The 72,089-nt window shown below is 33.3% G+C and overlaps 5 protein-coding genes across 6 annotated transcripts; 2 read left to right on the top strand and 3 right to left on the bottom strand.

Moving 5' to 3' along the window:
* The first annotated feature begins 26,287 nt into the window (after positions 1-26,287).
* LOC146539119 (enhancer of split mbeta protein-like) lies at positions 26,288-27,338 on the top strand. The gene has a single exon (XM_085185782.1). It carries the CDS (start codon positions 26,356-26,358, stop codon positions 26,965-26,967), a length of 612 nt encoding a protein of 203 aa, XP_085041908.1. The 5' UTR covers positions 26,288-26,355; the 3' UTR covers positions 26,968-27,338.
* An 11,061-nt stretch (positions 27,339-38,399) lies between these two features.
* On the bottom strand, positions 38,400-52,891 carry Prp5 (pre-mRNA processing factor 5). 2 transcript variants are annotated; one of them, XM_085186030.1, is made up of 18 exons: positions 52,687-52,891; positions 52,413-52,598; positions 52,171-52,315; positions 51,573-51,762; positions 50,707-50,807; positions 50,356-50,482; positions 49,892-50,061; positions 49,463-49,677; positions 48,326-48,560; positions 47,799-47,960; positions 47,119-47,238; positions 46,552-46,759; positions 45,065-45,227; positions 44,466-44,677; positions 43,461-43,624; positions 43,157-43,339; positions 41,828-41,995; positions 38,400-38,676 (listed from the first exon to the last, which is right to left on the bottom strand). In XM_085186030.1, the coding sequence occupies exons 1-18, from the start codon at positions 52,698-52,700 to the stop codon at positions 38,434-38,436; spliced, it is 3,006 nt and encodes a 1,001-aa protein (XP_085042156.1). In that variant the 5' UTR covers positions 52,701-52,891; the 3' UTR covers positions 38,400-38,433. The 2 variants fall into 2 exon arrangements, with proteins under 2 accessions (XP_085042156.1, XP_085042157.1); XM_085186031.1 differs by having other exon boundaries at positions 50,707-50,801; positions 52,687-52,889.
* A 455-nt stretch (positions 52,892-53,346) lies between these two features.
* Positions 53,347-54,038, top strand: LSm3 (U6 snRNA-associated Sm-like protein LSm3). Its single transcript, XM_085186033.1, has 3 exons — positions 53,347-53,508; positions 53,590-53,697; positions 53,829-54,038. The coding sequence occupies exons 1-3, from the start codon at positions 53,488-53,490 to the stop codon at positions 54,006-54,008; spliced, it is 309 nt and encodes a 102-aa protein (XP_085042159.1). The 5' UTR covers positions 53,347-53,487; the 3' UTR covers positions 54,009-54,038.
* Positions 54,033-57,522, bottom strand: LOC146539116 (U3 small nucleolar RNA-associated protein 14 homolog A-like). Its single transcript, XM_085186032.1, has 3 exons — positions 56,736-57,522; positions 55,798-55,990; positions 54,033-55,495 (listed from the first exon to the last, which is right to left on the bottom strand). The coding sequence occupies exons 1-3, from the start codon at positions 57,386-57,388 to the stop codon at positions 54,047-54,049; spliced, it is 2,295 nt and encodes a 764-aa protein (XP_085042158.1). The 5' UTR covers positions 57,389-57,522; the 3' UTR covers positions 54,033-54,046.
* A 5,834-nt stretch (positions 57,523-63,356) lies between these two features.
* Positions 63,357-69,017, bottom strand: LOC146539115 (uncharacterized). Its single transcript, XM_085185567.1, has 7 exons — positions 68,690-69,017; positions 66,297-66,412; positions 65,283-65,381; positions 64,539-65,021; positions 64,273-64,385; positions 63,709-63,852; positions 63,357-63,579 (listed from the first exon to the last, which is right to left on the bottom strand). Exons 1-7 carry the CDS (start codon positions 68,874-68,876, stop codon positions 63,432-63,434), a joined length of 1,290 nt encoding a protein of 429 aa, XP_085041693.1. The 5' UTR covers positions 68,877-69,017; the 3' UTR covers positions 63,357-63,431.
* Positions 69,018-72,089: the final 3,072 nt, after the last annotated feature.

Here is a 72,089-nt window from a genome sequence, read left to right as displayed (position 1 = left end):
TATAATATAATAACAAACACTATGAAAAATAATTAATTAAATTGCAAAAGACTATAATTTCAAATAAATTAATAATAAATGACTTAGTTAAAATTAAATCGCTTCAATATTTAAGCGGCTTTGGAATCCAATGCAGTCAAAAGTTGTCAGACGAGATATTAAGAAGGCGAGGCGGCTCGCGCCAACGTCTATAATACATACATATATTACCACCCAACTTTGTACCAGCATCCGAATACTTCTTAAGACACATAAACATAAAGATCATATTGGTCCAACAGAATCAAATACATTTGGCGCCAATATACACTGATATAAGACTGACCAGTCCATACTCGGTGAACAACATTTCATGCGCGTGCGCACGTGCAGGGCTCGAGGCGGTCTTCGCTACTGGATTCTTAATGGTCATCTTTGGGTAGTAATTTTCTTTTTCAAGTTAGACTTAATGGGTATTATAAAATTTAAGTCAACATCACAAAAAATGATTTTTTTTTGTAACTTAAGCACATAAACTATACAAAATATAACATAAATACTGCATTAATTAAAAAATAAACCGATATACTATGTTTTATGACGTAATTATTAATAATTAATAACAATTATTGTTAGAAGCAAACCAAACGTATGATATATCTATTAAAATAATAGTTTAAGAAATTCATACGAGTTTAAATGCTTAACACCTGAGATATTATGTTTTAGTTCTTAAATATTCTATAAATTAATAGAACATGTAAATTTTAATATAATTAAAAATGTAAAAAATTAAAATATGAATATGAAGTACAAAAGCTTAATTAAAATTCAATAAATAATTAATGGAGCTTTTGAAAAGAAAACAATTTTGTTATACATAATGAAGATTAATTATATTATATATATTTAAATTTCTTACTTTATAAAAATTGCATTAATAACAATTCCCACAATAAAATTAGCTAAATTAAGCTAAGATAAGATAAACTCTACATAGCACGCTGAAAACACTATAAAGCTCTATAAACTTAAACAAAATGCTAAACATTACCAAGCATCACAAAATTATAACGATTTTTTTCCAGTTAAGAACACAGAAGTTAAAAATGGAAAAAATATGTCAACTGGAATCAATCTACAATTTTTAACCTACCCTGCTATAATTGAAAGATACGTAAAACTAAAAAAACTCCATTCCAAATAACTAAAAATCTTTACCACTAAAATAATATATATAAAAATAGAATAGAAGTCTAATATTATTCTACGTCATTCAGCCTAGTTAGTACCTTTACCAGTAAGACAGCTCTTACTTGTGAAAAAACTTCCACGATACCACAGCACCATAGATGCATGCAAACTTGCAAGAAAGTAAAAACGACAAGCCTCGACCCGTATCGACAAGTCTCAACCTGTCCTGAAGTCACCTAAAGACGAGTTGCTTCTTGCTCAACTTTTATATGAAAAAACAACTTGCACAATACAACAAAGATAATGAACAACTTTTCTGCTCCCACTATACATGCTGTGACAATACCATATTGTATAAGCACGTGCAATTACAAAAGCTTACTTTCTCATTCATAATTTAGTGTACTACTCAAAAATTGGTCACTAATTCTTTTCTCTGTCTTTTTAAAGAAGAAGAGGTACTACTGCAATAACTACTACTTTAACTAAACATTTTATTATAATTATTTAATTTAATTTAAAATTTAAATATTGATAGGTATTTATTTTATATACAACAGTAGATATATCTAAAACTATTATTTTTCCAACTCTTCTATATATAACAAAATAAAAATTACACAATTATATAACAACTATTAACAAGACATTAGATACGTGTGAACCCCAAAAAAACAAATACGAAATCCAAGACAATTTGCATACGAAACAGACATTGCAGTAACTTTTTCCGTCTAAACGGCGTCAACGAGACCAAACCTGATATGCTAATCACCATATATTGATAAGAGTAAGCAAGTACCGCTAGGCAAGTTGTCATAATCAGTAGAGAGACCAACAAGTAGATAGATATAGCGGTCCGATAATAATACCCATACGAGTCGTGAGAATTTCGGCAGATGTACATTTTCTTCACGACGACGAGGCAGCGCGTATCGCTTTTTTTCTTATTCCTCTTAATAATACTTCGCTTCGGTATCGACGTTTTGGGTCGTTCGTGACTCATCGACGCATTGTTATACCATACACGTGTGAGACGGACTTTGGGGTTAGAAAGGATTTTTTTGGCAACCCCTTATTTTGAAATTCCGCAACTCTTGCGAAATTTGGGTTAATTCTTTTTTTTGGGGTAATCTCGGATGCGGCGTGCTCTGTACACGTGCAGGACAATTGAAATACCAAAGAATTGGAAATGAAATTCGAAAAAAAAATTTAATCTAAATTACATAATCCTGAGTAATTTGCTTGGTACACGTAATAATTAATATTATTAAAGAATCATCGACTATAGTTAATTGAGAATTGTACAGAAGCGAGCTAATTAGTTTCTAATTACAATTAAGTTGCAATTACAATTAAATTGCAATAATGGACCCGTCTATATGAATGCGATAAAAGCAATAAGAGCAACGTCGGACAGAATACCATGTGTATGTGGGGAGTAATTACTGGCACTGCTTTCAACATAGTTTTTATTAGTTGGATATCGCCTAGAAGGCGTTTTATGTAACATAATCGATAAAGCAATTAACGATATTTATTCATGAGAATATGTACAAAAAATATATGAAATAGCTATAGATACTCCGGTGATATTATATTCTTGATATTATAATGTGTTATTATATTACCAACAAGAAAATTAAACAGATATTGACCACAAACATAAATTATAAAACATTTTTTTTATTTTAAAGTATAATATATATATATAGAATATCTCTTAATATTACTTCAAGAGTTTTAACACTTGCAACTCCCATTGGTCATAATTTGTTTTATTTTTTTGGTACTTATTAGTCAATAAATCAAATAAAATAAATAAATCAGCTTCACGGTGTGACACAGCAGGGTGGCAGAGGGAAACTCGTGTTAAAATTCTCCGTTCGCCACTTTGCATACATAAGTGTAATATATAAAAGTACAATCATTAGGTTATTTTTCCCCAAAACCAAAAGCGCGGGAAAAGTGTGAAGATGAAACCAACAAATTTATAGTTTTTTATTTAATTTCCGCATAGCATATTTTTTTGTTTATATCCGTTGACGAGGAATTTACAGAGAGGATGTTGCAACTCAGGAATTCGTTTTTTTTCTTTACGACATTTTTGGGAGGCTTAATGATGATCATGTAATACGATACGTACCAATATACTTGCTTTTATGCGAATATTTAACCATTGGTTTTACAGATACCTTTTACAGTTTTTTACTAAGTTTATATTTTATAGCGGTATTTTTTTCGTTTTCTATTGACTATTAGCATCGGCGTACCTAGAGATATTTTCTGGGGGCTAGACTTTAGCTTCGTATAGATATAATCGTATAAACGTCATTTTTTCAAAGAAAATTTAATGTTAGTAAAATTTCTGGGGTGGGCCTACCCTTATTCCTCCGCCAATGGCTATTGACTATGTAACCGTATTACACAGAAATTATTAAACTTTGAAATAAAAAATTCTGTTACTTATAAAAATATTTAAAAATATATAATTTCGATGATTACTTTTAATAAGACCTTTTGTCGATATTTCATTCACACGCATATTTTATTATTATTGGTACACCTGAACAATTGTTTAGTAGTGGTGAGATCATCGTGGTGTGTACTCAGATGATGGCTTTGATCGTCAACGCGTGTCAACAGCATGAGCTGGCACGTTCGCTGTTAAGGTCAATAGGGTCTTATATATTTTTAATGAGAAAACTGTTTTATTTCATGCTTTTGGAAAGCATCAGTAAGTTTCATCATCAGGCCTGACTTTGTAGCCAAATTCAAGCTTTATTTAACTGGTAGTTTGATATTAATTAATTTTCAATTTCTTTCTTTAATAATATTTTGAAATGGTATTTTAGTCTAACATTTTAATAATTCTAATTTCCTAATATATGGAAAATATTTAGTGTAAGTTTTACTATAATTTTGCTTTTAGTAAATATTTTTTCAATAGCTCTAGCACAAATCTATTTCAATATAAAATATTTTGAAATTTGACTTAATTACGTATACGTTCTTTCTTTAATCAGTATTATAAAAAAAGTGGCGACCGTTTAACAGAACTGAAACAGTTGACTCATCGCCACGATTCTCAAAAGCCTCTCGTTAAACAATTCATAAAATTAAATTTCACACACGATTAATATCATTCTGTTTTAATTTTAGTTACATTTAACATTTTTCACATTATTAAATATTTTTTTAAATTATTAACACTATTAATTAAAAAGACACTAAGACACTAACACAAGATCACTAGATGTTAAATTATCACTTCTTAGATTTCGCAATGTGATTCACATAACTGCACTACATTCCGTTACTTCCTGTAAGCGATCCAAATAATAACTGAGCGTACAACGGTAGATTTTCAATTTTATATAAGATTCACCCTAAAATTATTTGCAAAATCTCTTTCCCACGGTCCCTAGTACCTTAAACTTTGACCCGAAGATATTGTCCTCTAAACAATTGAAGATACTTCCGACTCCCCTTTCCTTATCACAGCATTGTAATGTTAGTTCCGGAACGGTCCGCTAGATGGCAGAATTTCGAATAATATGTTAATACATAAATAATTTTTAAATAGGTTAGGTGCATACTAACTTCCTTTCCTTTCATAAATGAATCAAATTTAAATAGAACTAATTACTTAAAGTAACATTCAGTTACTGCTTATAGTGAAATATATTAGTTTATTTGATAAAGTATTATAAAAAATCGAACGTCCTCCTAAAAAAATATACTCTACGATATCTCAAAAAACAATTTTCATATTATTTTATATTTACATTTTCATACTATCGTAATAAGACGATGCAATATATTATATGAGAAGAATTCAGAATGATACAATAAAAAAAATCTTTCTTGTAAAAGAAATATATTTATGAAAACAAGTTTTAAATTTAAAACTAAAGTTATATAAATGTATAACTTTAAATTACAAAGTTAAAATAATATATTAAATAACAATAGCTAGCGCCTAGCGGTAACCGGTCCGCTGCGACCGTCAACAATGATGACTCGTGCGCCGCACGCGTGTACTCTACAGTACACTGACAATTACTTAAACAATACTAGATAATAACACTTATTCGAAACAATGACTAAATGTTAAAATGTTACACCGTATTACATTGTTTTTTTGTAAACTTAAAGTTTAAATACTTTACAAAATTGTAAAAGCATTGGGTAAGTATAAATAAAAAAGAATAAGCATAATGAACAAACTCTCTGAAAAATACCAAGGCATGATATTTAATATTCACTCAATATAAATAACAACATCATATATATTATATGATCAGATAATTTTAAAGGAAATAATTATAATATTAATAAAGTTCGTAAAATGCAAGATGCACTTTTGGAATAAAGTTTAAAAAAATAAAAAAAAAACAGTCAAATGTCAATGTCAAAAAAATGCCCCAAGCGACAAAACAAGAAACATCCAAAGTTGATAATTCGAACAATTTCCAATTTCATAATTGGCATACGAAGTATGACGCGGACGCCCGGTGCTCGAGCCGTGGGAACGGCGACAGTTGCGCGCGCGCCACCTGCCCCCCTTCTATAAAATAAGAAAATTCTAATTTACGTACGATTTATATGACCTTAATTTTTTTGTTGATTCCCATGCACATTGTTGTGTTGTTTATGTTATGCTGATGTTATGAAATCTGATCTTTTTAAAGATTTTATATGGCATTTTCATTTTTCTCAAAAAAATCTCAAAGGATATACTATCTTATATCTATATTATAAAAAAATAAACTTAATATAAAAACTAACGTTGGTAAGTAAATTCTATTTAGAATTTGATAAACTTTAAATAGTAAAATCATAGTATTACTAGATTGGCTATAACATAATTTAGCTATAACATAGATCTTAATAATGATAATAGTTTATCCATCACTACTCTATTCATAGAGTTCCAAGTCCAGTATTTTTTGTGCACGCGTCACCCCTCGCGCGTAAACGCTCCAGCTCGAGCCATATGTCGCGTGGACCGTGGGAACGCGTCCAACAACCAAACGCAATGTGCTCGTCTTTTGCTCGATTGTCAAAGCTCGAATATCTGTTAACTTATTTTATATCCAATCTCTCTTGATATAGAGTTCGATTTACAATTTCGTTAAACTCTGTTTATTATAGTATAAAGGAAATAAATATAAAACCTCCATGCCAAGGCTTAAGATTGAATTTCAGTTGCATGTACGTTGTGTATCTCATATCCGCACATGCCCCATTGATTGAGAAAATTATGATTACTTAGGCTTATAAGTGACCGAGAAAACGTTGTTTATCTGTGTAATGAATTGTTTAATACTCTAGTGCTTGACGATAATATATACTTAAAACTACTTCCTTTAAGAGCTGCTTTAGATAAGAAGTTATTTTTAGTCTTGACTAATCGTCAATAAATAATAAGATAAAGTAAGTAGAATATTCCAAGATTAATAGAATCCATATCGCAAACTTCCTTAAACAACAGCAAAACAACGTTATCTCGTTCTAAAAAAACATTACATAACGCAAAACTTTTCCAACATTAAAAATAAAATGCTATAGAATTTAATGATACATATAAATATTGATATGGTAAGAAAAAGAAAAAAATACGGAGGGGAGACGAGCAACTGGCGCGAGCGAGCGTGGGAACGCGACCAGTTCTCGAATAGGTAAAGAACGCCTTAGAAAAGGTGCAATTCGTTTTTGTCCACAGCTTTTTATCTCTAATGGCAGCCGAAGTAGTGGCGAGAAATTGGAAATCGGAACCAAGGAATGCAATATTAGAAGATAGAAATGGTTAATTGTATTGCTAAAAAGCTAACGTTTCATTTTATACAATTTTATGCTTGTTGCTTTTTAGTTTTTTTAGTAAATCAATTTTAGCTTTTCAATTGTAGCATAATTTTAAATATGAAATATGTAGCTATGATTATACGAATCCTCATCTAACTCTAGATGATGATTTCAACTTTCAACAAAATCAAAACAATTATCTTCAAACAACACTAAGATTACAAAAAAAAACATCAAAATAAATCATAAACAACAATTGCACGTTACACCATTATATTTTCGTCACGGTCACGAAAAAATTCCAATACGATTTGCCAACAAAGTCGCGTCAATCAATCCATTTACTATTCCACACTTAACCCTAGAATGCATCTGCCGTTACAAAGGAGGCCCCCGCATTATGCCGGCACGTATTTTTTCCTGACCTCGTCCTTTATGCCCAGGGGGCGAATCGTGGGAACGATCTTGCACAATTCCTTGGGCATATGCGACAGAAAAAAGTGCAATTCCCCCTCGAAGAAAAGGGGAGTTGTGAGAACGTGACCTAACAATGCGCTTCCTGGCTTTCGATACACAATCTTATTTGACGAAATGTAATTTTAGCTCTTAGTGTAACTACAGAGAGATACCATTCCGATAACCTGTGGCTTGTGTTCGATGTTTAACAAATAATTTTAAATGGTTGTTACAAAATTTTAAAGTCAATCGATTATATGCTTTATTGTATTGAAATAAAGTTCAAAATGTAGTGTGAAATATATGCGTGCAATATTTACGAGCTATAAATGGGATAGCTTCTTCAATATAAAGTGATGTAGTGGATGGCATACGCGTGACCTTTAGATATGGGTTATGTGAAAATATGATTGATCTTGTGTCAGTACGCGGATGAGAATGAGATAGATTTAAAATAATAATTAAGTATTGAGGCCTTCGTGGCGCACCGTCACAAGAGTGTGACTGTACGCGACGGTTGTGGGTTCGATCCCCACTCGAGGAAACGAAATATTTATTTACGTTTATATTTCCATTTGTTCGCTCTGGTGTCCAGGCAAAGCGCGGCGTTAAGTTCTGCCCCTCAACACGCAATGCCTCCAGAATTCGCCAGAAAGTGGAATACGGAGTTTCTTACTTATAAAGAAATTTCTTATTTATAAAGAAATTTCTTAAATTTTAAATAGAATATTAAAAGTTAATTAACAGTAACTAAAGATAAACATTACAAGACAATGTATATACTATCTCGATTACACGAGCCACTTTGAAGTGAGCAAAGTTGTATCAAATTGGGAACAGGCAGTAAATAACCATGTAATGTTATTCGTTAATTAACAGTAGCCCCATTAGGTCTCGTTAATTCCTGCCTACTCGTATACAAAACATGTTCACTTACGTTGTAATTGAAGAAAGCTTAGTATCGCCTACATATACCTACCTAAGCTAAATTATTTATAGCTGTATATATTTTTTAACATAATATAATATATTTAGTAAGAAAACATATAAAAATTTTAACGTTGCGAGATTTGAATCCAAGTCTAAATTTAAATTATAAAAATAATATAATCTTTCTCAACACAAATAAATACGATGCTTAGTTATAACTTCCATATTGTAGAATTATAATTTTAATTTTTATCAAATTATAGTTTACATATTATTAAAATAATATTCTATTAATAATAAACAATAAACTTTAATATACAAAATAATCTCTATTATTATTATGATAGAGACTGCCGTGGTGCGGGGCACAAGCGTGCAACTGTAAGCGCGACGGTTGTTAGTTCGATTTCCACCCCGGTAGAGTGAAATATTTAACATTACACAATGCATCAAGAGTTCGGCGTAAACTATTATTTGTATTCTCTAAAAGCCTCTACATGTTGGACCTATGTCCCCACACAAGCCTTCAAAACGACCGGGTTTCTTTGAACATTATATAAGAAAATAAATATAATAATAATAAAATAATTATTATTGTTGTCTTTATGTCAGTTTATTTATCTTCGTATATTAAAAAGACATAAACGCTTTGTCATTATTAGTGTTAGACAAATCAATATACACTCGAATATCACTCATAACATTTACCGTCAAGTAATTTGAATAAATATATTCAAATTTATTGCAACGAATATTTAACAAGGCCTTAAAGCAGTTTGTCGTTGCGTAGGAAGCAAACTAGTTAGCAGAACATTTAATCGCTTAGCTAACATAATCAAAAACGCATTCGTTTCAAAAAAAATCAAATCTTTTTTATAAAAAAAACATCTAAAAAAAAACTTCTCGCCATTTGAGTAATAAAAACCGCGGAAACTAACTTACTTACAAAAAAGTGAATGCAATCAGTCAGTTAGTTAGTTTTTGCAAAGTGTTTTATCAATGAATAATTACGTTTAAATTCACGATATTGGGCACCAATAGAGATGCTAAGGTTACCCAACCCCTGGCCGTAGCTATCATTTCCGACAGTTTCATTACCACGAAATCTTTAAGCAGCGTTTTGCAATTGGAACGTGCTTTGTGGCACTTTATTTCATTGGCACGAGTGTCCGGAGTGAAGTCACGCGCGGGTTGGCGCGGGTTGCCGCGGGTTGCGGGTTGCGGGGCGCGACCGCTCGAGCCCGCACCGTGGGAACGCTCTGCCTTTAACGTGTCGCACGTGCTCGCGACGCTACTACAATCCAAACGAGACTGAGCGAGATGGAAAATATAATATTTTAATGAAAGACAAGGATGCAATATAATAAAAAAAATACGACAATAAAATAACAACTGACAATTATTTGTGAGCGTTCGACACCGAATCCTTCGTTCGAGGACCGTGAAAGGGATTCTAAAGAATAAAACTATAATGGAGATGTTGATTTATCGCAGTGTCTTTTCCGTGGCTCGTTGCTACTGCTTATTTGTTTATTATTTCGCAATCGCATGGGCGTTGTAAATTAAAGATTTGTATGTAAACCGCTTATTGATGTCTCTAAATTTCGCTTTATATTATATATGTGGAGGCTGAGTCAGTTTTGAAAATGTGGCTGGCTACGTAACGTAATCTTGAAATATGGTGACGTAAACAAGGATGGTCATAAAAAATACCACCTCGGCGACCTTTAGCGTGCCTCGTCCATGTGTCGCGAATCTCGGCGTCGGGATCGACTTTCACGGGTCGGGTTTCTTGTGAACGACCACATTTGGCGACCACACTGACCCCGAAAGACGCCAAATGTCGCAAAAAGCCCGCCATTAAGGTCTAGAGCCAGTCCGCCGTGAAACCACCGACCTGGAAATCCTACTCTTGTACGTGATTCATAATTGAGAGTTAGCTTTGAATATGGCTTAGTTAAAAACGATACAGAAATTATTTGCTTGATACTATAATAAAAATATATTATAGGTAGATTCTAATATTCAAACGACTACAATTATTATCAACATGTCAACAACGGCAGCTATAAAATCTAGTAAAGTTAAGTATTGAGAATATATATTTTTTAATTTTTTATTTTCACGCTGTACCCCGCATGTAGGGTAGGCAGAAAGAGCCAATGTTATAACACTCCACTGCCCACTTTCTGTTTATTATGGAGGCATAGCGTGAAGAGGCGGAGGTCAATACAGCTCTTTGCCTCGACACTAGAGCGAATAAAAGAAAATATTAAATATTTCAATTCCTCAAGAGGGAATCAAACTCACAACCTGTCGTTGACAGTCACTCGCTTGTTCCTGGGCCACGGCTCGCCTTCACTAAAAAAACCACCTATACTTAGATTACACTCAATTATATCTATATACGCAGCATAAGAACCAGTTTCGTAAATAAGCTATAAAATTATAATCGAAGCTTCAAGTAAACAAGGTATAAAGTGATGTAACATAAGATTTATTTTTTGTTAAATCTCTGAAACTTAATAGCCGCATCCGCTCGTCGGCAACCCGATTTATAGACTGACCTACATGGTGGACAATCTCTTTGGAGAAAATTAAAATGTAAAATTCAACCTTATACTTAAATTATAAGAACTAATATCAATTTTAACATAGATAGATGTATTGAAAGGCTGAGATGAGCAATTTTTATTGTTAATTCAGCTATAGCGTCCATTGGTTTGTAGTGAACTAAATAGCGTACATCCGGGGTATCTATTAGTACTGGTTAGTTTAGTAAGAGAAAAGTACGCTTCGTACGCAGTTGTAATGCAAGAATCGAAGATTGTTATAATGCAATGTTATTATGTGTTTATATGACCGTCAATGATTGGCATCAAGATATTTTTTATTGGGAAAAATAATATTATTTTTCACATATGTGGATTTTGAAGTCGCATGTATAAGAAGAATTGAGGCCAGTCAGTCAGAAAGAAGCAGTCTATATTTAGAAATTTATTACTTGTATATAATAGAATAGAATATAAAATTTGAAGTAGTCATTTTATAAAAAATACTATAACATTAATATGATAAATAATTGTTAATTTATTAAAATATGTATATGTTTAGCTATTTGCCGAAAAATTAAAAATGGCACCTGATACTAATAAAGTCTAGACATTTTTTTTTCCTAATTGGTAGATCTATAAAATTTTATTGGTTCTAAAAATATCGAAGGCCACTCGAGGAAGGAGGAGGAAATACATATTTAAATCTGGAGGAAATGAAATACACATTTATTATAAAATATATTTTCATTTCTCGCTCTGGTGTCGAGGCAAAGCACGGCGTTGAGTTCTACGGCGGAATATAGGAAACGGAGTGTCTGAGCATTAGGTTCTCTCTGCCTACACTGCTGTGTGCGGGATACAGCGTAAAGCTGATTTATTCTAATTCTAAATTTCAAAATCATCAACATCTTTACAAAATCTAAAAAATCATATCAAAATATGTAAATTAAAAACGTTATTTTTAGATTACGTCTCAGTAAATGATCAAAACAATTTAAAAATAGACTTATCAAATAATGTCATTATGTAAAGTACCTAATGAATAGGACATCTATCCGTATTGTTTATTTATGTAGATACGCTTGCAGATACGTAGATACTTAATAAATAACTAACCTGTTTTTAATTTCTTCATTTAGTATACAAATATTCTAGAATCTCCTAGATGTTAAACTGGAAAAAATCTTATTCGCAACTTTTTACAGTATCACTGTACTGCAAGACGATCTTACTATCATTAACTTGAAGAATTCATGAAACCCGAATGAATACCGTTTTCATGAAGACCGCCAAGTCGAGAAAATTTGAATCCTTTTACAAATAGCCAAAACTACCCATAATTCAATAAACAAACTAATCGATACTCCAACACAAACAAAAAAACAATTCCCAAAACCATCTAATTAATTGTGTTTTTCAGCGCTACGGAGCTACGCGCTACGCTATCGCCGCGCCGGTTGCGCACGCGCAGACCACGCGAGTCGTGCCTCTCCCTCGCACATCCTCAGCACTGTGGGAAAAGACGGCAGGTGTTATGCGGGATCGTGAACAACCACGCATTACCATTCACATTATTCAACAATAAATAATAATAATAAGAAGCCGTGGAGCGAGTGGCGCACGCGCAACTATATATACTTATACGAGTATATACGCGTGTACGTGTGAGGTTTGTTTTGTGTGCGTAAATCCGTGGACGATATTTTTTTATGGTCGTGTGGGCGGGCGCGCGTCACGGATTTACAGGGGGATTAAATTTTCTTCATTGTTTCAACATATTTTGGGGCACGTGATTTATGGGGGGGCAAGCTACTTTGGTAGTCCGTTGACACGTGGTTTTGGGGATTATGCAGTTTTACCAGAAAACCATAAAGTTAAGATTTTCGACAAAAATGCCAGAATTGCAATTTTGTATAATTAAATTAATAATTTGTTTAATGATAAAGTGTGACAATCATTAGAGTCGATCGATTATAATTTAAATATTTGGTAGTGAATGAACATCTGACATCGTCTATCCATCCATTCACATACATTAAGTAAGAATGAATTGGGTTATATTACATTAAAATTCAATGAAATACCTCAGGCGACATGTGTACTTTGAGAAAAGCGTGGGAGTCGAATTTCCTACGCTACGATTAAAAGTTGTAAAATAAAACTAAAATAGAAATTATGTGTCAAACTCAACAAAGATAAATTTAAAGATAAAGCTTATTTGGGAATTATTAAGTGGAATCGGTAATAGTAATTATTTTAGAGATTAAAATTTTAAATATATAAATAAATAACAGACTTTACGGTTTCCGAAATATGTAGGTGCCGTTGCGACAATAATGAAAAGGCCTACGAAGTCTTCTTAAGAGCTCCTCGATTATCTCGCATAGTATTGGAGTCAAACTGCATTTTCCACTTTCAGCCCGAATCTGAGACATTCTACGTATTCGTAAAGGTATCCAAATAAACATAATCTACTCTCCTAAACGAGCGTCAAATCTATCGAATTTTTACTAGACGAAATTTCAAAATAACAAAATAAAAACACATAAATTCTGCTTACATTTACATAATGGTGTTGATGATCATTAGTGTTATTGTCATATATAAATCTTCTCAAGGGGAACAGGTTCGACGCTCGCCATTAACACTGAGAAGCCTTTTATGTTCAAAACGTCGTTCAATCAGTCTCAATAATTTACATATTATAAAAATAAAATTAGATATAAAATATAACGTGTCATTAAGCTTTGATTCTATTAGCACGTGCATGTATATTATATTAGGAGAACCGGTTACAATTTTTTTTTTGGCAACTTCGAGAATAGTTTAAATTACTTAGAAAAAACTAAGATTATTTTTGATTACTGCGATTTTTGTACGCTTTTAGCGTTGGTCATTGAGGTTTAAATATAGGAATTAAAATAATATATTAGGATATCACTACTTTCAAATAATTTATTGTGCTAGATGAACAAACCCAAAATTTGCTAAAGAAAAAATATTATTGTACGAATATTACATCAATACAAAAAACTCCCCGAGGGAAATTTGTACCCGCAATTATCAAGCAGATTTATATGCATTTTTTAGCTTCTCGCTGCATCTCGCCTATAGAAGAGTAGGCAGAGGTAACCTAATGTTCAAACACTCCGTTCTCCACTTTCCGCCGGATGAGGCATTGCTTGTTGAGTGGCATAACACAACTCACTGTAGCCTTGTTACGAGAGCGAGGAATCGGAAATATTAATGAAAAAATCATTCCTCCGACTGGGAATCGTATCTGCAACCGCGTTTACAGTCACACGCTTGAACCACTGCGCCACGATGACGACCTCCACACTTATTTTACTTAAAATGAAAATTTTAAACATATTTTTAAAAAATCACGTGCCTTGTAAAATTTATTCGTTCATTCATTATACGGTTTTCTCGTGATTACAACACTTGAGTAAATAATGACGCATCCGTGAGAATGGAGAATACTTAAAAATGTAGCCGTTGAACGTTGGAAAAAATTGCCAGAAGCCTAGAATATTCTTTATAAAATTTATTTTTAAATCCTTGTAGTCAGCCATAAGATTGCAAAATGTTGTATAATAAATTAGATATAATATGCTAAGATGATCGCTTCTATATATGGAATTAATTAAAATATGATAATACCCAATATTTACCTCTATTGTATAAATAATAAATTTATATTTAAAATAAAAATTAGTGTACTAAATAAGTAAATAATATAGCTTATGATAAATTACATTTCCACTTTATTCCATATATAACAGTTTAGGCTCAAGGAACCTAGTATTAAAGAGACACCAGACACCTTCAAAAACCAGGCTTTATCTTGTTACCAAAGCGAAGTATGAAAATAATTTATTCTTCCAAATGAGAATCAAACGCACATCAAACCTTAAACATATTTCCTGAACATAATTTCTCTCAATAAACAACGAAAACATCACATATTTTAAGTATGACCACTAAAACTGCCTTTAATTTAAATCTACAATTACACTTATTTAAATCTACGACGACGGTATTTTCAAATTCCTTTGGAATATTTTAAAATTGTCAGTTATTATTTTTTAGATATTACCATGGCCGACATCGTGAATTTTTATCTTATATTTCCTTTTATATGATTATACACGACGTGAAGCCCCAAGATATAAAAATGCAAGAATAAATAAACGATGCCTAGTCACGAAGCTCACAGATGGATTGATGTGGACTCGTTTAAAAATAATATAGAGCACTCTAAGTTTATATCTTGTAAATGATAACCTTCATAAATTTGTAGCTGTGGCAGCTATTTAAATAATTTATATGACTTTACTTCTACTGCTACTTTACTTTCTCTCTCTCTTTCTATTTATACTTAAATATTTTTACTTATATACCTATACATGCCACAATAGATTTTCAAAATCTTCATAATATTTATTTCTTCACTCAGCTCTGGTGAGTTCTGCTACTCAAAACTCAAACTTGAAAGTCAATGCTCGAATTTGGATAAGTATAAAACGGTCTTCACACTAGATTATATCTGCCAATCCGGTGATATGAGGCATGCAACATGAAGTTGAGATTTTTTTTTAATTTAATTATTTATATTTTTAATCAGCCTACCGCCACCGACAATTTCTCCAGAATTCGGCAGAAAGTGGGGAACTGTCTTAACACTAGGTTCCCTCTGCCTACCCTGCTGTTTGCGGGATACAGCGTGAAGCTGAATCAGCCCATCGCCGTCCACTGCTGAACGTATCCCTCCCTCATCCTCACCTAGTACTAAAATAAAAATCCATAATATGAACCTACCTTCTCAATCAACATCTTATATAAGTAGAGCAAAAGAGCAAAGGTGTTAACAAAAACTAATAAATAGGCACAAAATAAACTAACCCTAGATAGTTAGACTGTAAACCAATCAACGGCAACCATCGACAACCATCTAGGATCTTCATTACGTCAAACAGTCAATTTATTTTTTGTCCAGCGAGAGGAAATGAGAAAAATAATGAGCAATCAAAGCAACACGCGGCACTACATGTTATAATTAAAGTATGCATCGTCGTCTTTTAGAGACTGTATCTTTAAGTGCAGGTTTGATTTTTTTTTTATGGAAAAAGACAAGGCAAACGAGCGTACGGATCACCTGATGGTAAGTGATCACCGCCGTCCACGACTCCGTGCAACACTAGAGGAGCTATAGGTGGGATTCCGGCCTTTTTAGATATTCAGCTACACGCTGTATCACGCATAGAGCAGGGTATATATTCTCCATTTGGAAAGGTAAGTAGAAGAAATCCATACCTATATTATAAATTCGAAAGTAACTCTGTCTGTCTGTCTGTCTGTCTTTTACGCATTCAGGGCCAAACCGCTAATTTAATTGTGATAAAATACTCATATAGAGATACTGGAGGGTCTCGGGATGAACATAGGATAGTTTTTTTTCTCATATTTGTAATATTTTTGATATATACCAATATATTAAAATACTTATTAAATTGATATGCAATTTATTCCGCCATTTTAATAACAAACATCGCTATGCGACCGTTGCTAAGCAACGATTTGCAAAGTTTGTTGTTAGAAAACGTCACCCAAAATGAGCTTGCTAAAAGCATCTCTCTATTGAAAACTGAAAATAATTTCATAAATATATTTAATAACTATTCGTATAGTTAAAGCAGGCGTAGCCGCGTTCGGGTCCACTAGTTTATAATATAATTATAAACATTCTGAAGCGTGGAATTAGAAGTTACAACCATCGTCGTGTATCTTTCTCCTCTTAATAACACTAATAATCTTTATAGCAACCATTTCCACGTATTTACAGTTCCGAACCTAATCTAATATATACTACAGTATCACATAACTGTTTAACGAGTTCTAATATAAATTGAAAGCACTCAGCAAGTAATAAATAAGTAATGTAATTAATAATGATCAGCTTCACGCTGTATCCCGCACACAGAAAGGTAAGCAGAGGGAACCTAGTGTTAAGACACTCCGTTCTGGAGGCATTGGGTGGTGAGTGGTGGAACTCAAGGCCGCGCTTTGCCTCGCTTTTCCCATAGCACTATAAGCAAAGAGCATCTAGATGCTTCGAGATTAGACATTAGACACTTAGTTCTTCAAATACCTTCGGAATTTGAGACATTGCAAGTACTATAATGAAACTAGTAGGACTAAATTAAAAAAAAAACTATTACTGAAACACTTTTGATTCGACGGAAAAATAACGGAATGATTCATCGCGAACATATTCTATTGATTTAAATATATGTATCTCTACGGAATGTATCCATCTACATAGGTACTTCTTTCTCCTGTAATTTCGTTCAACTAGAGATGTCACTTATTATTAAATTTAAAATTAATACATTTTATCTATGAAGTTTTGCCAATGGGGTCAAAGATCAATATTTGAAGCTAGCAAATCACCCTTTCATGAAAAAATCTAGTTTGAACCAAGCTATTTTTTTAAGCAATATGATAAGAAATTTAATTTCAACGGATGTTTTATATTCTGTAAATGAATAATGCATTACATTCCTATATTATCATAATATAACCACCTAATTTAGTATTAACGAGTGCTGACAGTGACGGAAGTGGTCCAGGAATTAGATCTACAGTGCAACGGGTTGCACCTGCCTCTCAATTAAAGAGATAATTTTAAGAAAAAATGATAAGTTTTTAATGTTACTATCGTCGAATTGCTGGTGGTATCTCGTTACTTACCAATAAAATGTTGAAGTAAAAAATGCGCTCATATTAGAATTTCTAATACGGAAATTCTTTGGTGATATTGAAAAATTTTATATTTTAAATTAAAATAGTTACATATCTAATTACATTATAGAACTACCGTTAATATTAAAACAATTTTACATTGCATCATTACATGATAGTAAAAAGCCACTTTTTTCAAAATTCAGCTTCATATTGCAGGGTGGGCAAAAGAAACTTAGTGTTAACACTCTACTTTCCGCCGAATTTTCAAGACATTACGTGTTGAGTGGCGGAACATAACGGCGCGCTTTTGGTTAGGTCCCCACAGCACAGATTTGAAAATTAAATAAATAATAACTGCTTCCCCTGAGTAAGAATCGAATGCACAACCGTTGCACTTCAGTCACAAGCTTATGCCCCTGCGCCATTTTTTATTTATATTATTATATTTATTATATTTATTAATTTTATTTATATTATTATATTTATTAATTTTATTTATATTATCTATATATATAAAATCGAAAGGTCACTCACTCATCACGAAATCTCAGAAACTACAAGTGCTAGGAATCTCAAATTTTGCATAGGAGTTACTTATAGGACGTAGGTGCTCGCTAAGACTGTAATTTGCATTATTCGACTCCTAAGCGGGTGAAATAGGGGTTGAAAGTTTGTATGGAAAAAAATTTAAATCGCCACCGATTTTTATAAGATTTGAAATTGAAACTCTTAAAATTATTTCATTGAACACGTGTTTCATGGTTTATTAGGATTCACCCCTAAAAGTGCAAATAAGCGGGCGAAGCTGCGCGCGTCCACTAGTTATATATATTAATAAATAAATTTTAAATAAATTTCAATAGCGTATTTATACCCCATGTGCAACTTACAGCATACCACAGACCGGGTGGGTCACAGCCTATTACAAAACTAAATAAACATACTATCGAATACATTACAAGTAACTTATTATCTCTACACAGAATGAACGGTAGTGATTAAAGATTTAGATAAGCGACGGCGGGCGGTGGTTGCTAGATATGAGATTTAAATAGTAAATAATGGACCGATAACCGGCTTGGACATAGCGTTTGTTATTTTGATTGACTGCAAGCCAAGCTCATGCTTTGTCTTTTTAATCTTGGTAATTATATACTTAGGTTTATTAAATATATTTAAGCATTTTTTTTTTAATTAAATCAAATCGGCTTCACGCCGTATCCCGCACTCAACAGTAGAGGGAACTAAGTGTTAAGACACTTCCTTTCTCCATTTTCCATCCAATTCTGGATGTCTGATTGGCGAAACACAACGCCGCGCTTTGCCTCGACAACAGAACGAAGAAATGAAAATAATAAATATTTAATTTCCTCAAGTGGGAATCGAACCCACAATCTGTCGCGTTTATAGTCACAGGTTTGTACCTCTGCGCCCCGCTTTTCATGAATAATAATGCACAATACAATTTTAATATATATACATTTGTATAATACATTTTTCACTAAAGGTCTAATTCCACGATCGAATGAACCAGATTCAATATTAATTTCTGTTTCCATATTGAAAACGGAAACATATATCAAGATATGACCACATTATCTTGCAGTTAACACCTCGGAACATGTGAGCACTAAATATATGTAAATATTAATTAAAGATAATCGTAACGGAATATATTTGTGGATAAAATATGTCTATATTTTATTATTGGGAATAAGAGCGTTCGTTTGGAACTTGGCTTTTATTTTACTTATAACTATTGTCTTCGATAAGTATAAAAAAATTATAAAATATAGTTATATGAAGACATAGTATCTATGACAACTTAAAATTTATTTAACACTACTCTGTCAAAAATTTAAACAATGAAAGACCTATTCGTTGATTAAAAGTTAATTTAAAACTTTAAATTTAACTTCAACTTTTGCGAAGCTACAGGCCATTTCAGTATAACCTATATAATACCTAACCTATACAATAACTATGGTTCATATTATTATTTTTATCTTATTCTTTCCTGTTTAAAATAATCTATATATAATAAATAAAAAATATATAATATCAAATTTAAAATATTTTAATCATAGAACATTAGTATTAATTATAAAAATCATTCACATCAACACTATAAAAAAGGCACGTGTCAACCAGAAATTAAATATTTCAACCTAATATAAGGAAAAATCTACATATTTTAAACTGGCAACCTATGTCAACGGCCTCAAAGCTTACATTATACTATTAACAAATTACTAAATAACCATTTGTCGTCCACTTCCCACCCTATAGCGTGGTACCCTGCAATTTATATGCGATACCATCAAACATCAGCTACCGTTCCCGGAGGCGAATCTTACCATTATAAAATACCTGGTATGGTATGGTTATTCTATACTCGATTTATAGGCTTTATCTTAAATACATGTTGACTTTAGTACTTACAAAATAAAAAAAAGTGGTAGAACGTGCCTTTTGTGTGATTATAGCATTATATGTATTTATAAAGGAAAATAATAGTATTTTTACGTGTTGAATCTTCAGTAGAAATTAGTTATATATATTGTTTGTTTCATATACCTATGTATATATAAATTATAAAAAAAGAAATACTCAGTATTCATACACAGTACAATCGATAGATAGAAATTATTATATGTACCAAAAAAAAAAACATATTGTTATTCCACCAAATACGTTTTCGTAATAATTATTAAAATAACCGTAAAATCTCGGTGACACCACAAAGGAGTCATTATAAATATATAATAGGCTCCTCAAGTATACCATAAAACTTGAAAATCATAAAATTACAAGAGAGACCATAAAATTTAGACAATAAAATATGACTTTTAAAATGTTAGATCACAGTCTATTCAGTGAGAAGCGGTCCTTTTGATGGTTTGAGGTATTTTATTATTTCTAGCGCGTCCTTCACAAACGAGAGAAGGCCCACTCTTTGTGAAGTATAAGTAAGGTCTGGTTGTCGGCACGTGATATTAGCAAACATTTTACTAGAAAAGGGTTTTAAATTTTCTTTATTCTCAGAATTTGTATGGTCAGTTAGAACAAAAAAACCATTTGAGTTTGACTTCGTCTTGGTTAATAGTAAATGATTTTTTGAAAAGCAGAATTTCCTGAACAACAGGCCTTTAGTTCAAAATTATGCGCTTCCTTAACTTCTTGTAGATACGACATTCTTCAGTAGCTTCTTTGTATAGTATTAGTATTTGGTTTTTGTTAAAGTAATAGCTATTGTGTATTATACTAATCTAAATCATCTGTAATACTGTACTTTACAATTAAAAAATATAATTTTGAAGTTTCATAACAATGTGATATTTCCTTAGCTTTTAATCTATATATATAAAATCGAAAGGTCACTCACTCATTACGAATTTTCAGAAACTACATGTGCAAGGAATCTCAAATTTTGCATAGGAGTTATTTATAGGACGTAGGTGCTCTCTAAGACGGGAATTTGCAATATTCGACCTCTAAGGGATTGTTTTTGGGGTTGAAAGTTTATATGAAACTTCATTACTACAAATGCTAGGAGTCTCAAATTTTGCATGGACGTCACTTATAGGACGTAGGTACTCATGGAGACAGAAATTAATAATAACGTAGTTCACGCAGGCGAAGCCGCGGGCGGGCCGCTAGTATAATAATAATTATTGGCTTTTAGCATTTCAAGTGTCCTGTCCTCCTGACACTCGACGGTTAATACAAAAAGCAGACATTTCACGTCATTTGTCTCGTCACCTCCCCAACTAAATGTAATCTCTGGAGAAACAAGTGGCAAAAAATTGGCGCCGCATTGTATTAACAGCCCTCGGGATTTGTAACTGTTTCGAGAGCGACTTTTTGTTTACGATTCCTTGCACTTGCTGTACCTACCTGTTTTAACATCGACGCTATTGTCTATTTCTTAGAAAGTAATAGACAAAAGGAAGCCACGGACACGTGTCATTTGAGCAGTTTTGTGGGCTATTGTCTTCACCGAATGGGCTTAAAAGATGCCGATGAGATAACCTTAATATCCTACAGAAACAAGCCATAGCGGTTATGACTTAATGGCCGGTGTCCGTTAATTGTTAACACCTCATTTATTACCTAACAGGACTTACGTTGATCTTCGAGACGATAGCTTCGTGAAGGAAATTCATAAAATTGTTTGTCGGTAAAGCAGAAAACGTTAAGAAAAAAATATCGCACACATGTACTCATTAGTTGGGCCTGACATCTTGAAGTCAAATATTTGGTGATGCTAGCAAATCTCGGCGCCACCGAGACGGCAAAGAAGCCGCTACCTTTTGTTAGTGCCGACTGGGGACACTTTGAGACGGCAGCTAAAATAATATTTGAAGAGACGCCAAATGAACACAAATGACCATGAGATTAGGTATCTAAACTAAACTAATAGGCGACTAACGGGTAAGAAACGGGTAACAGCTGCCCGTAACTTGCAAAATCGATAACATATCAAATAATTAACATAAAAATTATAAAAATGTAACGGTATAAAAAGTTAGCATTTCATGCTTATTAGAATATTTTTATATTTCCATTCTAGATAAATAATCAAAAATCCCCGTTGATACGTAATTTCCATATATAAAACATACCAATATAAGTGAAATTAATAAACAACGTCAATAACCTTATAAAAAATACCTAATAATGACGCAATTTTACGTCAGTGAGTAAAAGGCCAAATAAGGAAAGTATCTTAGTCAGAGGTACTTTTTGCGTGGATAGCAAAATGACGTCAAGAAGCAATGCCACTGTTTGACGACGCGGCGCGTCACACAACCGCCCCGAGGCGACCTTCGCAGTCGGATTAGCCATCAGTGAGAACCGGTTCGCCATGATAATATAATAGTAAGTCCGTCATACAATACGGAACCTTAGATGGTTATCATGGTATATTTATCAGTTTACAAACGCTAAAGTAATTCAAGTAGCTATATAAAATTTTCCTATGTTTATTTAATATTAATGTAAATATAATAAGACTATAATATATACCTAGAGATAAAAATTCTTCCTACTTCCTTAAAACCTCAAATATCTAATGTATTTTTTTCATATTATATTAATTAAAACACAAAAGCCATTTAATTTCATCTCTTAGTCATCAAAAATATCTATACATTCTCATATAAAAAGTAATAATAAAAACCATATAGCACCGCGACCTGCGCACGCGCACACCATGAGTCACGAGACGCGTGGCGACCTCCGCGTATGTTCCTAATATCACGTACGCGCAGTTTCGCTGACACTTTACCCTATACTTTGTATACGTGACTTTAACTGTGATGACAATTGAGGAAAACCAACTTTGTTAATATAATCTATTAAAATGTGTCAGCGTTGTACTAGAACAATACTAAATTAAGAATTGTTTATTAGGCAATTATGATATTGTTATCCGTCGTAGCGCAGCGGCACAGGGGTGTGACTGTAACGCGACGGATGTGGGTTCGATCCCCACTCGAGGAAGTGAAATATTTATTTAGGTACGTTCATATTTCCATTTCTTCGCTCTGGTGTCAACGCAAAGCGCGGCGTTAAGTTCTGCTCCTCCAGAATTCGGCAGAAAGTGGGAACGGAGTGTCTTAACACTAGGTTCCCTCTGCCTACCCTGCTGTGTGCGGGATACAGCGTGAAGCTGATAATATTGTTATTACAATATTATCAGCTTTTTATAATATTGTAATAACAATATTATTAAAAGTAGTTTCTAATCTTTAATATGAACAAAAACAATTTACTAGAAGCTAATATTATCCTAGGATAATAAACATCCAATTGTCTCGAATTTATTGTATTACAATACACTTTAATAATATAGTAAGTACTGGAATTAATAAATATATCTCAATATGAGAAATAAATATTAAAATATTACAGAGCCCGTTGTAGATATCTCATGTGAACAAGATCCAAGTAATTAACAAGGTATCGAAATGTGTTGTGGACATCCTGTTAAACATTTGTCTAATTACATCGGAAATAGTCATTAACCGTCCCAAAAACACAAATCGAGAGATGACGAGAAAAAATATGAAGTGACGAAATTTCATATGTAAATTTGCAAGGAAATTAATAAATGCAACAAGAGTTAGTAATGACGGTAGGAGACGAGACAGCTCCAGAAGCGGCGGTGATTGATGTAGATGTGCACATATCTCGTTTATAAATGGAACATACGAGATATCTTATCTGATAGGATGACTAGTTAACATCGGTGAGCAATTACTGTGCGCGTGCGCACGTTGACACCACAAATAACTACTTGAAAGATAAATAGGAAAATTCCTATAATTACTATCAAGTGCAAGTCAATTGTGGAATGAACATGAGCAACCATTAACCCGAATGAGTTTTAGATAAGACGTCTCGCAAATAGACTTTAAATCGGTTCATTCATTAACCGCTAATTATAGAAAGGAAAATTTAGCGAAATCTAATAATATACAAAATATTCCCAATAACATCGTTTGGTTTTTATATCCGTGCTAGGTCATTGTGGATTTTGATGAAATTTCGAGAAATCAGGAAATGGGGTGTAACGAGCGCGTTGACGTATCAACAAGGTTTCGTGTGAAAAAAATCGTTGCGTCAATCTGTTTAGCATAATTTATGTTAAATGCAAATTTAATGAAGTAAATAGTTTACAGCATTGTTCATACTCTAAAATTAGAAAAATCGTTTAACCAAACTAAGAATTACTTCTATACATAAATATTGAATATAAACTTAAAAAAATATATATACTGAGAAAACCTAGAGATTTCATAATGTCTATAAGAATATTTTTCTACTTTTAAATCAGTCAGTCAGTCAATCAAGCTGAATTACGTAACTCTACGTCGCACTTTAATGAACAGCAATCCACACTTTTTCTCAAATGACGCATTGCCGCGTCCTAACAAGTGTTTTCCGTCATGTTGTTATTGTTACACAAAAACCTTGATTTTTCTCTTATTAACTAAATACACGTATTTTGCAGTATCTAGGACTCGAATCTTTCTTAAGGAATACCGGTAAGCAGGTATTTAAGAGATTTAAAAGACAGGAACTAAATCAATAGATATATAGATTATTTTAATTTCTGATTTATGTAATACCACGTATTTATAAGTATTTTAAGATTGCAATAATTATAAATATATGAATACTAATTATATTGTCTATCAAAGATATAAAAGTTCAATGAGAACTGATAAAATCGAATTTTACTGCTAACAATTTGAATATTGTTATAGCGGCAACTTTAAATATATAACCAAATATTATGTATTCCCTTGACCTTACCTATCCGGTATACATTTAAATGCATAACTATGAATTTTAATATTACTAATCCAACCTATATTAAAATACAATGGACAAACAGTACCTCACTTAAATTCAATCGATTTTATGACTGCTTGCTTACGATGTGAGATAGTAGGTGTATTTGGGAGAAAGTAGGTGGGTAAAGAAGATAATTTGAAGTGTATATACGTAGGATGTGTCGGCACCAGTCGAGTGGACAATTTCTCAGCGCTGACGCTGGCGTGGGTGACCGCCCACGCGCCTGAGTAATGCGGCCCATCCCTGGAACAGCTACCGGCGTCCGCACCGCTCACATATGCTACGAGTATATTCAATAGCGTGCTTAAAGTATTTTATATTCATTTATTAATTTCCGAAATATTGTATTATTAATACAACTTTAAAAGAAACAGCGATGGTTGGTATTCTTGGGTCCAAGTTCATTAAATTCTCATAATCCAAAACTTGCATTTCAATAACATTAACATATCCTTATTTACGATGACTTTAAATTCGAGCTTCTTGCTCATTAACGGACTCCCTTACTGGACAGCAATGGAACATCATCCGTAATTCTCTCTGTCAATAATTATTACTTCGCATCACCCATGATTGATGAACGCCAACAGTAGCAGGTTATAATTGACGCCACCATTGTGCGGCGCCCGTCGGTTGATTGATCGACTTGTGGCACCAATATCATGTTACAACACGCAAACTATATAAATCTATACTCCTAATTAAATGCAAGTTTAATTATATATAATATATAAATTGTGAAATGAATCCTTGATATAGTACTGTGAGAATCTTCATGAACAAGTGTACTGTGAAATCTACAAATGTTTTTTAAAAATATTTTTATTTGAGAAAATAAATTCATAAAGTCTCTGGAACTGCTTAACCAAAACACATATTATTAAGTATTAACTTACCACTTAATAAACATCATTGACTCTACATGTAGAGCCTCCGCTTCTTCAATCATATTAATATCTATAGCAATGCGTGGCTTACGCAAGCCCGAGATGATATTTAGATAGGAAACAAAATAGCGTTTAGTATGGGTCATGTATGGGATGGGAGCGAGTGCAATGAGCAACAATTAGTGGGGCCAGGCGTCGCGGCGTGCGCTCGCGCCGGCGATTGTTTACGGGTCGCACGCGCGGCGCGGCGCGTGTCCCCCCGCGCCCCGGCGGCAGCTGCTCCGCACAGGTGGCGCGTGTGGGAACTCGACGGCTCTGCGCGTTCCCACGATCGCTCGCCCTCAGCTCCGTATATAAACCCCCGCTCTACCGGCTCGCCACATTCCGCGTTCAACGCTCAGCGCTAACGCAGCTCACTACTCACTCACACACAAATGTCTACCATGTCTTACGATATCGCGTATCCGCTCACAGACGACGGCCCGCAGCCAGTCTCGCGCACTTATCAATATCGCAAAGTGATGAAGCCGATGCTCGAGCGCAAAAGGCGCGCTCGCATCAATCGTTGCCTTGATGAACTCAAGGAGCTGATGGTCAGCGCTCTCCAGTCGGAAGGTGAAAATGTGGCCAAATTGGAGAAAGCTGATATTTTGGAATTGACTGTTCGCCATCTTCACAAGCTTCGCCGTCAGCGCCGCCTGTCTCTGAACCCATCAGTGGATGCTGACCGCTTCCGTGCTGGATTTACTCATGCCGCCAATGAAGTTTCTCGGTGCTTGGCTTCCATCCCTGGAGTGGATGTGAGGCTAGGTACGCAACTCATGACCCACCTCGGTCACAAACTGAACGACATCCAGCGTGCAGCAGCCGGTAGTGACACACCACCCGCCAGCCCACCAAGCCCAGCACTCTCCACTGTGTCTTCCTCATCTGGCTATGTGACTCCTTCACCGCCCGCCTCACCAGTGCCGATGCACACCGCCGTGCCCCTGGACTGCAGTACAAACAGCTACCCCAAGTCCTCCCCAGTGTGGCGGCCGTGGTAAAGAGCGGTACTCGGAGCGGGCGGACCCGGCTCCGCGGTTACATCTGTTCCAAGACCGCTCGGAGTCGCACGCCCCTTCAAGTGTCCGCCCTGATCCATGCTAAAGTGTTATGAAGAAACTGTAGATCTCACATCTAATTAGTGTAGGTTTAAAAATGTAGTTAGTTCATAAGTTTAAACCGAAAGCTTTAATCAAAGTAGTTTTTAAGTATATTTGTGATATTAAAGAATAATATTATTGTAAAGAGATATCGAGCCTTGCCGACTTTGAGTGGGTTCTATTTGTTATTATATTGTCGTTGAAAAGATTTCACAGAATTGTGAACAATTAAAAAAGAATAATTTAATAAAACAATTTTATTATAAATTTTATTTCTGCATTTCATTCTAAATACCCCTATTATAAATAGTTATTTGTGCAAATGAATACATAATTTTAAATGAAAAAGATAAAATATTAACTAAAATTTCTAGTAATTAGAACATTCAGTACAAAATAATAATGATAACAATTGAAATATTAATAATTACATTTTTTTTGAGAAATTTAAATAGAATTCCTTTAAGTGTGCCGATAGAAACATAAGTATTAATATACAAACAATACTACAAAATAGACGTGATAAATATTAAAGAGGTGAAGGGCGCGGACCTCTGACACCGGAGCCTCCGCGCGTGCTCAGTAACTTTCCTGTTTACAGTATACGCTAGTACTTTGAAGACACTACGAAATATTTATATGTAATTGCTAAATAATATTTCTTACTAAATACTTATTATAGCACGTTCTGACATATTTGAACAATTATATTAAATATATTGTACGATGGTATATATAAATTTTAATTTAACTAATACTATACATACATACACTTGGTCCGTACACTTTTTAATCTTATTATTGTATCTAATATTCTGTTCCTATATATATATATATATATATTAATTATATTATTATTTTTATATAAATATTATTTTTATCTCTATATAAATTTTGCTTAATATAATATAGTAAGCTTTGGCTTCCGCCATCCATTTTGCAAAATATGTAGAGACAAGAACGAAACTATTTATCGGTACATTCCCCCAAAATTACCACACCCATTAGATGTGGAAATTTTAATTGATAAAATATGTTATCATCTAAAATTATAATATATTCGTTCTACATATTTAGATTATTTCTTTTAAATTATATTAACACTAGCTAATAATAGTCATCATAATCGAATCGAAATGGAATATATAACTAAAATATTAATAGAATAGCTAATTTCAAAAGCAATTATTAAATTTATTTGCATAGTCTGGCCGGTTCTAGATTTTTCTTCTAATTAAATATATATATTTTTTTCAATTCATAAGCCACAATTTATATAATACATGTTTGACGCGTAAATACCAGACATTTAACATGTCAAGAAGATTTTCATTTATTTATATATACAATAAAGTTAAGAAACTTTTTAAAATAGACTTACGGTATAGATATTTCAGCAAACAAGTGAATAAAAAAAATTAAGTAAATGCCTGACATATTTCAAATAATTTAAATATGTTTTATAATATTTAAATTAATATATTAAGAATAATATAAAAATATAAAAAGATTAGTTTTAAACTAAATAATTTCAGTGATAGTGCAAAATGAGGTACCTAACGCCATCTATATTATATTAAACGCAAACTTCAACCAATGAAAGTGTAAAAGCTCCACTCCATCTCCCGGAAAGCTCTTGAACTTTAGATAAGCTTTGAAACACAGTAATGTCCTTTAGGACATTCTTCCTGGAAACTTAAGCATCGATTTTAAAAAGAAAGATCTTTTGATACATCAATTTTATTATTATTTATTTGTCATTAGTGTTATTATTTATGTTAATATAAATTATGAGAACAATTAACCTTTTTTTTTATATTATAAAACATATCTATGTGTTTTAATCTTTCAAGCCTATTACGCATTATTACTTAAAAAGATTCCATGTTTAAAGTTTAAAGTCAGTCAGTCAGTCAAGAAGTCTTCATGTTTAAAGTCAAGATTTACTTAAAATCTACTTAATTTTTACGCCAAATCAACTTAATTTTAACGTTTTAAATACAATTTTTTACTTAGTATCTATTGTATATTAAATATATTTTACAAGATAATAATCAAAGATAGAAGGTCATCAGTCACACGCCAATAGCCATTGATCCCTGGAGTGGGCGATAAGGCGCTTAGTCAGGAATCTTTTCTGTTGCATCATTACTGATATAACATTAAGGTATTCAAAATATCATTTAGGTATAACTTTTTTTGTAATTATTAAATATATCTTATATTAATATAACAAATTTAAACTTGTTTCATCATTTTATTAATTATGTTCAATTATTTTTTAAATTATATTTCCATATTATAAGAAAGAATAATGCTGTTTTACATTTAAAATATACGCAGCAAATGGTAATCCATACCTATATTATAAATTCGAAAGTAACTTCGTCTGTCTGTCTGTCTGTCTTTTACGTAATCAGTGCCAAACTGCTTATTTAATTGTGATAAAATACTCATATAGAGATACTTGAGGGTCTCGGTATGAACATAGGATAGTTTTTTTTCTCATATTTGTAATATTTTCGATATATATTAAAATATTTATTAATTAACATCCGTCGCTATGCGACCGTTGCTAAGCAACGATTTGCAAAGTTTGTTGTTAGAAAACGTCACCCACACGTATCTCTCTATTGAAAACTGAAAATAATTTAATAAATATATTTAATAAATATTCCTATAGTCCAAGCGGGCGTAGCCGCGTTCGGGTCTACTAGTTGACATATAAATAACTGCAATAACTCCATAGTATCGCAAATATAATTATTATTTAACACATAAAATTCAGATGTTTTTCATTTTAACTTTCTCGAAACTGCAATAAAATATGAAACTTTAATTAAATAAATAAATAAAATGTAAATAATATTAATAATATAGCAATTATCTCAGTATTTACTATTTAATTAAAATAATAAGTTTTAGTATCAATTATAATTATCTATAAATATAATAAACCGTTCAATTATAAAGTCACGCCCTAACACGAGCACTTAATCATTATCGTGGTATCACCACGCGGCTCTGTGGTGGTAGATCGATTGCAATAATAAAATTTTCACTTAATCTTTTAGCTATAGATAGAAGCTTATATATTATGTAAATATAAAGGTAAACATAATGAAATAGCAAAAAACTAGTTTTTGTATACAATATTCTATATCGCTGCGTTAAGTTGCGCGCAATGCCTTGGGACTTCGGTGTAAATTGGGGAAAGCTAGTGTTTTAATGTTCCCATTAATTCCCATGTACGGAGTGTCTTAACATTAGGTTCCTAACTACCCTCTGCCTGCCCATCTATGTGTGAAATATATTGTAAAAATAAACTTGTAGACCACTGCTGGTGATATAATTTGTTTTTATTATAAACAGAAATACGCACTACACTGAATATAAAATAATAAATATGGCAAAAGGTTTTTTAAATTGCTCATATATTACGTAGATTTATTTCATTAATTTAGTACCTGCGTTGGAAGTGCGAATTACAACTTGCAGTGGCCAACATGGAAGTCACTTAATCGTTTACGGACCCAGGTTGGCCGATGCAAAGAGCTTCTCGTGAAATGGGGGTACGAACTGAGGGATAAGTCATCCTGTGACTGTGGCGCCAATCCACAAACGATGGCACACTTACTCTCCTGCCCGAAATGTCCATTCACCTGCTCACATGACGATCTGATGGAGGCAACACATGCCGCAGTCCACGTGGCTAAATACTGGCTAAATATGATATGAATTCTCCAAGCATTGACACGAAGAAGAAGTCTGCGAATTTTGAAGAATTTTCGACGTATTCTTTAAATGTTGTATTATAAAATAAATAATTAATTAATTTCGCAATTTATTTTTGCTAAAATTACACATTACGAGCGTGCTCCCTTCCGGGTTGGCAAGGCTGTTTGCTTGTAATACGTCACGCAATAAGTTCTGTTATCAGTATCTAATGATAAACAATAAATGGGCTCGTGTCCACCGTGTGACTCTTATCATTCCACGAATGGAGCTTATAAAATCGTCGTGGTACACACCTGTCTTTCCTTTATATAAGCATGTAAAATTATCTATTATATATAATATATATAATAATTTAGTAGATAAAGATGAGTAAAAACCAACGAACAATCGAATTCAATGTTGGTATTATTAAGTAGGAATTTCAAACTCTACATTTAAGTTCAAAAACAGTTGTCAAGGGTAGTCAAGGTACACTTGACAAATCTGGAGTTCCAATAAATAAATAATAGAAAATATATAATAAATCTGTGTTTATATGTATTCATCAAAGAATAGGAACGATGTAAGGAATATATCGAAAAATAAAAAAAACCCTAAATAAAGCAAATCTGAGTCCAATATAGATATGTGATGGGTCAAGCCACTGAATACGTAAAACCTCTAGAATTCTGCAGAAATAAAAGGAAAGGTTTTGGTTAGTGGAAATTTGTAAAGTTCACCGTTTTCAAAAGGCGCGGATTCAAATACCGCAACGTTCAAATTTTTGTTTTCTAAAAAGTATATTTCTTTCCTGAATGTAAGTTTGTTTGTTACGCGTTCACACCAAAACTCGTCAAATAATTATCATGAAACTTCGTACCTACACATATTCCTAGAGGTATTAGAAAGGACACATTTTACTTTTTTTTTTTAATTATCTTTTGGCTAAAATATAAAAATAAATTTAAACGAGCGAAGCCGCGTTTGAATGTAGTATTCAATAAATCCTTATATGGCGTCTTAGACTAATAAAAAAACGTACAGACAAACCAAATTAGTGGTAATTGAGTGGTATCAATTACAGCCCTTTCTCCGCAACGACACATGCTGACCCCGAGATTGTTGTGAGAAAACAACTGACGCACTATCTCATACTTACTGTGTTTTTAATGTTGTTTTTATTTTTGTTATCTATTTTTTTTTATAATTATAGACTAGTGACGTTATTATAATTGTTTTAATTAAAATATATCGTGAGGGCGTAGTGGTGCTGGTTGTAGGTGCGGTTATAGATTTGATTCTCGGGGGAATCAATTATTTGAAATAACATTAATTTCTTTCTAGTAAAAGAGGGTAGGCGCAGGGGCAGAAAATAGCGACTGTAACACGACGGTTACTGTAGGTTAGTTATTGTGGATTCGATTCCCATTCGAGGAAATATTTAATATGTTCATTTTCCTCGCTCTGGTAACGGAAAAGTTCCACTACTCAACACGCGCGGAAGTCTTAATGAGAATGGAATATCCTGACATTAGGTTCCCAGTTTCCCTCTGCCTACCCTGCTAAGTGCGGGATGCAGCGTGAAACTAAAAAAGCGTGACTAATTTAGAGATATCTATTTAAAGACACGACATTAAGGCGGCATATAGGTAGTTGCATACTCGCATGACATACCTTATCTAATCAGGAGAGATGTATATTTTTGATTTGTACCGACCGATCTTCAGTTACAATGCAAAAAATATTTATATATTTGGCAATACAATATTCCAAGAAAAGAACTACTATTTTCATTGATTTTATCTGTTCGTTACTGATAATATTACTTACCTAGCAATAGTATTAGTATTATATAATTATTTCAATTTTAGTTTTCTTTCAAAAAAATTATAATGGCTGGCTAGGATTTAGAATTTTAAACGAGCGTTTATTTATTTTCTTAAAAGAAATATAATTTTATGTAACGATATTATTTCATAATCAAAATTAATATTTCAAATAAAATATTTTAATTGACAACATTCATATTCACACAGTTTGTGAGCTACTAACTCCTAAACAAGTATATATAAAATTATACTAAACGACTGTAAACTTACGTAGATTGGAAGTAATGAAAATTGTTACATAAGGAAAGATAATAGTTTTTACATTGGCAAAAAAAAAACAATCAAGCAGTTTTATCTGTGTTTCGATAGAAGAGGTCACAAGTGAAGACATTGGCGTTATATTATTTCTTAACAAACCATTACTTGTTCGTGATAGTGAGAAATCGCTGGAATTCAGTTGATATTAGGGCAATAGGTGACATAACAACGATATTCTATATACTGTTTTCGACACGTTTTTTATAATCTGTGACGTTTATATGCATGGCGCTATATAGTTAACGAGAGACGCGCTCGCGGCTTCGCCCGCTTAAACTGCATAATTATTTGTTTAATAATCTGAATTACTTTCGTGTTCTAATAACATTATCATTTTAAAGTTAATGTTATTAGAAAAAAGATAATGTTATAAAATTTTTTTTTTGGAAAGTAATGTTTCAGCCAATTCAATGTACCAATTATTTATGTTGTTGTTAATTGTTAGAATTTTGTCAAACAAAATAATTTATTTTAATATAACTTTTCTATTTATAATTTGATTCAAACACAAGGAACGGTTAAGCAATTTCCGAGATTGGCGTTAACAAACGCACGGATAAAAAAATAAAAGGAACTGTTTTGGGTTCTATTATATCGATAATTATTATCAATAATAATATTTTTTCAAATACTTTCAACGCACAGACAGCGATCAATTATAATTGTATTATAAGTAATACAGATCAATCGATTAATTAGAGTTGGGACGATGACCTGACTATATACCTACATACCTAAAAAGATTGTAAGTTGCTTACAAAATAAAACATACAGGTATTGAAAAAAAAATATTTAATAAATTAATTTATTTTTAATAATCAATCCGGGAAAATAAAATATGTTTACATAGATATATTTAAAAAAAATATTCCTTTGAGACTTGAATCAAATCAAAACCATCGGAACTAGGTCTTAACTATTCAACGATTGTCTTTTTTTTCCCGATATTGACGTATTCCGCATATAGCAAAGGTAGGAACTCAACATTGTGCTTTTATCTTGGCACTAGAGCTAAGAAAAGAAAATATCGATAAATAATCATTTAGTACCCCGAATGGGAATCGAACCCGACGATTACGTAATGTTAAATTAATTGTACTTTATTATAGTTATTAATATAACAGTTTCACAATAAAGCGATAATTGCCTAACAAATACCTACAACAATTATATCATTTAGTCGAAATAACTATGAAATAGCTGCAAATATTTAATCATACTTTTATCTCAAGCCGAAGTAAGAAACTAGTGTGCACGCAACTCATATAGACATTTATAAGTGTACATATGACTTTAAAAAAATTAACTTCACATAGCAGAGTAGGGAATGGGTACCTGGGAACCTAGTGTTAAGATCCTCCGTTCCCATTAAGACACTTTCGTGGTTTCTCGTACCTCGTAATAAAAATATTACATATTTCATTTCCGCGATTGAGAATCGAACCTACAACCTGTCGTATTTACAATCGCACGCTTCTAACGACGCCACAACAGGCCTCACTATTATTATTTAATATTTATAATATTAAATTTCTTTATTTGTATAAAAAGTAAGACGTAAATAACATAACAGATAAATATTATATTTAACTACTATCTACTATATTATATATTTTTATAATAAAACTGTAAAGATAATGTTTTTATTTTAATTCTTATTAAATTACATGCTTTAATAACGCAGGGTAGGTGAAGAGAACGTAGTACCGAGACACTGTTCTGCGTGAGACATTGCGGGTTGAGCGGCGGAACTCAACGCTGTATTTTGTCTCGCATCACATTTACAGTCGGACATGTTCCACTGTCCTTAAGTTACTAAGTAACTTCCAGTCTAAATTTGATAAAGTAGACTTAAAAAATATTATTCACAAGATTTTATTATGTAAACCACTAGGTAACTAAATTTAACCTAGTGCAAAGACTTTCGATTCCCACTAAGACACTTCCATTCCTTTCCGCTGAATTCTGGAAATATTACGTGTTGAAGCAGAACTCAACGCCGTGCTACCATTACCAGAGCGAATAAATGAAAATATTAAATATTTTATTTCTTCAAGTGAGAATCGAACTCAAAGCCTGTCGCGTTTATATTCGCACGGTTGTGCCCAGCGCCGCCACTGGCTTCAGAAAAGCAAAGCGAAATTATTAAGGAAAAATATTACTTTAATTCATTATAGACAGAAATTGCATGAAAATTGAATCACAAACTACAAATTTGATCTTGCTTGGAAACTGATAAAGAAATTACCTACATTTGAAGTAAAAATACTATTATCATACCTAGGAAGGAATTAATCGTTATAAATATTGCCAGTCATATGAATATGTTGTTTTTATAAAACGTATATTGCGTTGAGTTACGCCGCTCGACAAAAATCGGCGGAAAGTAAGTAACGGTATCTCAACGGGAACGAAATGTCTTAACATTGGGTTCCAAGGTTCTCTTTTGAAGTTAAAAAAAATTGTGTAGGTATATTTACTAGAAAAAAAAATCTGTAGAGTATATTATGATATTGCGCAAGGTGGATAAACTATTTTTTTCTTGTTACCAAAGCGAAGAATTACAAACAATAATTGCTTCCTCCTCATGAGAATCGAACGCACAACCGTCGCGTTTACAGTCACATGTGAACCACTGCACCACGATAACCTCGCAAATAAATCTGACAAAAAAAATCAAATTCAAATCGATTACAATTTCTACCATTAAAAAAAATATATTTTGATTTACATCTACGTATCTAAACTTAAGGTCGTCACTAGCCGGCGTACATAAACACTGACTCCCAGCACTTTGTTTGCGATGGAATCTTCCCGCGAGATAACCCCGAGGTATCTGAGGCGCCCGCACGAGACGCACAGAGTTATTTATAATTCCTGATGACTACATATTATTGACACATGATATCTCAGGATGGTTGGACACGTGCTTAGTTTATCTCCTTGGAATTCTCCATTGAGACCTTAATTGCTATTAACATTACTTATTCTTGTATGTAACATTCCACTACGTAGCTAACTGGGTGAAATTGATTTACGCCTTACTCATTTTGTTGGCAATCTCTCTTTATTCATTTATTCATTCATTAAAAATTAAATTAAATCAACATCACGCTGTAGGATATAGGCAGAGGGAACCTAGTGTTAAGACATTCCGTTCCCTACTCTCCGCCGAACTCTGGAGGCATTGCGTGTTGAGTGGCGAAGAAATGAAAATATAAATGTAAATAAATATTTCATTTCCTCGAGTGGGATCCCACAACCGCCGCGGTCTCATTTTTTTCATTTGTAATACAAATACTTTTCGAGTGATTAAAGTAGCAAAACTTTGGTTTTAGAATAATATATTATTTCATAAGTAACAGACTAACGATCTAAATGGTTTCGATTACATTTAACCAATACGTAAAATCTGAGCATAAAATTGGATTTGCTATTAATGGCGGTAATAAAAAAAATCTCATGCGGGTTCCCCTTTCTCCAAAGCGTCAAAATTCGAGACATTACGTACTTAACTGGTGGAATTGGGATGAATTGAAATAAATAAACAAGAAAAACGCTATAAATTTAACAAATAAAAAACTAACGATAATTACAAATACTTTAACAAATAATGTTATCTTCATTTTTTATGTACATGCGACGTAATAATAAGGTTCCTTACGTCACCCATTACAATGTGAGGCGGCGTAGTACACCAAACAGAAATACCTATCAAGATAATATATATTCTGATAAAATATGACAGTGTTTACATATTTCTATGTATAATTAACTTCGTTAAACTTTCCATTGCTTATTTATTACAATTTATGTTTATTCGGTGGAAAGTCAGAAACGGAGTACCTTAACACTAGGTTCTCTCTACGAGAAGCTGATTTTGATTTAGGATTAAGAAAATATTCACATAATTATATATATCTCAACTAACACCAAGACGACTCAGTTTAATAATCAGATTATTATCATTGATGATAGGCATATCAAAAACGTATCACGTGCTTATACAACCAGTAATTTAAAAGTAAAATAAATTCTCATGATAAATAAAATGGCACTATTAAATGTACATGTCGTAGGGCAGTCGACTGTATTTGATTGTAACTGCAATAGTTGTGAATTTGATGCACCATAGATTAATATAAAATTCAAAATTTACATTTGATCAAAAAAAAATCAAATCAGCTTCAAGCTGTATCCCGCACACAGCAGGGTAAGCAGAGGGAACCTAGTGTTAAGACACTCCGTTCCCCACTTCTTCCACTTCTGCCGGATTCTGGAGGGATTGCGTGTTGAGTGGCAGAACTCAACGCCGCCCTTTGCCTCAACACCAGAGCGAAGAAAATGGAAGTATAAACGTAAATAAATATTTCACTTCCTCGAGTGGGGATCGAAACCACAACCATCGCGTTACATTCACACCCTTGTGCCGCTGCGCCACGACAGCCTCAAATGTCCTAGAAACTAAAATAGGTAAAAATGGAAAAAGCCTATCCTGCTAATTGAAGAGTCTTACTATATACTTGTAAAAAAAATTGTCAGTCATTCAACAAATACCTACTTATTTAGTTAGCTATATCACGGCTTCTAACAAATCGTTATCTGACAATCTTTATCAAAGCTCGTGGTTCGATAGATTTGGGTATTTTATTTTAAATTTGTCATATCCAAAAATATATTGTATAGGTAATACTATTTTTAAAGTTTATCTTTATTATCATTCCGGTTTCTAAGATCCTATCTTAAAGTGGCTTAATAGAATATACTAATATTTTTTTTTACGTTATCAAAAAAAATGTTTAATGGCTACTCGCAAGGAAGTGTAGTAGTTAAGGAAGGTGAGCATGGAAAATTTAGACACAATTTTCTTCACATTTCGCCTATTACCAGAATTACCAATGTGGTCATTAGCTAAGATAATTAAGCATATACTCTATAATATTAGTATTTATATTATATTTATTACTTGTTTTATTATATTATAGATTTGATATCACTTTTACGTAATATGTATGACTTTGACGAAGTAAGAAACAAATTTCTTCACACCGAAGAGGAAACGGAGGAAAATGTTTATCTTTTGATAGTATTATAATAAAACTAGTGATAAAACACTCCGATTTCTACGTACTGGTACGAAGGCCATTTTACAGATACCTACTACGTGTCGAGTGGCAAAACCCAAAACAAATTTATAGCTACTAGATTTCTTTAATTAAACATTTTATGAGTTGTAAATAACGTCCAAAAAATATTCATATCCGTTATAGTGTCTATAAAAAATAATCGAATGCTAATTATATACTTAATAAGAATTTAAATCGATTCCCACACGCGACATATAATAATTTATGGCACAAAAACCAAAACTATTCACCAAAAGCTATTTCCTACCAAATCTTAAAAAGCCATAAATTTAAAACATATAATAAATTGCGACAACAAGGAAAACAAAAAAAAAGACCAATATTGTAAAAGATGCGTCAAACTATATTTGCATACATTAAATAACTTTATATCTAGCTTTGTTGATCACGTGGTGAGCTGACGTCTGTAGTTTGAGTAGTTCTTCCTTAATAAGTCGAGTTATTTCCGATTTGGCTTTGGCCACGGCCAGTTCTTGTGAACTTTCTATTGCCAAATACAATTTTCTTTCACCTTCCGGTGGTGCTTTTCCTGGTGGTACGTAAGTACCTCTAACTGTTATACCAGCTTCGGAATACTCGCTTATTAAAGCTAACGCCTCCTGGAATACAAAAACAATAATATTTCAATATATAACATTTGAATATATAATATTTCAATATAATATCTACTAAATCAATAATCATCTGTCATAATCATAATAAAATAATTGTAGAAACTGTTACATGTAGGTATTTGGTCATGACATTTCTAGAATAAAGCTATTAAAATGTATTAATTAATTCTAAAACTATAGAAGTCAAGTATATATCGAAATAATTAAAATATATTAATAATGTAACAAGTTTTAAACGTCAAATCCATGACCTATACCTAGGCTTGCATCATTAAACATAATCAATACATGCAAAATTTGATATTTTTTTATAATCACATACAAATTATAAATAAATACAAGAAAAAAAATACCTGCCTATTAATTACAATAGAAGCATCTTCGTCTATTCATAAGTTTAACACAAAAAAATATTATAGCACCCAATATTGCTAACTTGAGAAGCATTTTGCACTGTTCACTTCGATCTTAGGAAATGTACTGGTGATGAAACCTTCTTAGATCCATAAGTTATACGGGAGGTTATCTTAATTGTTGTGAACTCATTGCAATACATATAAAACATGATGGGGTTATGGACTTAAGGGTAATAAAACGAACAGTCATAAGTAAATAAGGTTACAAGGAGAAAAATATTTACGTACAAAGCTAGATTGTAAGAAATTTATAATATGCAGTAGCTTTATCAATCTGTCAAAATCAGTGCAATCAGCATAGTATGTAATATATTTTTTCAAGATATATTTTTTTTTAAATTATTGGTAAAACACGAAAAGGTCAATAAACATATATAGCAAGTTAAGTAAAATTTTAAAATAAGTACATGAGAAATTTATTCATAATTTTAAAATGAAAAAAAAAAAACAGAAAAAGATGAAAAACCAGCTATTCTCTTATCAACTGTCAAGAACCATACAAACACACGAAATATTAAGAATCTAAGATCATACGATATTTTCAAATACAATATCACAAATCTAGAAGATAATAAATAAACGAAATACTTATTTATGAAACGGAAATGCGTGACAGATTGAAATTTTATCAATATTTTTTGCTATTTTCAGGTGATCTATGACGTCAGAGGCGTGTTCTGTTTGTACCGTATGACATGATTGTGTTATCGGAACTAATAAACATTAATATTATCTATGGATAATAAAAGGACATAATGTGTACTTTAACTCGCACGCCTTCAACATGCGATTAAAGCAATGACGCAATATTTAAAATGACAATATATATTTCTAATATTTTTAACTGTTGATATAATGTGTAGATGATATGAGGAAGCTGAGGGTTTAAAGGTGAATTCCCTGAATTTCAACTCACTTAGGTGTAACCATTACCCACCTTTAATAATCATTTATCATTGCAACTGCCTTTAAGAATACTAAAAGTAAAGCAGTAGAATCGAGAAAGTTAATAGATAAATAAAACTTCATTATTTTGTTTCCAATATAGGCGAAAAAAAATTATAACACTACATATCTACGGGAGATGTTGATACTGCAGCAGTTATCACATCCATATTGTATAAATACAAAAACTACAATTTAACATCTTAAACGAACGAACTATTAGAATTAGAATAGACGAACTATTGAGAGTCAACCTAATCATGCTATCCTTATGAGTACTGTTAGGTACCCTCTGCCTACCCTGTGGTTTGCCGGAAGATTTAATTTTTTTGCCAATATAAAAAATTAATATATATATTTTTATTTTATATACTCTCAAAATAAATTAATTATAATGACATATATGTATAAAATCTATTATACATATATCAAAAGCTGAAATCTATCATAATTAACGTTTGGAATGATAACCATTGACGCTATTTATATGGTTTATTTTATTTAAAGATAACCTATTCATTAGTTTTCCAGGTTTAATCAAGATTGTATTTTATTAAATACTAGTGGACCCGGACGCGGCTACGCCTGCTTCAACTATAAGAATATTTATTAAATATATTCATTAAATTATTTTCAATTTTCAATAGAATTAATAAGAAAATATAAGTTTAATAATCAAAAAGAATAATAAGTAGATACACATTATTAGAAAAAAATATCTGAGTTATTGAAATTAACCAACAAAAGGATTAAAAGTAACTAAAGGATAGATATTCTTAATATTAGAAAAAGTACCTAAAGTTTTCCGTGCGTGCGTACATAGATATCGACTCTACGAAATAACTAAACATTTCTCTCTATTAAGCAGGATAATTTTAGCGGGCAATATCAAATAAAATAAGAAGAGAACCAAAGTGTAGCTTAAATTAATTATAAACAGCAAATAATTACATAAACATTTACAATAGTTCGAAAATGTATGAAAATTTATAAAACCGTCAACGTCATCTGCCCGTTCGCGTCGGTCATACTATGCCGCCCGTAGGCTAGGTCATTTGGAATCAGTGACATCTCCTTAATTATTTATTAGAATGTTATACAGTAAACTATAATTTCAATCTAGATAAAATGTTAATAGTGACTATTATATTTATTTTCATAAGGATGAATATCAAAATGTCGCGGTAACGGTTGCGTAGCGACGCGACGGTTGTTATTAACATGGCAGAATAAATTGCATGTCAAATTAGAAAGTACTTTAAAATATATTAGTATATATGTGTAATGTAATGTTATATAGCCTATAGCACTTCTGAAGAATGCAGCTTTCATACAAAACAAAAACAATGAAAATCGGACCAGTAGATCCAGAGATCTTAGCGTTCAAACAAACAAACAAACAAACAAACAAACAAACAAACAAACAAACTCTTCCGCTTTATTATATTAGTATAGATAATTATATATTATAGACTTCGTAAGTATAAGTAATTTTCTTTTAAATTAACATGAAAATTTTGCTATCTATCTGTACTTATAAAAATAAACGCGTACCAATAAAATATGAATAATGTATTTTTATAAATAAAATTAAAAAAAAACAAATAATTAGTTAGTCAAGTAGCAAAGTGTTATTTTAACCTTAATCGACATCCGTTCTTACCTTATTTAACACAAAAAAATCATAACAAGCAAAAACATAGAAAAAATCCTGCAAAAACTATATAAATAAGCATAATTTTTGACTTCTTGTTGAAATAAAAACATATAAATACCTTGCTAGTGACACGCCAACGGGCTTGCTGTGGGAAGTCATTAATTTCCAATTCCGTTTCATACTTCCTGAAAACTTCCTCCGCCGGTTCAGAGGAACTTTCATCTCTTGGCTGATAGTTGAGACGCGTGTTGAGTTTCGCTGCTAGTTGTTCTGCTACTGTCTTTGCCTGTAGAATAATATTATGGAAAATGTTAATTTAGTGTATGTATAATAAAAAAGTAATTAGTATAGTAAAGTCTAATTTTCCATACACTGAGTATTGAGTGGCAAATCTTAACGTCATGCTTGTCCACCAGAGCGGAAAAATATAAATAATTTAAATCATAATCATTATCATTTATTTCAATCATAGCACACGGATTGGCTTAGAAGTAAAAAATAGCGACTTGAATTAGATTCGTGCTTATTAGAATGTATAACAAATTATTTAGAAAATGCATTATAGAAATAGAACTAAAAAATAAAAAATAAATTTAACACTTATTTTAACAATCCTTGTTTGAACATTTAAATCGAATTAGTCAAAAATATAACCCAACAATATAAATCAAATAACCACAAAAACCCCCTAAAAGCACTCGAATTAAAAATTATTATTAAAGCAAATAACAGTTCATTGGCAACAATAAGAATTATTTTCAATATGATAACAAAATTATAACAATAAAAGGTACTAATGTGTCAAATTAGTGTCACAAGTCATTTATTTACATATTCAATAAGCATTTACTTTGTAATTTTCACATTATAAATGCCATTTAGTTGTCGTCATGTGACGGGCGGCTGTGACCGCCTCGTGACTGTTGATGGTGTAATGGTGTGAATTTTTGTGTTTTCATAATATAATTTGTCGAATTCTTTATTATTATGATTATTACTATTTTATATGAAATTGTATATCTCAGGCTAGGCCTGGTCATATGAACCAGCAAGGGTAAAATTTAAATTAAATCTAAACCTAACAGTAAGATCTTTCCAACTATAGTACATTTATTTAGGATAGCCGCGTTTTGAAAAGTTAAATAAGTAAATTAGGGTAAACTAAGAATATTTTAAAAAAATATATATCTAACATCAAATCAGGCCATCGAAAGGTAGAAGCAAAGCGGATAACTGGAAGCGCGACGGTTGTGGGTTCGATTCACACGGAGAAAAATTATTTTCATTTCTTCTCTCTGACATCAAAATTAAAACAAAGCGTTGAGTCCGGCCAGTCAAAATGCAATATGTGTGGAGAACAGTGTTCAAACACTAGGCTCCCTTTGATTGAGCAAGGGTCTAATAAGTTAAATGCGACGTGAAGTTGCAAAAAAACATCAATACTTACAGTAATAAGTGTATGAGCGGACGGAGCGCCCTTCAATATGGCTTCAGCCGCTTGTTGAGTGGCTCCCTTCTGTTCCACGCCGAGTCCCTTTGCCAGGTTGATTTTTGATGCGAGTCGTCTTGCCAGTTCTAGTTTACCGTCTGCGTTGGCAGCGACTGTTGGTGGTGCTGCTGCTACACCGGGCTACAAAAAAAATATATATTAAAAAAAATATTACCAAATTTGCAATATATTTTTTAATATTTTGCAGCATTGTACACAATTAAAAATTAAGATTTTGCCAAGTTAAAACAAAAATTGATACCTTAATCTCCTTAATAATCTTCTTAGCAGCGAGCATGGTCTCTATCTGCTGGTCGAGGTCACCTTCAACATCTTCATCGTCAGAGTCCTGTAAGCCTAAAGCCGCTTTCTGATATTTCTTCCTTTCTGTGGCCGCTTGGGCCTCCGATTCGTCGAATTTGAACCCTATGGATAAATTTGAATTGTTGCTAAGTTTGTTTTTAATACATATTTGATTAATAATAAAAATAAATAAATTTTAATTCTTAGTTTATCTTTTACATAGTCAGAGAGAACTTGTGCTAAATACTTTCTTTCGCTTCTCACTAAGATACCTTTACCTAACACATTCAGGAAATAAAAATAATAAAATTTATCTGTTTCAAATCAAATTGAGAGGAGTACTATCTGTTAATTTCTTATTATATAGAATAACCCAAACAAGACAAAGGTCATTACGTCGATCTGTTAGTTAAATAAAATTTAGTTTACATTTAATATTCATAGAATATATTTTCTTAAATAAATAAAAGAAAATGTCCCATCCTGCCTACTAAATATGTATGCACTTTCTTGCCTTCATCTTCTTGAGCGTCTTTATAAGTAGCCCATAATTGTTTTAGGTAAGAGTGGGAGTGTAGTTCCCGTGAAATCAAACATTTTTTACAAAAAAAACAAAACAAAAGACAAACGACCCGCCTTTCCAACTAAACTCTTTGCCAGTGTGGACTTTCTGGAAAGGCTCACATAATCAAACGATCTTTATACAAAAGTATAATATTTTTTATGGAAAAAAACAAGGAAAACGCCACGCGACGGGTCACCTGATGGTAAGTGAACACCGCCGCTCACAACCACGTAATACCAGAGAAGCTACAAGAGCGTTACCGGCCTCTAAGATTTCTTAAGAAGGTTGGGTACTTTCAAAAAAGATCATATTGTCGTATCGATCTGAAAACACAGCCGCAGCTAAGCCATTCCACAGCTGCGTGGCGTATATAAAACTAAACAAACGAAAACTACCCACCTTTCCCACTAAATCCTCCCCCTGTATGTACTTTCTTGCCATCCTTCTCCTGAGCTTCTTTATAAGTCTCCCACAGTTGCTTAAGTTCGGGCGTGGGCGGAGTTCCGGCGAGGTCAAAAGCCCTCAGGACATCACCAGCGTACCTCCCTTGTTCCGGTGTTAGGAATGTCCACGCATAACCTTTGTTGCCGGCTCTGCCCGTTCGGCCGCATCTAGTTGGCAATAAATAAATTAAATAAAATAATTATACCAGAGCGAGAAAAGGAATATAATACATGCTACCGAGTAGAGATCAAATAATAAACGACCAACTAGATTTCACATTACCGGATTTGAAATCCACAATTTTGGAGTATATCTAGAATTAACTATCTAAATAAATGTTCATCTAATACTAAACATATATACCAACATAGCTAGATTTTATCTCAGTGAAAAGCAAAGAGATTGTTGTCTCTGGAATCGCTAGTTACTTATTAAAAAAATAAAGAAATAAAAAGAAATCACAAAAAGAAGTTCCATATCTGTCTTGCTCCACATATTTAAATTTTGGGCTACAAATTAGGAATATCTGGCAACACTGATCTAAACCCACCCACCTATGAACATAATCCTCGTAATGATTGGGACAGTCGTAATTAACAACCAGCACAAGTTGTTTTACATCGAGGCCGCGCGCCGCCACGCTGGTGGCGACCAACAGCTTCACTTTACCGGATTTGAAGTCCACGATCGTGGAGTCCCTGTCGAATTGATCAATACCTGTAACAGGGGGTATTATTATATATGTCGCTTTTTTGTTTGTGTGGGAGAGTTTTGGCGTACTGTCCCATTTTTTTTAAAAAGATTTAAATTACAATCCAAGAAAAGAGAAAAGGTCTGTAATGCATTAAATCTACCAGATATGTAAAATATACAGAAATAAAAAAGAGAAAAAGAAGAAAGAGTGACTAATCACTAATTTCTCTTCATACCATATTAAATAACACCATCAACACGAAGATACAAAAGGTAGATTCAGGGGCATTTACGCGCGAAATTGACAAATGCGTCATTTAAATTTATTATTATCAATTAACTAAAACATTTTATGTTTAATGTATTTCACGGTGTGATAATTATATATTGCATTGACGTAAAACTATCATCACGTGCAAATAAATAATATAATATTGTACATTTACAGTCATACCTATTGAAGTGACTGTAAAATCCCACCAATTAAATTTTAATATTTTTAGAATGACAAGTATAATAAAAAACATCAATACTACAAAACATCAATACTAGTATTAAATATATTTTAACTATAAAATTATTATATAAAATTATTCTTAACTAATATTAATTTCAAAATAATTTAGCATAAACTGTATAATTTTGAACGAATAAAATTAATCTACAGAAAGGTGTATGTATATAAAGGTGTATGTGTATATATGTTTAAGGATTTTTATTTCCATAGCAGTGCAATATTTTAAAAAAGAGACTCAACCCATTAGTTATTTAATAACATTTTTTGCTATGTAATTATTAATTTTAAATTTACTCGAAGCATTTAGATAAAGAAAGGTCACAGTAGATTACACAAATAAGACCCAATCAATTTCATTTTATAAACAAAAGTTTAAAGTGTTTAAAGTTTAGTAATTGTAAGGACAGTACGCAAAAACTCTAAAATTAAACAATTATTATTCACTGTAAGATTCCACGAGATTGTAAATTCAAGCTGAAATAAAAATATAATATAAAGGTATATAATTTTGTTTGTTTTGTATACAATTAGAAATATATTTCACTTAATTTTCATACTCAAACAAAATGATAATCAAACGGTAGTAGCTGTTAAGAGATTCTTTATTCATTCACTGTATCCAGCACATATCAAGGTAGGCAGAAGTAACCTAGTGTTAAGATATTCCGTTTCCCACTTTCCGCCGAATTCTGGAGGCATTGTGTTTTGAGTCGCTGAACTCAATGCATGTAATTAAATTAATCTATATTTGAAAAATGTAATAATTAATTATTAATAATTAGACATACATGGACCATACTGTGATACATGCATATATTTACTACAACTCACCCCCATGTAAACTCATACAGGAATAAGATGCTTTCATCAAATCCTTCAACAGGCTATCGGCATTTTCTTGTTTGTCCACAAAAACTATTATACTGCCCATTTGGCTGTAAAGTCCAAGTAATTCTAAAAGTTTAAAAAATTTCGCTTCTTCCTCCAATATGGCGACGTGTTGTTCTACCTCTTTGCAAACTACACTGCGTCCTCCCACCTTTTAAATAATATAATAATGATGATATATGTAAAAAATTGCAATCAAAATCAAATCTTATGTCTTTTATGGTCATAATAGAAAATATTTGAATATTCTTGAAGTATCTTAAATTTTAATTAAGTAAATGTGTTAAAGTTTACACAATGGACCATATAAAAGAAAATATAATAAAAAAATATAATATAAAATTGTAATTAAATTTAATATCATCAAGGAACAATACTTTTGCTTTGCCATTTCGTTTCAAACATAAGCTATTATTTTAATTAATAAGCTAACTCAAATATCGAAATAAAATAACATTAGAATGTTTACAAACGTAATAAATATTAAACAATAATAAAAAATGTATGTACCTGTACTTCAATTGGCTTTTGCAGTATACGTCGCGCCAGCGCCTCCATCTGACGCGGGAAAGTTGCACTAAACATGACCGTTTGACGGTCGGGACGAACATTGTCAATTATTTTCATTACCTGTTTTAAAAATAAATAATAAATTTTAAAGTAATACTTACTTTAGTATACACATATACTCGTGATCTACTTGGGCGAATTAATTGTTTGTATTAATCATCACTGGCAAGACAAAGCACTGGGATGAGATGCTACTCAATAGAGCAACATCTCAAATTGAAGCAGAAAATGAAGTCTCATGACATAATTCTCATAGTTGCAAAATTTAAATAATTAATATTTAACAGTCAAACATACATACATTTGATTTATATTAGATAAAAATTAGAACTACTAAAAACATAAAGCTTAGGAAGAAAGTAATCAAAAGTATGAAAAATTCAAAAATGAAATATGCGTACTCATCTACAGCTAGTTTCATGGCGCAAACAACTCGTCGACTGTAATGGTACTATTAATTATCTGTTAGCTATGATTAATCGACTAACAAGCCTTCGATTTTAATGTGATGAAGAAGGAAAATGATAATCCCAATGTGATATCTCAAGTTTTCACATGCCTACCTAAAAATCTCTTTTGATAATATAAAAAAACACTTTAGGTGCTTTTTTAACACTAACCTGCGGTTCAAAACCCATATCAAACATGCGATCAGCTTCATCTAACACAATATACGTGACTCGTCTCAGATTGGTCACTCGGCCAGAATTGGCCGCTAACATGTCGATCATACGACCTGGAGTACACACTATCATTTCTGCACCACGTTTTAGTTCAGCTATCTGTTTTTAAATGAAAAAATATATATTAACTTGAATATAGTAAAGTTTTATATATCTTGATTGTTTTTTCGATTCTTGATACTAAATGGAAAGAATTATTTTCACACAACTTCTAACAAACAGTAAAGAAACAAATGACAACTAGTTATAAAACAATAATCGAAATTTAAAATTCTCCTTACTTAGGAAGAGGAGCAAAGTCGTTTAGAGATTATCATTCTGTTTGACGCGGCATTGAATTCCATTACTCTACCCTCAATGCCTAGAATATTCGGCGGAAAGTGGAATAAGAAGTGATTTCACATTAGGTTACTAAATAGTTATACATATTATTAAACTAAAAGAAATACAGAATGATATAATACCTGCTCAGAAATCCCAGTGCCACCATACACGCAAACCACTCTCAATCCCAATGATTTAGCAAATTTCTTAATATCTTTTCCTATTTGCATACAAAGTTCCCTCGTGGGTGTCATTATTAGAGACATTGGTCCATCTGTATCCTCTAACGGTGGTTGGTCCAGAACATGACGGAACATTGGAAGTATGAAAGCTAATGTTTTACCCGAACCAGTTTTAGCTATACCTATTAAATCTCTGAAATTAAATAGATATTTAAAATGTATATATTTCTATGTTTAATATTGTAATAAAAATTATTGTCATTTATTTTTATTTTATCAGCGTCACGCTATATCTGGAACATTGCAGAGTAGGCAGAAATAACCTAATGTAAAAACATTCCTTGTCTGCATCCCAATTCAAGGCATTCCGATTTAGATGCTATGTAGGTTAGATCACTTGGGGATTGATTTTTCCTCATTTTTCTGCTGTAAGTGCAGCATTGAGTTTAGCCAATTGGACAGAAAGTGTCTTAATCTATATATATAAAAGGACTTGTCCTCACTGACTGAGGTAAGACGCACCCACAGCCGTAACCGCTCATGGTAGAAACGTTAAATTTGGACAAAAGTTTACTTTCGTAATCTGGACATCCACTAAGAAGGGATTTTGAAAAATTTTTACCCTAAAGGGGTGAAATAGGGGTTCAAAGTTTGTATGGAAAAAAATTAAATCGGCACCGATTTTTATAAAATTTGAAATTTAGATTTTTAAAAGTATTTAATTGAACACGTGTTTCATCGTTTTCTAGAATTCTCCCCCTAAGGGTGCAAATAAGGGGTTGAAAGTTTGTATAGGTTTTTTTAAATTGTCACCAATTTTTATAAAATTTGAAATTCAGACTCTTAAACGTATATAATTAAACAAATGTTTCATGGTTTTCTAGAATTCACCCACTAAGGGTGCAAATAAGGGGTTGAAAGTTTGTATGGAAAAATCTTTAAATCGCCACCGATTTTTATAAAAAGTGAAATTTAGACTCTTAAAAATATTTCATTGAACACATGTTTCATGGGTTATTAGAATTCACCCTTAAATACGCAAGCGAAGCTGCGCGCGTCCGCTAGTATTAGATAAGATTAATATAAAAAAATTACCTGCCAGACATAATAGCTGGTATGGCCTGAGCTTGGATTGGCGTAGGTTTTTCAAAACCTAATTTCTTCAATATATCCAATTCTTTCTTACTAATACCGCAATGCGCCCATGTTTTTATTGGTTTAGGACACCCTTTCCCTTTTACTCTTATACCTTCTAACTCAGTCCTATATGCTTCTACTTCTTCAGGCGTCATTCGTGCTAATTCGCTAACCTGCCAAATAAATATTTTATTTTCATCTTGGTTGTACATTAGTGCAAAAAAAAAACTAGTACCTCCAAATTAATATTTAATTAGCTAATTACCGAACGAAAATTGGGTGGTGAACTAAGTCTCTTACCACTAAAGTTCCTTTTGCCTATTTTGCTATATGCTGACTACAGTGTGAAACTAAAAAATTGTAATAAAAATACTATATAAAACTAACCTCAGTATAAAAAGCTTTTCTAAAAGTCATATAATCTAAGCTAGAGTGGTCCACTTTGGCTAATTCCTTCCTTTGCTTAGATGCCAGATTTGCTGCCGCATCTTTGATATCTTCAGTTTCTTCTTCTGAAGAATATTCTAAGCCATCTTGGTTCTGTTCAATGAGTTCACCTAAAAGAAGAAAATTGCATATTATATATATTTTTCATTTTTTTATATGCCTTTTTTGATTTTATGCTAATTAAAAAAACATGCGTTTCATAATATATAATAGATTCCGGTTATAATCATAATTAAAAAAAAAACAAAAACTAATTAAATCATACTTTACAAGCGAGTCCAGCAGTTGTTATTAAAAGTTAAATGTTATAATACATATGATATTTAGAACTAATATTATTTTATTTAATTTCTGAAGCCAAATGTGTCTAGCTAAACTTAATCTGTTACAGTTATACTGTTTACCTTTATTTTTCTGTTCGGTGACCTTTTTCTTAGCGGTACCAGTCAATATCATAACACCTGTTCCTCCAGTCGTCGGTACACTAATTATACCTCGGGATTGGTCTATTTGATTTACTTTACGAACTTCCTGAAAAATTATATTATTAATATATTTAGTATTGCAGCGGCACAGTGTTTAACTATAAACACAGCACATATTTAAAGAATAAAATAGTGCCTTATTAAATTATAATGTTTCCTAACTTATTAGCGAAATATTATAAAAATTAAATAATGATGGTTAAATAAAGTAACTAATTTGACATAAAGTATAAAATATTATTGAATAAAAATAAATTTAAAATATCTTACCTGTTGCACTTCTTGCATATATGCATCAAGAGGATCTATTTCGTCTTCCTCTACTTTTTTCTCTTCAACTACCTGTTTCTCTTTCGCTTCACCATCTTCACCTTAAAAATAATGAAATTAATTCAAAAAGGAATATTTTAATAAAAAATAATGGTCTTTAAGAAATATTTTTACTCCTTGGAGACAGGAGTGAAAAGGTCTGAAACATGGACATGGGAGTGAAAGTAAGTGACATGAATGTTAATTGCCTGCTCGCATCATCTGAATAAGAGTTGCAGTCATTAGTCATCACTCTGAAAGAAGGGTGTGAAAATAATGGTCTAAGCCTGAAAGTGAATAAGACAAAGATTTTGGTATTTAAAAGAAATAAAGAAAGGACAGAATGCAAGATCAGTGTAAATGGTAAGATATTAGAACAAGTCAATGAAATGGTATATTTGGGAAATATATTTTGTAGAAATGGAAGATATAAGATGGATGTTTGGATGTAACAACGTTAATGGAGACTTAGAAGCAATGATGAGACGGCGAGGCATCAGCACAATAGTGTTGGTACCGGTGCTGGTATATGGCAGCAAACATGGGTATTACAAAAGAATGATATGGAGATGATATCTCTTCATAGGATATGCGGAGTCAGCTTAGCTGATTGAATCCATAATGAAGAGATTTCAGACAGACAATATTAACATTTACAGTCAGCCACAATAGCCTCAAGACTTTGGTAATTAATTATTTTCATTTTCTTGCTTTGATAGGAAAAAAGGTGTGGGCGCTGAATTCCTGAATTATGGTAGGATGAGGAGAATGGATAAATGCTGTTATAAAAGGCTAAAAGGGTGAAGAAACAAATAGAGAAAACACACCTTCGTCACCAGAGTCGTCTTCTAAGGACCATTTCTTTGCAGCTGGCACTTGTATGCTTGTGACAATACTTCCTTTTTGCACTTCTTTCTTGGCAGATTCCAATTCTTTGCGTTTTCTTTCTGCCCTCCATCTTTCAATACGATCTCGTCGCTTTTGCATTTCTGCCTCTAAACGACTTTGCTCCTCTTCCTAAGTAAGGAAAATTTAAAATTTCAAAGTTAACAATTATTGTTTTATAACTGTTGTTGTTGTAACTTGTATGTGTCTTTGGAGTAGATATTATAATATAAGACATTGTCTTTACTGTTTGCTTAGAAGTTGTGAGAAATCCACTTGTAGGGCTATACACTTTCCTATTTTCTTAATTTTAGTTTTATACTAATTTGTCTATATTATATAAAACTGTTGTAATTGAGTGATGAAAACAAAAAGATCATTCAAAGATTATAGTTATCTATTTATATAACCCAATTTATTTATGGCACATTAGTGTACTTAACACTTCCCTTTGCCTACCCTGCAGGATCTGTATCCCACTATCACGCTATTGTGATGCTGATTCTCTTTTTATTATTTCTAAAAATAAGAGAAGTTTACCTTGTCGACAGTTCCAGGGTTGTATTCTCCAGATTCAGACTTAACAGCCTTCTCCTTAGATTTTGATCTATCTCTGTCTTTGTCCCTGTCTGGAGATTTCTTCCTAGACTTGCTAGACCCATTTCTCTTATCATCCCTTTTATCACTACAATAATTAAATATAATTTAAAAAGAGGGATATAAATATCAAACGTAAGTATATTATATTTAGCATATGTTAGTATTAAAGTTATAATTCTAACCTTTTACGATCTCTGTCACGGTCCCTACTACGATCTCGTTTAGATTCCCTATCTCTGCTACGACTGCGCTTCCTTTTTGACGATTTGGAACTTCGATCTCTGCTTCGTGATCGAGAACGACGACGCTTTCGCTCTGGAGTCACAGACCGGCTGTGTGAGCGTCGACGATCTCGATCCCTGTCACGGCTTTAAAAAACAATTCGGTACATCAGATACATATTATGATTAATAATCAAAAAAACCATAAATATAATTGTTAAAACATCAAACTCACCCACTCCTAACCATTCTTACACAAAATCAAGATGAACTAAATTGAACGCTATCACAATTTCTTAGCATCATTTGCTTCGTTGCAAAACTATTTATTCACTATAAATACCAAAATAAGATTTTGGTGGTTGATAAACTATACGCTAACATTGAATTCGACTCCATCCAATTTAATTGTAAATAGTTGCTTAAAAACTAAAAACACATTTCATGTCAGAGAACTATAGTCAATAGACAATTAGACAAAAGCAAAACCACAGAATAGTGAACACATATCCAAAGGGAAACATCAAAACGACAAGAAATTACGAAGTGTTTTTGATTTTTGACTAAAAAGATGCCTTAGTTTACAAAAATATACTTTGTTAGTTTAATAGTTTTTTTCTTTCTCAAATAAAATGACATTTTTTACACAATTATAAACATTATAAATCGGCTTCTTTAACGGTGAATGAATATTGAATAGGTACGGCGTACCATAGTTAATAATTATTCTTAATCGTTAAAAGAATTAAAAGATATAGATAATGAACAGAATTAACTTTAAATTATTATTAATTACCGTACTGTACCGTACGATAAATTACAATTTTAAAAACTTCCTCTGTTATCTGTGGATTAAGCTTGTGACATTTGTAAAACATTGTCATTGTCAATTTTTTTTATATCAATTTGATGTAAACTAAACTGCAAGCGTTATCATAACCTTAAATTTAAAAGAAATTAAATTGTTTTAGTTCAATGTAGAACTATTCTTTTTTTATAATTTGATTGATATAAATTAAACATAACAAACATTAAAATGGCAGACGACGGCGATAATGTATGTATTTCAGTTCCAATTGTCTTAATAAATACGCGAAAAGTAGGAATATGCATTGATAGAAATAAATATTTATTGCAGGTAGCTGTTATGACAGTAAAGGAACCTCTGGACTTAATTAGACTAAGCCTTGATGAAAGAATATATGTTAAAATGCGCAACGAACGCGAACTTCGTGGAAAGCTTCATGTTAGTATTTTTTATTTTATCTTGTAATGCCTTTATTAATTAGAATCAAATTTAAAGTCCCAAATAAAACTAATATATTTTTTTTCTTTATTAAGAGCTAAAATACATTATAAACAATTTTTTTATTGTAGGCTTATGATCAACACTTAAATATGGTTTTGGGAGATGCTGAAGAGACCATCACTACAGTCGAAATAGATGAAGAGACATATGAAGAAGTATATCGGACTACAAAAAGAAATATTCCAATGTTATTTGTTAGAGGTGATGGAGTAATATTAGTATCTCCTCCAATACGTGTTGGTGTGTAATTTTAAGGTTAATAAAATAATAAATGTCAACATTTGTTTTATTTCTTAGCTAACATTTTAATGACAGACTCATTTTTAAATGTAAGATTTCTTTTTACTAACAACTCATCTTCATCCATTGGATCGATAACTGTGCCAGCTTTAGTAATTACACTGGGTCGAATGAGTTTTTTGTGGGCAGTTTCAGGAATGAAAGTATTACCTAAAGGAGTTCGTATACTGGCCTCATATTCCTTAATACTGGTAAAGGGGAAAGGCACATCTGATACCTTATGAACACTAAGTTTAGGATTTTTTGTTTCATTTATGATTATATCACCCTTATTTTCATCACGCCTAGGCATTTTTGGTGGAGCATTTGTTATGAATCTGTTCTTTTTACGTTTTGTAGGTTTTACTCCTTTACCACCCCAGCTGCCCCATCCAGGTAAAGTCAAATCTATATCTTGTGGAATATCTTTATTGATTTCATCTTCTTTTTCTTGTCTAAAGCTTGCAACAACATCATCTTCCTCAAACACTTCTTCAATGTCAACTTTTGGAACAACTTGCTCTTCATCATCCAAATCGTCTATACCATTTTCTTCTCTTGATACAGCAGTATTTAAATATTTTGGCTTAACTTCAATAAATCTGCTTGGATCAATATTCATATTTTTATTGTCTTCAAGTGGAATTTCATCTACGTTCAATTTTATATTAGATATTGATACTTTATCATTAACCATTTCTCCTTTGTGTGTCTCTATTAATTCTTCATCAATTATAGGCTTAACTTTATTATTTTTAAATGTTAAATATTCTAAGGCATCTGTATCTTTGTCTTTCTTGTCCTTTTTAAACTTTCTTTCATCTGGTTCATTTTCTAATTTAGATATTTGTTTCTTCAACTTTTTTATTTTCATTTCCACTTTACCAACAACTTTATTTTCAAAATTTTCAAATGCTACATCAACAGATTTAGTCACATGTTTTTTGTTCAATATTGAATTCTCAATTGACTCAACTGCCCAGTCTGAGGTAGCAATAGGTTTGGATTTCTTCTCTGTTTTCACTTGAGCAGAATTTTCTTTCTGAGTATATTCCTTTATATTATTGTTTTCACTGTTACCATTTACTGATATTTCTTTAGGTATAGATTCACTATTATTAGTGTTACTTAGTTTTTTTACACTTTCCCTTAGGTTTGCCAAAGAAACATGTGGCTGGTTATTAATTTCTTCCTTTTCCTCATCAGATTCAGAATCTGTATTTTCCTTGCGTTTATACATTTTATCTTTTAGATATTTTTTGTATCCAAAGTCAAATTCTGAGTCAATATTTGTTTTGTCAGATCTCTTCATCATCCATGGATTCATAGGATCTTGATCTAAAGTAATATCTGTTATATTCTCATCATCAGCCTCATCATCAGAACTTTCCAAATTTTGAACTTTTTGTGTTAAGCCCCTACTCACAGATAATTGTTCTGCTAATTCTTGTCGTACCTAAAACATCATTATATAAAAAACAAATAATCAGTACAAAAAGTCTTTACCTGGATAAATTACATACTTTTAAACTCTTCTTTAGCAATATCAGTTCTACAAGAAGCTTCCACAGGTTTGATAGACAGTTCTGCTAAGAAAGAGAACTGGCAAAACACAACTCAACTTTTCTTCTCAACTTAAAGAATGCTATGGATTTATTGTTAAATATAATTTAACAATTAATAATATAAAAAAATACCTTTAGTGTTTTAAGTAAAGAAGTAACAGTAAACTATTATGAATATAACTAAAACATTTACCTCTTTATCATATTTGGCCCTAACTAATTTACTCTTAGCCCATTTTCCAGTATTCTTATGTCTGAGGGTGTGTCTTTCTAATGCACGAGCTTTTTCAAGTTCCTCTAATTTTTTAAGAGCCTCTTCTGGATCTTTGCTCTGTAATTCTTCAAATTCTTTCAACTGTTGTTTCAATTTTTCTTTTTTCAGTATTCTTTAAAATAAAAATAATACAGTTAGCGTACTTGTGTAGAAGTGGTTAGATTTAGGTGAAAAAGATTTTAAAAGCAGTGGAATCGTGCCAATCGGGGACAGTATCTTGTAGATGATAGCCCTGATTGGGAGGTATCTAGTGTGAAGTAATGTTATTGAGTGATGCATGTCACTTATTGTAATTACGTGGAACCTCTATCCAAGTACATTGGAAATGTAAACAGTATGTGTTTTTTAAAAACGCTAACCGCTTCCAATTTCTAACAATACTTATAATTGTATAAATAAATATTTTCAAAACTATCAGTCATTTGTTTTAGCTTCGCATGTTATTATATAGGGATATCTATTGTCCAGACAATCCATCTTCCATTTTTAGTACAATTTAATAATTATTTTTATAGAGCAGCCAAACTCAACATTCTACTTTTTGGTAATCATTGATCATTACCCTAAGTTGGGGTTGAACCCATAACCATCATGTTAACTACCAAACAATCACACCACATAACATCAGCCTATACACATATTAACTACCACTTTACTAAATTATTCAAAATATTGCTAACATACCTACCAAAATGGATTGTAAACTTTTTGTTCATTTTCAATACATTTTGGGTTGAGTGAATTCAATGACTCACTTTGTATTATTACTAGAATGATTACATACATTATACATTATTCACCCAAAATATTTACATTTAGGAGTTGTGCTGCTAAAATATAATATTTCTTAAGATTACCTGTGATATTTTTTGCTCTTAATTTTACTTTGTCTCTTAGCTTTTGCCGCTTTATAAGATTGCTGTGCTCGAAACTTTGCCAAATTCTGTCGGTGTTCTAACATCTCCTCATAACTCATTGGATATATTTGTTCATCTTCTTCTTGTTCTTCCACTTCTGGTTGAGGATCTATTTGGTCTAATTCTTTCTCTAAAGGTGATTTAAGCTTTAATTTGGATAAAAAATCATCAGTAGGTTGCAATTTCGTTGAGAAAGTTTTTAAAGGAAAGGTAACATAGTCAACGGTACGATTTCGGGCAACGACCGAGTCCCATCTACCAACTTTTTTTTTCGTCTGCTCATAGCCCGTGGCCCTTTTAATGCGTTCCGCTTGAGGTTTTTCTAATGGTTTAGGAAGTACTTTCTTTACATCTTGAGATTTTTTCAATTTTTTACTAACTTTGACATTCTTTGCTGTATCTTCCAATACTTTGATTACATTATCAAGTTTCAACTTGTTTGACCATTTGATTAAATTAAATTCAGAATTTTGGTTTGTTGGTTCATTCCTGGTAGGTTCTGTTATGTGTTGTGTTTTGTCTAGTTTTGTTATTGCACTAACTAAGCGGTCATGTTCAGATGCCACAAATTCACTATCGTCGTAGTCTTCCATTGTCAATTAGATTAGATTCGAAAATAACACTTTTTATATAACTTTGTTTTATTTTCTTCTTTTAGGTTAGAAAATGCTCTCATGACATTTCCTATTAAAAATTCACACCTGATTGTTTGACATTGACAACTGATATATTGACAATGATATAAGTGTGGCAAGTATAATAACGAATATTTTTCCAAAATGAATAGTGAGGCTTATAATATATCTGCTGTTTTTTAAATGAACACGTATAATTTCTAAAAAAGTAAAAAAGACCAAATCATTAATATCGTCTGCTTAATTCTATCTTAAATAAAATAAAATAATTTTCATAATAATTGATATATCGTTTTTGGTAACTTGCTGTTTGGCAGTGGCGTAGCTAGGGGGTGCGAGCGGTGCGGTCGCACCGGGTATCAAAAGGAAAAGGGGCATCAAAGTCGACGATTAGTTTGTTTTTCTTTGTTTTTTTAGACCTTAGACCATTTCAAAGGGCATCAAGTCCTCTAAGCCGCACCGGGCATCAAAAGGAAAGGGGCGTCAAAGTCGACGATCACTTTGTTTTTTTTTTTTTTTAGAACTCATCATCAGGAAAGGGGCATCAAGTCCCCTAAGCCGCACCGGGCAGCAAATACCCTAGCTACGCCACTGCTGTTTGGCCTAGGTGTGTGTCTAATAGGACGTTATAAATATGTATCCGCTTTAGAACCAGAACAGACAGATTACAATAGTGTAATGATTCACGTTACGGTTCAAGTTACGGACACCATATAGCCATAATATATTATTACATCATATAGAAATATTAATTAATAATATATTATCTTTAATCCAGAGGATGTCCTGACTAATATCTGTCCGATATTTGTTTGTGGGCATACGGGTACGCGACCCCGGATCCTCGAGCCGCCACTCTTACATCCTCATCCAGTCCGTAAGAATGGTGTCCTAACTCCCCCCCTTCCCCTCTTCTTTTCCTTAGCTCCCTCCTTTTACCTATCCTACCCCTTCTATTTTCCTCTCCCCTCGGTTTTTCCCCACAAAGGGGTTTTGGAGGTCAGACGGCAGTCGCTCCATTTAAAAACCGCCAACCGCCACTTAAATGGACCGAAAAAGAAACAAAAGACTGGGTACGGCTAGGGCGTCGCCGCAAAACGACGCGCAGGCACATCGCCCTACACCTGCGACAAGTGGGCAAGGGCTACCGTGTCATGTACGGGCACGGCTAAAGACGCTAGTACCCAGAAGGAAACTCCGCTTTGCAACGTGGAATATTGGCTCTCTGACCGGACGATGCAGGGAACTCGCAGATGTCGACGAGACGTCGTCTCATGAGACGTCGGGTCCAGTGTGCCTTCCTCCAGGAAACACGCTGGAAGGGCAATAAGTCCCGTAACATCGGAAAGGGCTACCGGCTTATATACACTGGGTCACCTTCGGGTAGAAACGGTGTAGCGGTAGTGCTTTCTGAAGAGCTTCAGAATGGGCTCCTTGAAGTTGACCGTCGCTCCGACCGCTTGATGCGAGTGAGGGTACTGATTGAGGGCGTTATCACAAACTTAATCAGTGCCTATGCTCCCCAGGCGGGATGTAGCGCGGCCGAAAAGGAGATATTCTGGGAGCAGTATGAAGGGGTGCTACTTGCTGTGCCGTGTACCGAAGTGGTCTTAGTTGGGGGGGACTTAAACGGGCACGTCGGTAGGGCTGCTGAGCCGTATGAACGTGTTCACGAGGGTTTTGGGCACGGTCTTCGCAATGCAGAGGGAGAAAACATTCTGAGAACCTGTATTGCGTCTGATCTGGCCGTCGTGAATACGTTCTTCCAAAAGAATTCTCAGCACCTTATCACGTATAAGTGCGGGTCCCACTCAACTCAAATAGACTACTTATTGACCAGACGGTGTCATATGGGCAGGGTAACTAACTGTAAGGTCATTCCAGGCGAAAGCCTAACGGCCCAACATCGTCTTCTTGTCATGGACTTTAACGTCACTCCGAAGAAGAAAGTAGCCGAGAAACGTAGGCCTCGGATCAAGTGGTGGTTGCTGAATGGACCGATGCAGACCGACTTCCTGGCAGAGGTGAAAAGTCATAATCTTTCGACTAACACCGAGACTGCTCAGGATGCTTGGGAACGGGCTCAGTCGGCAATCATTGCGGCAGGCAGGCGAGTTCTTGGCGTTTCTAGGGGAGGACGTGTCATCGACAAGGAGACATGGTGGTGGAATGACGAGGTCCAGGAGGTGACTCGTGAAAAGAAGGCTGCCTTTAAGAAGTGGCAGGAATCCAACTCTCCTGAAGACAGACTGGAGTACACAGTAGCTAAACGTGCCAGTAAAAGAGCTGTAGCCAGAGCCCGCAGTGAGAGTTTGTCACCATTGTATGATAAACTTGAAACTGTGGAGGGGCAGAAGCTCATTTACAAACTGGCACGTTCCCGGGATAAAGTGACGCAAGATATCGCAAAATGTCTTTGCGTCAGAGACTCCCAGGGCACGCTGCTCTGTAATCATGACTCTGTGAAGGAGAGGTGGAGAAGCTACTTCCAGGAGTTGCTGAATACTCAGCACCCATGCAGTCTTCATCACGACCCTCCGCCTAACCTCGGACTTATTGCCCCAATAACCCTTGACGAAACACGTAATTGCCTTCGACGCATGAAGAACGGAAAAGCGGTGGGACCTGACGACATCCCGATCGAAGCGTGGAAATCGTTGGGCTCTCTTGGTGTGCTCATGCTTACTGACCTTTTTAACCATATCTTGAACACTGGTAAGATGCCGCATCAGTGGCGGCTTAGCTTTATTACCCCTATTTACAAGGGAAGGGGCAGTGTTCAAGATTGTGGTAGTTATAGGGGCATTAAGCTTATGAGTCATACCATGAAGCTCTTCGAGCGCATGATCGACCTCAGGCTCCGCCGAGAGTAAATAAATATTTTATTCAAATCAAAACTTATTTTTTTACAAATTGCCTCTTAAATTAAGAGGAGTGCGTTGGTAGCCGTACTAGTATAGACTGTGTCACAGCCACCAGCGTCTTTGCCCCTTTACAATTTTAATGACATTTTAGACATTTGAATCACTTAGTTATCAAACCAAAAAAGAAAAAAGAAACTAGACTTATAAAACTATTGCTCGATGAAACAAAGTGTAATTATCACGCCGAGTATAACATGTAGTATGTGTGAGTAGGTGTATGTGCGTGTGTGTGTATGTATGCGTGGGTGTATGTATATGTATGTGTATGTGTCTGTATTTGTTTGTATGTGTGTGCGTGTGTGCGTGCATGCGTCTTGTGCTTTTAGGTATGAAAGTGTGTATTTTTTAGAGAAGAAAATTCTCAGTTTCAATGTAGGACAATTTGTGAATCCAAGTTCGAATAATTTTTTTGCATTTAATAAAAGGTAGTGGATATATATACTTATGTTTATTGATTTTATTATAAATGTGGCCGCTGATATAGTAAAAATGCGTGCGAGCGGACCTCGTTCTGGAATACAAAGTTTCACAGACCCTGGACTTATTACGGTTGCAACTAGGCCTAAAAACAATACTTCTATGCTTGCGGAGTATTACCAACATTATGAAGAGCTTCCTGACTGATAGAATAGAGGTGTCACGGTAGAGTAGATCCGTCCCGTAACGCCTAGGTTTTCGTAGCATAACTTTCAATATGGCTCTTTGAGCACGTTCTAAAGAAAGCAGTGCGTTTTTGCTGGCGCCCCCCCAAACGACAATGCAATAGCTTAGAACACTTTGTACGAGGGCATAATATACTGTGAGTAGGATGTCAGAATCACATGAATTTCTTAGTTTTTTAAATACCGGAATTATTTTACGTATACGGTTGGCTAAATTATAAATATGAAGTGACCAGTTTAAACAGCAATCGATAGTAATTCCCAAATATTTAATATTGAAAGCGCGAGAAAGATCAAGACAACTGCAGTCGTTTTGACGAGAGCAAGTATGCGCTTTGATAACAAAGTCAGAAGTCGGTTGGGAACTGAGTCGGTGAGAGAAAGCCACAAATTTAGTTTTATCAATGTTGATAGTCAAAAGGTTGTCGTCATACCATTGTGTCACCAATTTGATAGCATTCTCGGCGTAATTTTTGGCCTCAATCCATTCTCTCCCATGTACTACTAACACAGTGTCATCTGCATAAGCGATCATTTTACAGTTAGGCAACGACATATTACATAGGCTATTTACGTATAACAGGAATAGGGTAGGACCCAGAACGCTTCCTTGCGGAACTCCAAATGAAATACCTGCTTTGTCACTAACAAATTGATCAATTTTAACGTACTGAGAGCGGTTAGTTAAATACGAGCGAAAGATATCTAGAACTATACCCCGTATACCAAAAGTTTCCATTTTGGTAAGCAAGATAGGTATAGAAACAGTGTCGAATGCCTTGGATAAATCAAGGAAAAGTAAAGTGTACTGTCTCTGAGTCTCAATATGGATTTCAGCCAGGATCGGGCACCATGGACACCATTTTCGCCCTCAGAACTTTGATGGAGGCATACAGGGAAAAAGGAGAGCTCTGCACGTGGCCTTTTTAGATCTGCAGAAGGCCTTTGACTGTGTGCCTCGTCAGTGTATCTGGTGGGCATTGCGATCCAAAGGGATCCCTGAGGCCTATATTGAGATTATCAGGGGCATGTACCACGATTCCGCTTCTATGGTTAGGACTGCTGTTGGCGACACTAGACCCTTCCCGATTACAGTGGGGGTTCACCAGGGCTCGGCTCTTAGTCCGTTCTTATTCAATGTAGTGCTCGATACTGTCTCGGCTCACATCCAGGACCAGCCTCCATGGCTGATGATGTATGCCGACGACATAGCACTCATTGCCGAGAACCGACTGACGCTGGAGCGTAAAGTGAACCTCTGGAAGGGTACGCTTGAGAACGGCGGTCTTAAACTAAATGTGTCGAAGACAGAGTACATGGCCTGCGGGAGCCGGGACTCGAGCACCATCCTTATAGGTCCTGAGCCAGCCGTTAAGTCGGAGAAGTTCAGGTACCTTGGATCCGTTATGCACGAGTCTGGAGGCATCGACCACGATGTCCATGGCCGGATAAGCGCTGCCTGGGCCAAATGGCGGGAGGTCACTGGTGTGGTCTGCGACCGCAGAATACCGCCCAAGCTCAAGGGGCTGATATACAAGAGCATCGTCCGACCGGTTCTTATATACGGCAGCGAATATTGGCCAGCACTATCTCGGCACACTCAGGAGCTTCACGTCACGGAAATGAAGATGCTGAGGTGGATGTGCGGCGTAACGCGGTCTGACCGCATACGCAACACATTCATTCGAGGTAGTCTTGGGGTCCGTGACGTAGCGGATAAGCTCCAAGAGCGTCGCTTGAGATGGTTTGGCCACGTTACGCGCCGGCCTAAGAACTATGTCGGACGCAAGTGCCTTGCTATACAAGTTCCTGGAGCGCGACCTCCCGGACGCCCAAGGAAGCGCTGGTTGGATGTCGTGATGCAGGACATGAGAGCCAATGGTCTAACCACCGAGGACGCAAAAGATCGTGCAAAGTGGAGTAGGTTAAGTAGGAAGGCAGACCCCGGTAATAGCCGGGATTAATGCCAGGAAGAAGAAGAATATATTATCTTTAAAAAATCTTTATCGGTGTAAGTTTTGTTTGATTTATTATACGATGTTTTATTTTATTACTATATAATCTTTAAGTGTAATAATATAATATTTAACAAATATAGTGAAATACAAAAAAGGATTTAAAAGGAAACTATTTATTTTCAGCATTGCGTTTTTATTAAAAGTAAATGTCAAATACATAATTGGCCTAATTTTTTAATATTAAATTGTAATAATAATTTTTCAAATATCAGTAGTCAATATAAATATAACGTAACTGAGTATTGTATTTGTAATGAAGTTTATTAATTACCTACCTATTTAATTTTAACAATTAATATAATCATCTCGAGTTATGTATGTATGTGTATTTTATATTAAGTACTAATTTATTGTATCTATTAAAACTTAATTAAATTAAAACGTATATCCAAGATATTTAATGTTCATCCCCGAGATTGGTAGATTCTGATGATCCCGAAGATGGAGGCACGTTTTCTTGATTTTGTTCTTCACGCATTTTCTTGAAACGCTGACGATTACGATATAATTTTGCTTCGTCAGTACATTTAGTTGTTATAGAAGCTCTGAAAATAAATTATATTTTATTTTACATAGTATTAATTTACTGAATTACATAGATGTACCAATTTTTTTAAAGTTTGATATTCTGTGATTAATATAAAAACATAAATATCTAATTATAACATTTGTACCTTACAACTCGTGGTGGGACGCTACATCTTTCGGAAACAGTGTCGACGATATCTTCAACCAGTTTCGGGTCTAGCTGTTTCTTTGGTGGTTTGTTTACAAAAGCCGGCGACTGTTTTCCAGTTAATGAATGAGTGGCCAAGACCCTGAAATATGGAATATTTAATAACAATATATTTCGTCCGGAAACAAAGTATTTACTGATATGGTATCTACTATTATGTATACGTACTATATGTACGTCTACTTTATGTGTGATTGTAAAGCACCGTTTCGATTCCCATTCGGAAGAATGAGTTATTATTTATTAATATTTTCATTTCATCACTCTGGCACCAATGCAAAAAGCACGGCTTTGAGTTCCACCACTCAACACACAATGTCTTGAAAATTCAGTGGGCGGAAAAAGGTGTGTCTTAACCATAGGTGCCCTCTGTTTGCTGCTTTGATGTATGGTTGAGACAGCGTGATGCTGACAGGCATGATTTTTTATTTTTATGTATTTTAATATATTGCAATTTGATAAATCAAGTCCGATATTTATAAAACCAAAATATTAACAATACCTTCTTGGGAAAACAGCTTGTAACAATTGTCTTGTTGCTGTTGTATGAGAAGACCAATCAAGGTCTTCTAAAATTCTTGCCGGAATAGTAACATTGCCACTGCCGATCGATACCTTTAATATTATTTTCAATTAAATATTTATATAATGTAAGTAAGATAAGATAATGTCTAAAATGGTTGCAATTTAGTCTTCGCTTTTTACTGTAAAGAATTAACAGAATAAAATATAACAAAAATTACGTATTATTTTTATAAAAATACAAACCAAATCACTATTATCCGCCGGCATGACGTTGTTAGTAGTCTGTGCGGACACTCTCCTTATTTTTATACCACTTGGTCTCCTATCACTTTCAATATTTGGAACTTCAACTTGTGGTTCAATATAATCAGATATTTCATGACTGTAATTTCTTTCTATAAGAGCGTGATTTTGGGTTTCGTCTGTTTCAGAGACAAAAGCTATAAATTGATTATATAATTTTCTTAGAACAAAATTTAGTTGTTGCAGTTTTTCTGATTCACTCGACGAAGTCTCATCAGTTTGTGTGGTTTTGTCGTTCATTGTCCTTATTTTTCCAAGCATTCTGTCCGGTAAAGGTGTACTGCTAAGCGGAGGTCTTCCTTTAGAAAATGACGATTTCTCTCTTAATATTCTACTCATCCGTTCATCGAGCTTCATTTCGTTGCGACGGAGGGGATTTTCATATCTGATTGTAGATCTCGTTAAATTAAGATCATGGCTAGTCTGTGAAATTAAAAAACAAAATTATTAAAAAATTATATTCAGTTTTTTTCACACTGACAACAGACTTAATGCAATAAATTTAATCTGCATTGTTCTCCTATATTTTTTTTTATATTCACAACATTTTTATACATATTCTTTATTGCACTTAAAAACATAATAAGGTACATAAATGTATTTATTACAATTTTATTAATAATTCTTATTATGCAATTATTTTATAATTGTATTAATGCACAACTACAAGCAAATTTCACTTACTTCTGTCCCAGTGTTACTATCACTAGAGTCAGAATCATCACGGGCTTGCACCATCCTCGACACACTTGGGAAGGACACTTGTTGATTTGCGCCAAAAAACTGAATAAAATACATTTTTTTTATTGTTATAAAAATCAAAACTTATTGGAAAATACTTGGTTCTTTGTAATAATTAAATAATTTAGAAATAATTAAGCATTATACCTATAATATATTTATTTAAATTAAAAATATTAAACGTATGGGAAGTACCTAAAAGACGGTCTCATTTTTTATTCAATTTCAAATAAAATATAATGAAACATTATTAATACTATTAAATAAAATTTAAATCAGCTTCACGCTGTATCCCGCACACAGCAGGGTAATCAGAGGGAACCTAGTGTTAAGACACTCCGTTCCCCACTTTCCGCTGAATTCTGGAGGCATTGCATGTTAAGTGGCGGAACTCAACGCCGCTCTTTGTCTCAACACGAGAGCGAAGAAATGGTAATATACATTTTAAATAAATATTTCATTTCCTTGAGTGGGGATCGAACCCACGACCAATCGGTTTACAGTCACACTGTGTCCCTGCGCCACGACTGGCTCCAATTAGAAAATATACCTACATTTTAATTTAAAATGGACATTTAATTGAAGTGTAAAAAATAACAATGCGAATTTGTACTTTAAGTTAGTAATTTAAGATAAGGGTGACTTTCTTTAAGGCGTATAAATTAGCAAAATCGCAAATTCTATAAATCTTTATTTTTTTAAGTTATATAAATACTGATCAGTGATGCTTGTCAGGTACTGGTGCTATTACTATGTGCATTAAATATGTAGTTAATAATTGGTTTTAGATAAAAATGCAAGATTTACATGAATATGTTGCGGGTAGGATTAAAAAAAAACAATTACATACTAGAGAATTATTAAAACCTACTTTTATCCATTAAATTACGATTTTGTACCTAGTTAGTAATCTAAATAAGACTATGAATAAGACTTATAGATTAAAAAAATGTATACCATCGGTCCCGTCTTCATCTCCTTTATCGTGTTCATGCATAAGGATAATACATTTTTAACTTGGTTGTCTTGCCTCTCAAGCATTACTTTTAATTCCTTAACGTACCGCTTATTATCTGCGAAATAAAAAAATGAGCTTCACGCTTTATCCCGCACACAGCAGGGTAGGCAGAGGGAACCTAGTCTTAAGACATGGCGTTCCCCACTTTCTGCCGAATTCTAAAGGCACTGCGTGTTGAGTGGCAGAACTCAACGCCGCGCTTTGCCTCGACATCAGAGCGAAGAAATGGAAATGTAAATGTAAATAAATATTTCACTTCCTCGAGTGGGGATCGAACCCACAACCGTAGCGTTACATTCACACCCTTGACACGACGGCCTCAAACTTACTTTTACTAATTTACTAATGTACTTTTACTAATAAATAGGTAACTAGTAATAAAGTGTACTAGAAGGTTAGAGGCCATATTAGGGGGTTAGAGGCCAGTCGTGGCGCAGGGCCACAAGCGTCTGACTGCAAACGCTATACAGATCGAGGTTTGATTCCCACTCTGGTAACGAGGCAAACCGCCGCGTTGCATTCTACCACTCTTCACGCAATACAGGGTGAGTCATATTGAACTTTCCGGTTTTGGAAGGACGTTGCACGAAGAAGGGAAGGAGTAGAAGGGTGGGGATGGTGTCATTAGACGCGCCATGACATGCAGTTTTAGTGTGAGCAATGGCTTGGTCGGGACAACATCGTGCGTTCGTAGTTGAAGAGTTTATTAAAAATGGCGGCTCCGTGATCACAACACAGCGTGCGTTCCGTTTACATTTTGCTATTGGTCGACGTGATCCCATTCCCACTGGACCAACAATCAGAAATTGGGTATCAAATTTTAGAGCAACATCATCAGCATTAAAAACAAGACCACAAGGCCGAATTAGGACGTCAACGTCAGCGGAAAACGTGGATAGAGTGCGGGCTTCAATTCAACAATCCCCTCGGCGTTCTGTTCGGAAACATGCCGCTTCACTAGGATTATCTTTCAGTAGTGTCCGCAGAATACTGCATAGAGACCTTAAATTTCACCCATACAAGATTCAGGTAGTGCAAGAATTAACAGTTAGAGACTTAGACACACGAACAAATTTATGCCGCGACATTCAGCAGATCCCCCGCACTGCTGTTTTGATCTTCAGTGATGAGGCACATTTTCACCTCGCCGGAACTGTCAACAAACAGAATTTTCGATACTGGGCTGAGAATAACCCACGAAACCTACACGAACGACCACTTCACAGCCCTCGAGTGACAGTGTGGTGCGCTATTGCAGAGTTTGGTGTGTGGGGTCCCTATTTTTTTGAAGAAGATGGTCAAGTCGTCACAGTTACCTCTGCTCGGTATTGCGACATGCTTGAAACTTTTCTGAAACCGAAATTGGAGGAATTAACGCAGAATCATGACAACGATAACATCTGGTTCCAACAAGATGGTGCTACAGCCCATACATCCAGGCGTTCAATGGAAATCCTGCGACAAATGTGTCCCGGTCATCTCATTTCTTTGCGAGGTGACGTTGGGTGGCCGCCGAGATCACCTGATTTAACCCCCTGTGATTTCTTTCTCTGGGGTTACCTGAAGGAAAAGGTGTACACGCATCGTCCCCGAACCATCGATGAACTGAAGGCTGCAATCACGGAAGAAATCAATGCTATTCCGCTGAATATGACTCGACGAGTAATGGACAACTTCCGGGAAAGGCTTCAGCAGTGTGTGGTCAATGGAGGTAGACATTTACAGGATATCATTTTTAAAACCAACTAAATTAAAACTGCATGTTATGTGCTTTCAAACAATAAAATATTTTTTACTGCATGTCGCTTTGTTTTTAATACACACCTTATTGAAATCGGAAAGTTCAATATGACTCACCCTGTATATCCTACCTTCAAATTATACTGATGTAATAAAAAAATAACCATGATTTTGAGAAAGGAAAAAAATATATAGATACTCGTAAATAAATCAACAATTTATTTAAAAAGCAATTCAGTGAAAGTTTTTGAGTGTGTATGTCTTGACACCAGGTTCAGGTTCCCTCTGCCTAACCTGCTATTTGCGATATACAGAGTGAAGCTAAAAAAATACTAGAAAGTATACCTGACGTATACCTACATAGAATATAGAAAATGATAAAATATTAAAAAAGAGCAATTGAAAACCATCCCTTCTTGTATATCTATCTACTCAAATAAAAAGCGCCCCTCGATTTTTTATAAGACGTTCACACGAATTCAATTTATCTTCTAACACATGTAACGTATTAATTTAATCTATTATAAAAATCTATTATAATTTATTATATTTTCATCTTTCTGCTATAAAAATATATACTTAAATGACTTACCTGACAATCTGAGAACTTGAGCTTTACGATGGTTACTGTGTTTATCACGTAGAAAAACAACTTTTCCCGTATGCAAATCACCGTCGTGCCGTATTAAACTATCAGAATTCACTATCGCGTAATTGGAGAATATTTTCTGCTCAAAATTATCCATCCACTCGACAAGAAGCCATAAGTTTTGATCCATACTAAAATTTAACTTTAGATAAATCTATTTTATAAAAATCAACCAAACGCGGCGAAGAACAAAATCGAAATGAACGGTATATCCGAGTTTGCGTTACTCAGGTAAATGAATGACAATAGCGACTTCTGTCCCCTAGTGTGGGTCCCTAGAAAACATTTACTATAAAAAATATGAATATAGATTTTTTAAAAGTATCTACGAGTACTCGTATAATATACGACGAGTAATATACGACGCACATATAATATGTGGGAATATAGTATATATAATATGTGGTACATATAATATGTGGGAATATATAGTATTTTGGGAATTTGTAATGTTTTTTTTCTTCAGCTTCAAGCCAGAGTAGGCAGAGGGAACCTACTATAAACACTAGATTAAACCTAGGGTAAACACTAGGTTCCCTCTATCTACTCTGGTTTAGGCGGCACTACACTAAAGTCTAAAACACTGTTCCCCACTTTCCGCCGGATGAGGCATTGCGTGTTGAGTGACAGATCTCAACACCACGCTTTGCCTTGTTACCACTTCACCACGACCGCCTCACATTGTAAAGATTAATTTAAAAAAATATATATACTGTTGCTATATATTAAAGTACATATAAGCATTGTGGACCTACTTATAAATCATAAAAGATATTTCAAGGAAAAGATTTCAACGCACTACTTATGTAGGTAATGTGTTACCATTTTACATTTTCACAAAACATATTTACCGATAGTAATTAATAAATATATGTATTTGCTATAATTTGAAGAATTAATAATAATACACTATAGGTTTCCTTCAAATAATTTTAATTCTTACCTTTGTAGTGGTATTTATTTATTTATTTATTTATTTATATTTTAGGGAAACACACAGAATACAGAATACACAAACATTACAAATTTAAAAGATGACACACAATCCAATTAAGTTTCCACATACAATTTATAGATACAAACAATAAATACAAAGATAAAATATACAACTAATTACAAGTTACATTAAGAAAAAAATTCAATTTATTAATTCAATACATACACAATTTACACTATACAATAAATGAAATATACAAAAATTATATAAATTAATCACAAGTACAGCAATTTATTAGATTTTTTTTAAAATCATTGACATCATTAATTTTGAAAATATCAATATTGGCAAACAATTTATCATAGCTGGTGCAGGCTTTATTGACAAAGATATTTTGTGCATGGTGGCTTCTAGTAAAGGGTGTATTAAATAGTAATGGATTACGCACAGATCTTCGCGGGCATCCGAAATTAATGCAGCTCAAAAGAAACGGGGAGTTCATATGATTTTTAATTATCTTAAATAATAAAAGTTGGTCTCTAATTAAGTAATCTTCTATTGGCGAGTGATAATATTTTAAAACAGTAGTTAGCCTCATTTAAGGTTTGTTTTTTAAAAAGTACAAATTTAATGAATTTATTTTGAACAGTTTCTAACCGAGTATCTTAAATATGCTTAGTTTATATATCGCACCTGTAACCCAATTATATCGAGGCTTTTATGGGAATGTGTACTCTTTTACAAGAGGATATCAAAAAACGTCCGAGAATGTTCTATATCATAATTTAAAAGAGTTTTGAAAAGACGTTTGTGTGTTAAAGGTTATTACTAAATTAATGTTTACATGAATGATGATTACACGCCTTGGGAATGAAATGCTCGCTCTAGTCTGTTTCAAAGTATCATTATCAGAAATATTAAAATGTATATAATTGTTTTTTTTTTAAAAGTCCCGCTGAGTTGCTTGCGCCGATTCTTCTCAGGTCTGAAGCATTAACTTTAGTGAACTGGTGGTATGTAACTTTTTATTTTGAATAAATTTTACTAACTAAACTAAAGCTAGCATTTAAATAGCATTGTAATGATTATAATGACCTCTTTTTGACATGCACTCTCCTATTGTGTAATATAATCTCTTTTTTATCGTACAATCTCCTTTGTGTGTTCTCCATACCACGTGATATTGGCAAAGTGATTAGTGCTCAACTGGCACGCTCGAAACACCATAAATTAAGAACTAAACTGATGATTATAATAAAGTAATTCATATTTTGAAACCTGAAGGTTTTTAATCACGATCCCTAATCGTACAACAGGCAAAAATCTTTTATTGTTTGTTAATAAAAAATACTAATACTTGTAGATTAGGCTTTTTCGTATAATTTTTTAATTATCAAAGTACCTTTAAGGTAAGCACTGTAATTATAGAGTAATTTAGAGAAGTTACAATCGGACTGCATGTTTTCTATGATTTTTTTAATACTTTCCTACCCACCTTAATAATTGTATATTATGTTTAATAGCTTAGGGCCCGTCCGCACAGGTTTATTTTACCGCGAGGCTACTTTTTTCCAAATACTGTAATATTGAATTACAGAATTTCGAAAAAAAGAAACCTCGCGCATTGAATCTGAAATGAAATGATGATGGCATGATAATGAAAACATGATGCGATGCAGTTTAATTCGTATAGTACGCAGTAAGTACTAAGTATAGGGAGCTAGTATTTTGTAAGTATGGGTATGTAAGTCTAAGAGGATGCTAAGAGATCCTGTCGTCGAATGTTCTGCCATTGCACTAGCATATTGAATTATCATCTATACTACCACTACTAACACTATTATTATATGTATAATTAGGTTTCAGAAGTGAAATATGAAAATAAAACTATACAACACTAATGTTACAAATACAATCTTATTTATTAAAAATCTAAATAACTATAAACTGAAGTATAAATAACTAGAAACTTATATAAAACACCAACAACATTCGAAAACACATATAGGTATTTACTCAGTGTTAATTATAGCAGCTCTTTTAACCAATTCACATTATTTATTAATTAAAACATTTAAATTACTTTATAACTTGCTAATAATGATCTATTAACAACCTAATAACAAATCACATCGACTACAACACGTGTAACCTCAAGTATATGAGGGCCAAATATGTCTTCCCGCTTAAATTAGTAACTTGTTGTTGTTGTTGTTGCTCTTTATTTATGGCGTTCCGAGCGTGCCAATTCAGCACTAATCACTTCGCCAGTGTCACGTTGAATGGAAAACACACAAAGGAGAATGTACGGTAAAACAGATAATATAACGCAATTAGTAACTTAATAACAAAATGAAAAGAGCGGGATGTCAAAATGACATTGACAGCGACATTGACACATTGCAG

Source organism: Heliconius melpomene, chromosome 5 (genome assembly GCF_056956725.1).
Source record: "Heliconius melpomene rosina isolate 202511_hmr_F chromosome 5, ASM5695672v1, whole genome shotgun sequence".
NCBI lineage: Eukaryota > Metazoa > Arthropoda > Insecta > Lepidoptera > Nymphalidae > Heliconius > Heliconius melpomene.
This window is presented reverse-complemented; position numbering and strand designations above follow the sequence as displayed.

Excerpts from the sequence above, each read along its gene's own strand:
- LOC146539119 (XM_085185782.1), top strand. The coding sequence starts at position 26,356 with ATGTCTACCATGTCTTACGATATCGCGTATCCGCTCACAGACGACGGC.
- Prp5 (XM_085186030.1), bottom strand. Across the intron at positions 51,763-52,170 it reads ACCCTGGAACTGTCGACAAG|GAAGAGGAGCAAAGTCGTTT; the intron begins GTAAACTTCTCT and ends TTCCTTACTTAG. Across the intron at positions 50,062-50,355 it reads CACCGAACAGAAAAATAAAG|GTGAACTCATTGAACAGAAC; the intron begins GTAAACAGTATA and ends TTCTTCTTTTAG.
- LSm3 (XM_085186033.1), top strand. The coding sequence starts at position 53,488 with ATGGCAGACGACGGCGATAAT. Across the intron at positions 53,509-53,589 it reads TGGCAGACGACGGCGATAAT|GTAGCTGTTATGACAGTAAA; the intron begins GTATGTATTTCA and ends TATTTATTGCAG. Across the intron at positions 53,698-53,828 it reads AACTTCGTGGAAAGCTTCAT|GCTTATGATCAACACTTAAA; the intron begins GTTAGTATTTTT and ends TTTTTATTGTAG.
- LOC146539116 (XM_085186032.1), bottom strand. The coding sequence starts at position 57,388 with ATGGAAGACTACGACGATAGTGAATTTGTGGCATCTGAACATGACCGC. Across the intron at positions 55,991-56,735 it reads AAGAGCAAAAAATATCACAG|AATACTGAAAAAAGAAAAAT; the intron begins GTAATCTTAAGA and ends TTTATTTTAAAG. Across the intron at positions 55,496-55,797 it reads GGGCCAAATATGATAAAGAG|GTACGACAAGAATTAGCAGA; the intron begins GTAAATGTTTTA and ends ATGATGTTTTAG.
- LOC146539115 (XM_085185567.1), bottom strand. The coding sequence starts at position 68,876 with ATGGATCAAAACTTATGGCTTCTTGTCGAGTGGATGGATAATTTTGAG. Across the intron at positions 66,413-68,689 it reads TCAAGTTCTCAGATTGTCAG|ATAATAAGCGGTACGTTAAG; the intron begins GTAAGTCATTTA and ends TTTATTTCGCAG. Across the intron at positions 63,580-63,708 it reads GTCCCACCACGAGTTGTAAG|AGCTTCTATAACAACTAAAT; the intron begins GTACAAATGTTA and ends ATTTATTTTCAG.